Source organism: Panulirus ornatus, chromosome 20 (assembly GCF_036320965.1).
Source record: "Panulirus ornatus isolate Po-2019 chromosome 20, ASM3632096v1, whole genome shotgun sequence".
In the NCBI taxonomy this organism is placed as follows: Eukaryota; Metazoa; Arthropoda; class Malacostraca; order Decapoda; family Palinuridae; genus Panulirus; species Panulirus ornatus.
Window position 1 is genome coordinate 21,903,674 of NC_092243.1, and position 72,089 is coordinate 21,975,762.

General features: G+C 39.7%; 1 pseudogene; it reads left to right on the forward strand.

Annotated features, from left to right (window-relative positions):
- Positions 1–27,460: 27,460 nt before the first annotated feature.
- LOC139755726 (glutamate receptor 2-like) lies at positions 27,461–47,230 on the forward strand (annotated as a pseudogene).
- The last annotated feature ends 24,859 nt before the right edge of the window (positions 47,231–72,089 follow it).

Consider the following 72,089-nt stretch of genomic DNA (forward strand, 5'->3'; position numbering starts at 1 on the left):
GATGAAACTGGAGGGATGTGTGATCATTATCTTGTGGAGGCGAAGGTGAATATTTGTAGAGGTTTTCAGAAAATAAGAGAAAATGTTGGGGTGAAAAGAGCTGTGAGAGTAAGTGAGCTTGGGAAGGAGACTTGTGTGAGGAAGTACCAGGAGAGACTGAGTACAGAATGGAAAAATGTGAGAACAGAGGGCGTATGGCATCAGAAGCGTGGGAGATGGGCAGATTAGAAAGGGTAGTGAGTGGTGAATTGAAGAAGTAAGATTATTAGTGAAAGAGAAGTGAGAGGCATTTGGACGATTTTTGCAGGAAGAAAATGCAAATAGTGTGAGATGTATAAAAGAAAGAGGCAGGAGGTCAAGAGAAAGGTGCAAGAGGTGAAAAAGAGGGCAAATGAGAGTTGGGGTGAGAGAGTATAATTAGATTATAGGGAGAATTAAAAGATGTTTTGGAAGGAGGTAAATGAAGTGCGTAAGACAAGGGAATCAATGGAAACTTCAGTGAAGGGGGTTAATGGGAAGGTGATAACAAGTAGTGGTGATTTGAGAGATGGAGTGAGTATTTTCAAGGTTTGCTGTATGTGTTTGATGATAGAAAGGCAGATATTGGGTGTTTTGGTAGAGGTGGCGAGCAAAGTGATAGGGTTAGGGAAAATTATTTGTTAAAAAGGGAAGAGGTAGTAAAAGCTTTGGGGAAGATGAAAGCAGGCAATGCAGCTGGTTTCGAAGGTATTGCAATAGAATTTATTAAAAAAGGGGGTGACTGTATTGTTGACTGGTTGGTAAGGTAACTTAATATATGTATGACTTATGGTGAGGTGCCTGAGGATTGGTGGAATGCTTCCATAGTGCCATTGTACAAAGGCAAAGGGGTTAAAAGTGAGTGCTCAAATAGCACAGGTATAAGTCTGAAGAGTATTCCTGGGAAATTATATGGGAGGGTATTGATTGAGAGGGGTGAAGGCATATACAGAAAATCAGATTGAGGAAGAGCAGTGTGGTTTCAGAAGTGATAGAGGATGTGTGGATCAGGTGTTTGCTTTGAAGAATGTATGTGAGAAATACTTAGAAAGGCAAATAGATTTGTATGTAGCATTTATGGATCTGGAGAAGGCATATGATAGAGTTGATAGAGATGCTCTGTGGAAGGTATTAAGAATATATGGTGTGGGAGGCATGTTGTTAGAAGCAGTGAAAAGTTCTTATTTAGGATGTAAGGAATGTGTTCGTGTAGGAAGAGCGGAAAGTAATTGGTTCTCAGTGAATATAGGTTTGCGGCAGGGGTGTGCGATGTCTCCAGGATTGTTTAATTTGTTTATGAATGGGGTTGTTAGGGAGGTGAATGCAAGAGTTTTGGAAAAGGGGGAAAGTATGCAGTCTATTGTTCATTAGAGAGCTTGGGAAGTGAGTCAGTTGTTGTTTTCTGATGATACAGCGCTGGTGACTGATTCATGTGAGAAACTGCAGAAGCTGGTGACTGAGTTTGGTAAAGTGTGTGAAAGAAGAAAGCTGAGAGTAAACGTGAAGAAGAGCAAGGTTATTAGGTACAGTAGGGTTGAGGGACAAGTCAACTGGGAGGTAAGATTGAATGGAGAAAAACTGGAGAAAGTGAATTGTTTTAGATATCTGGGAGTGGATTTAGCAGCAGATGTAACCATGGAAGCGGAAATGAATCATAGCTTCGGCGAGGTGGCGAAAGTTCTAGGAGCGTTGAAGAATGTGTGGAACTCGAGAACATTATCTAGGAAAGCAAAAACGGATATGTTTGAAGAAGTAGTGATTCCAAAAATGTTATATGGTTGCGAGGCGTGGGCTATAGATAGAGTTGTGCGGAGGAGGGTGGATGTGCTGGAAATGAGATGTTAGAGAACAATATGTGGTGGGAGGTGGTTTCATCGAGTAAGTAAAAATAGGGTAAGAGAGATGTGTGGTAATAAAAACAGTGTGCTTCAGTGAGCAGAAGAGGGTGTTTTGAAAGGGTTTGGTAAAATGGAGAGAATGAGAGAAGAAAGATTGACCAAGAGGATATATTCGTCACAGGTGGAGGGAAATAGGAGAGGTGGGAGACCAGATAGGTGGAAAGATGGAGTGAAAAAGATTTTGAGTGATCGAGGCCTGAACATACAGGGGGGTGAAAAGCGTGCAAGGAATAGGGTGAATTGGAACGATGTGGTATAGCGGGGCCGAAGTGTTGTCAACGGATTGAAAAGGGAGTGTGAAGCGTCTGGGGTAAACCATGGAAAGTTCTGTGGGGCCTGGATGTGGAACAGGAGCTGTGGTTTCCGTGCATTATTACATGAGAGCTAGAGACTGAGTGTGAACGAATGGGGCCTTTGTTGTCTTTTCCTAGCACTACCTGGTACACATGAGGGGGAGGGGGTTTTATTTCATGCATGGCGGGTTGGCGATGAGAATGAATAATGGCAGGCAGCATGACTTATACATATGTGTATATATGTATATGTCTCTGTGTATATATACATGTATACGTTGAGGTGAATAGGTATGCATATTTAGGCGTGTGGACGTGTATGTATATACATGTGTATGTGGGTGGGTTGGGCCATTCTTTCGTCTGTTTTCTTGCGCTACCTCGATAACGCAGGGGGACAACGACAAAGCTAAATATATATATATATATATATATATATATATATATATATATATATATATATATATATATATATATATATATATATATATATATACCTCTGCTCTTGATCAAGCACCCCAGACTATAGATCCGTTCTTCACCGTCAGAAGTTCACGCCTGCAGCAGTCGTGGAGGCGCTCCCGGAGGCCTGGGAGACGCGCCCCCACACCGGCCTGTGCCGCGCTGTTGTTTCAAGGTGCACGGAACCGCTTCGGGTGAACATACTTGGACGTGGTGGTACAAGTAGTTGCACGGACTGTGATCCTCGCTTTGGTTACAAGAATGTTTTCCCGCCCACCAGTGATGCTACTACTTTTGTGAATTAAGAAGCATTGCAACACAAACCTCGCCAGGTGGTAGAGTGACCGGCAGTGTATCGAGACAGACTTCCCCAGAACTTTTTTAAAGGGGAAGTAAATGTTTATAGTTGTGTTACTGGAGTGATAGTTTTCATGCATGGTGCTCTGACGATAAAATAGTGAAATTGGAAAAGAATGTAGCTTAGACATTGAAGCTTATTCTTTCATTGAAATGTGAACAAAGGGAGCATTTTTCAAAGTGATAGAGATGGAAAGCAAAAAGGTGTTTTTTCATGAATGTACTGGAAAAGTTGACGACCATATAAACTTTTCGTCTGTCAAGGCTTTATTATGGCGGATGACCAACTACCTACCCTCATGTATCCAAGATATGGTTGTACTTTGTGTAATGAAGACAATTGAGAAACATCATAAACCAATATTCCAGTTTCATGATGAGAGAAGTGGACCAGGCAGTATGATACGATGGTTAAATTGATGAAAACTACTATTGACGTTTCTGTAAATAAATTATACATTTCCCTTTTCCATAACCATTATGTGACATTTATTTTTCATTTCATTTCAAGCTAGAAGATTCAGTTTTCTAAATTATTTCTTACATTTTTTTATATGTATATATATATATATATATATATATATATATATATATATATATATATATATATATATATATATATATATATATATATATATATATATTGTATTTTTTTAACTTTCTAAAATGGGAAACAGAAGAAGGAGTCACGCGGGGAGTGCTCATCCTCCTCGAAGGCTCAGATTGGGGTGCCTAAATGTGTGTGGATGTAACCAAGATGTAAAAAAAGGAGAGATAGGTAGTATGTTTGAGGAAAGGAACCTGGATGTTTTGGCTCTGAGTGAAACGAAGCTCAAAGGTAAAGGGGAAGAGTGGTTTGGGAATGTCTTGGGAGTAAAGTCAGGGGTTAGTGAGAAGACAAGAGCAAGGGAAGGAGTAGCAATACTCCTGAAACAGGAGTTGTGGGATTATGTGATAGAATGTAAGAAAGTAAGTTCTCGATTAATATGGGTAAAACTGAAAGTTGATGGAGAGAGATGGGTGATTATTGGTGCATATGCACCTGGGCATGAGAAGAAAGATCATGAGAGGCAAGTGTTTTGGGAGCAGCTGAATGAGTGTGTTAGTGGTTTTGATGCACGAGACCGGGTTATAGTGATGGGTGATTTGAATGCAAAGGTGAGTAATGAGGCAGTTGAGGGAATAATTGGTATACATGGGGTGTTCAGTGTTGTAAATGGAAATGGTAAAGAGCTTGTAGATTTATGTGCTGAAAAAGGACTGATCATTGGGAATACCTGGTTTAAAAAGCGAGATATACATAAGTATACTTATGTAAGTAGGAGAGATGGCCAGGGAGCGTTATTGGATTACGTGTTAATTGACAGGCGCGCGAAAGAGAGACTTTTGGATGTTAATGTGCTGAGAGGTGCAACTGGAGGGATGTCTGATCATTATCTTGTGGAGGCTAAGGTGAAGATTTGTATGGGTTTTCAGAAAAGAAGAGAGAATGTTGGGGTGAAGAGGGTGGTGAAAGTAAGTGAGCTTGGGAAGGAGACTTGTGTGAGGAAGTACCAGGAGAGACTGAGTACAGAATGGAAAAACGTGAGAACAATGGAAGTAAGGGGAGTGGGGGAGGAATGGGATGTATTTAGGGAATCAGTGATGGATTGCGCAAAAGATGCCTGTGGCATGAGAAGAGTGGGAGGTGGGTTGATTAGAAAGGGTAGTGAGTGGTGGGATGAAGAAGTAAAAGTATTAGTGAAAGAGAAGAGAGAGGCATTTGGACGATTTTTGCAGGGAAAAAATGAAATTGAGTGGGAGATGTATAAAAGAAAGAGACAGGAGATCAAGAGAAAGGTGCAAGAGGTGAAGAAAAGGGCAAATGAGAGTTGGGGTAAGAGAGTATCATTAAATTTTAGGGAGAATAAAAAGATGTTCTGGAAGGAGGTAAATAAAGTGCGTAAGACAAGGGAGCAAATGGGAACTTCAGTGAAGGACGCAAATGGGGAGGTGATAACAAGTAGTGGTGATGTGAGAAGGAGATGGAGTGAGTATTTTGAAGGTTTGTTGAATGTGTTTGATGATAGAGTGGCAGATATAGGGTGTTTTAGTCAAGGTGGTGTGCAAAGTGAGAGGGTTAGGGAAAATGATTTGGTAAACAGAGAAGAGGTAGTAAAAGCTTTGCGGAAGATGAAAGCCGTCAAGGGAGCAGGTTTGGATGGTATTGCAGTGGAATTTATTAAAAAAGGGGATGACTGTATTGTTGACTGGTTGGTAAGGTTATTTAATGTATGTATTCCTCATGGTGAGGTGCCTGAGGATTGGCGGAATGCGTGCATAGTGCCATTGTACAAAGGCAAAGGGGATAAGAGGGAGTGCTCAAATTACAGAGGTATAAGTTTGTTGAGTATTCCTGGTAAATTATATGGGAGGATATTGATTGAGAGGGTGAAGGCATGTACAGAGCATCAGATTGGGGAAGAGCAGTGTGGTTTCAGAAGTGGTAGAGGATGTGTGGATCAGGTGTTTGCTTTGAAGAATGTATGTGAGAAATACTTAGAAAAGCAAATGGATTTGTATATAGCATTTATAGATCTGGAGAAGGCATATGATAGAGTTGATAGAGATGCTCTGTGGAAGGTATTAAGAATATATGGTGTGGGAGGCAAGTTGTTAGAAGCAGTGAAAAGTTTTTATCGATGATGTAAGGCATGTGTACGTGTAGGAAGAGAGGAAAGTGATTGGTTCTCAGTGAATGTAGGTTTGCGGCAGGGGTGTGTGATGTCTCCATGGTTGTTTAATTTGTTTATGGATGGGGTGGTTAGGGAAGTGAATGCAAGAGTTTTGGAAAGAGGGGCAAGTATGAAGTCTGTTGGGGATGAGATAGCTTAGGAAGTGAGTCAGTTGTTGTTCGCTGATGATACAGCGCTGGTGGCTGATTCATGTGAGAAACGGCAGAAGCTGGTGACTGAGTTTGGTAAAGTGTGTGAAAAAAGAAAGTTAAGAGTAAATGTGAATAAGAGCAAGGTTATTAGGTACAGTAGGTTTGAGGGTCAAGTCAACTGGGAGGTGAGTTTGAATGTAGAAAAACTGGAGGAAGTGAATTGTTTTAGATATCTGGGAGTGGATCTGGCAGCGGATGGAACCATGGAAGCGGAAATGTATCAGAGGGTAGGGGAAGGGGCGAAAATTCTGGGAGCCTTGAAGAATGTGTGGAAGTCGAGAACATTATCTCGGAAAGCAAAAATGGGTATGTTTGAAGGGATTGTAGTTCCAACAATGTTGTATGGTTGCGAGGCGTGGGCTATGGATAGAGTTGTGCGCAGAAGGATGGATGTGCTGGAAATGAGATATTTGAGGACAATGTGTGGTGTGAGGTGGTTTGATCGAGTAAGTAACGTAAGGGTAAGAGAGATGTGTGGAAATAAAAAGAGCGTGGTTGAGAGAGCAGAAGAGGGTGTTTTGAAATGGCTCGGGCACATGGAGAGAATGAGTGAGGAAAGATTGACCAAGAGGATATATGTGTCGGAAGTGGAGGGAACGAGGAGAAGAGGGAGACCAAATTGGAGGTGGAAAGATGGAGTGAAAAAGATTTTGTTTGATCGGGGCCTGAACATGCAGAAGGGTGAAAGGAGGGCAAGGAATAGAGTGAATTGGAGCGATGTGGTATACCGGGGTTGACGTGCTGTTAGTGGATTGAATCAAGGCATGTGAAGCGTCTGGGGTAAACCATGGAAAGCTGTGTAGGTATGTATATTTGCGTGTGTGGACGTATGTATATACATGTGTATGGGGGTGGGTTGGGCCATTTCTTTCGTCTGTTTCCTTGCGCTACATCGCAAACGCGGGAGACAGCGACAAAGCAAAAAAAAAAAAAAAAATATATATATATATATATATATATATATATATATATATATATATATATATATATATATATATATATATATATATAAATATATATATATATATATATATATATATATATATATATATATATATATATATATATATATATATATATATATATATATATATATATGTATATATATATATATATATATATATATATATATATATATATATATATATATATATATATATATATATATATATATATATATATATATATATATATATATATATATATATATATATATATATATATATATATATATATATACATATGTGTGGGTGTGTGTGTGTGTATATGTATGTATATGTGTATATATATATATATATATATATATATATATATATATATATATATATATATATATATATATATATATATATATATATATATATATATATATATATATATATATATATATATATATATATATATATATATATATATATATATATATATATATATATATATATATATATATATATCCCTGGGGATAGGGGATTAAGAATACTTCCCACGTATTCCCTGCGTGTCGTAGAAGGCGACTAAAAGGGGAGGGAGTGGGGGGCTGGAAATCCTCCCCTCTCGGTTTTTTTTTTTTTTTTTTTTTCAATTTTCCAAAAGAAGGAACAGAGAATTGTGCCAGGTGAGGGTATTCCCTCAAAGGCCCAGTCCTCTGTTCTTAACGCTACCTCGCTAATGTGGGAAATGGCGAATAGTTTGAAAGAAAAAGAAATAAAAGATATATATATATATATATATATATATATATATATATATATATATATATATATATATATATATATATATATATATATATATATATATATATATATATATATATATATATATATATATATATATATATATATATATATATATATATATATATATATATATATATATATATATATATATATATATATATATATATATATATATATATACTGTATTGTTGACTGGTTGGTAAGGTTATTTAATGTATGTATGACTCATGGTGAGGTGCCTGAGGATTGGCGGAATGCGTGCATAGTGCCATTGTACAGAGGCAAAGGGGATAAGAGTGAGTGCTCAAATTACAGAGGTATAAGTTTGTTGAGTATTCCTGGTAAATTATATGGGAGGGTATTGATTGAGAGGGTGAAGGCATGTACAGAGCATCAGATTGGGGAAGAGCAGTGCGGTTTCAGAAGTGGTAGAGGATGTGTGGATCAGGTGTTTGCTTTGAAGAATGTATGTGAGAAATACTTAGAAAAGCAAATGGATTTGTATGTAGCATTTATGGATCTGGAGAAGGCATATGATAGAGTTGATAGAGATGCTCTGTGGAAGGTATTAAGAATATATGGTGTGGGAGGCAAGTTGTTAGAAGCAGTGAAAAGTTTTTATCGAGGATGTAAGGCATGTGTACGTGTAGGAAGAGAGGAAAGTGATTGGTTCTCAGTGAATGTAGGTTTGCGGCAGGGGTGTGTGATGTCTCCATGGTTGTTTAATTTGTTTATGGATGGGGTTGTTAGGGAGGTAAATGCAAGAGTCTGGAAAGAGGGGCAAGTATGAAGTCTGTTGGGGATGAGAGAGCTTGGGAAGTGAGTCAGTTGTTGTTCGCTGATGATACAGCGCTGGTGGCTGATTCATGTGAGAAACTGCAGAAGCTGGTGACTGAGTTTGGTAAAGTGTGTGGAAGAAGAAAGTTAAGAGTAAATGTGAATAAGAGCAAGGTTATTAGGTACAGTAGGGTTGAGGGTCAAGTCAATTGGGAGGTGAGTTTGAATGGAGAAAAACTGGAGGAAGTGAAGTGTTTTAGATATCTGGGAGTGGATCTGTCAGCGGATGGAACCATGGAAGCGGAAGTGGATCATAGGGTGGGGGAGGGGGCGAAAATTTTGGGAGCCTTGAAAAATGTGTGGAAGTCGAGAACATTATCTCGGAAAGCAGAAATGGGTATGTTTGAAGGAATAGTGGTTCCAACAATGTTGTATGGTTGCGAGGCGTGGGCTATGGATAGAGTTGTGCGCAGGAGGATGGATGTGCTGGAAATGAGATGTTTGAGGACAATGTGTGGTGTGAGGTGGTTTGATCGAGTAAGTAACGTGAGGGTGAGAGAGATGTGTGGAAATAAAAAGAGCGTGGTTGAGAGAGCAGAAGAGGGTGTTTTGAGGTGGTTTGGGCACATGGAGGGAATGAGTGAGGAAAGATTGACCGGGGGGATATATGTGTCGGAGGTGGAGGGAACGAGGAGAAGAGGGAGACCAAATTGGAGGTGGAAGGATGGAGTGAAAAGGATTTTGTGTGATCGGGGCCTGAACATGCAGGAGGGTGAAAGGAGGGCAGGGAATGGAGTGAATTGGAGCGATGTGGTATACAGGGTTTGACGTGCTGTCAGTGGATTGAATCAAGGCATGTGAAGCGTCTGGGGTAAACCATGGAAAGCTGTGTAGGTATGTATATTTGCGTGTGTGGACGTGTGTATGTACATGTGTATGGGGGGGGGGGGTTGGGCCATTTCTTTCGTCTGTTTCCTTGCGCTACCTCGCAAACGCGGGAGACAGCGACAAAGCATAAAAAAAAAAAAAAAAAAAAAAAAAAAAAAAAAAAAATATATATATATATATATATATATATATATATATATATATATATATATATATATATATATATATATATATATATATATATATATATATATATATATATATATATATATATATATATATATATATATATATATATATATATATATATATATATATATATATATATATATATATATATATATATATATATATATATATATATATTATCCCTGGGGATAGGGGTGAAAGAATACTTCCCACGCATTCCTCACGTGACGTAGAATACGACTAGAGGAGACGGGAGCGGGGGGCCAGAAATCTTCCCCTACTTGTATTTTAACTTTCTGAAAATGGGAAATAGAAGGAGTCACGCGGGGAGTGCTCATCCTCCTCGTACACTCAGATTGGGGTGTCTGAATGTGTGTGGATGAAACCAAGATGTGAAAAAAGGAGAGATAGGTAGTATGTTTGAGGAAAGGAACCTGGATGTTTTGGCTCTGAGTGAAAATAAGCTCAAGGGTAAAGGGAAGAGTGGTTTGGGAATGTCTTGGGAGTAAAGTCAGTGGTTAGTGAGAGGACAAGAGCAAGGGAAGGAGTAGCAGTAATCATGAAACAGGAGTTGTGGGAGTATGTGATAGAATGTAAGAAAGTAAATTCTCGATTGATATGGGTAAAACTGAAAGTTGATGAAGAGAGATGGGTGATTATTGGTGCATATGCACCTGGGCATGAGAAGAAAGATCATGAGAGGCAAGTGTTTTGGGAGCAGCTGAATGAGTGTGTCAGTGGTTTTGATGCACAAGACCGGGTTATAGTGATGGGTGATTTGAATGCAAAGGTGAGTAATGTGGCAGTTGAGAGAATAATTGGTATACATTGGGTGTTCAGTGTTGTAAATGGAAATGGTGAAGAGCTTGTAGATTTATGTGCTGAAAAAGGCCTGGTGATTGGGAATACCTGGTTTAAAAAGCGGGATATACATAAGTATATGTATGTAAGTAGGAGAGATGGCCAGAGAGCGTTATTGGATTACGTGTTAATTGACAGGCGCGCGAAAGAGAGAGTTTTGCATGTTAATGTGCTGAGAGGTGCAACTGGAGGGATGTCTGATCATTATCTTGTGGAGGCTAAGGTGAAGATTTGCATGTGTTTCCAGAAAAGAAGAGTGAATGATGGGGTGAAGAGGGTGGTGAGAGTAAGTGAGCTTGGGAAGGAGACTTGTGTTAGGAAGTACCAGGACAGATTGAGTACAGAATGGAAAAAGGTGAGAACAATGGAAGTAAGGGGAGTGGGGGAGGAATGGGATGTATTTAGGGAATCACTGATGGATTGCGCAAAAGATTCTTGTGGCATGAGAAGCGTGAAAGATGGGGTGATTAGAAAGGGTAGTGAGTGGTGGGATGAAGAAGTAAGATTATTAGTGAAAGAGAAGAGAGAGGCATTTCAACGATTTTTGCAGGGAAAAAATGCAGTTGAGTGGGAGATGTATAAAAGAAAGAGACAGGAGGCCAAGAGAAAGGTGCAAGAGGTGAAAAAGAGTACAAATGAGAGTTGGGGTGAGAGAGTATCATTAAATTTCAGGGAGAACAAGAAGATGTTTTGGAAGGAGGTAAATAAAGTGCGTAAGACACGGGAGCAAATGGGAACTTCAGTGAAGGGGGCAAATGGGGAGGTGATAACAAGTAGTGGTGATGTGAGAAGGAGATGGAATGAGTATTTTGAAGGTTCGTTGAATGTGTTTGATGATAAAGTGGCAGATATAGGGTGTTTTGGTCGAGGTGGTGTGCAAAGTGAGAGGATTAGGGAAAATGATTTGGTGAATAGAGAAGAGGTAGTAAAAGCTTTACGGAAGATGAAAGCCGGCAAAGCAGCAGGTTTGGATGATATTGCAGTGGAATTTATTAAAAAAGGGGGTGACTGTATTCTTGACTGGTTGGGAAGGTTATTTAATGTATGTATGATATGGATACATATTCACCGGGGCATGAGAAGAAAGATCATGAGAGGCAAGTGTTCTGGGAGCAGCTGAGTGAGTGTGTTAGTAGTTTTGATGCACGAGACCGGGTTATAGTGATGGGTGATTTGAATGCAAAGGTGAGTAATGTGGTAGTTGAGGGAATAATTGGTATACATGGAATGTTCAGTGCTGTAAATGGAAATGGTGAAGAGCTTGTAGATTAATGTGCTGAAAAAGGACTGATGATTGGGAATACCTGTTTTAAAAAGCGAGATATACATAAGTATACGTATGTAAGTAGGAGAGATGGCCAAAGAGCGTTATTGGATTACGTGTTAATTAATAGACGCTCGAAAGAGAGACTTTTGGATGTTAATGTGCTGAGAGGTGCAACTGGAGGGATGTCTGATCATTATCTTTTGGAGGCGAAGGTGAAGATTTGTGGTGGTTTTCAGAAAAGAAGAGAGAATGTTGGGGTGAAGAGAGTGGTGAGAGTAAGTGAGCTTGGGAATGAGACTTGTATGAGGAAGTACTAGGAGAGACTGAGTACAGAATGGAAAAAGGTGAGAGCAAAGAAGGTAAAGAGAGTGGGGGAGGAATGGGATGTATTTAGGGAAGCAGTGATGGCTCGCGAAAAACATGCTTGTGGCATGAGAAGCATGGGAGGTGGGTTGATTAGAAAGGTAGTGAGTGGTGGGATGAAGAAGTAAGATTATTAGTGAAAGAGAAGAGAGAGGCATTTCAACGATTTTTGCAGGGAAAAAATGCAAATGAGTGGGGGAGGTATAAAAGAAAGAGGCAGGAGGTCAAGAGAAAGGTGCAAGAGGTGAAAAAGAGGGCAAATGAGAGTTGGGGGTGCGAGAGTATCATTAAATTTCAGGGAGAATAAAAAGATGTTTTGGAAGGAGGTAAATAAAGTGCGTAAGACAAGGGAGCAAATGAAAACTTCAGTGAAGTGGGGAAAATGGGGAGGTGATAACAAGTAGTGGTGATGTGAGAAGGAGATGGAATGAGTATATTGAAGGTTTGTTGAATGTGTTTGGTGATAGAGTGGCAGATATAGGGTGTTTTGGTCGAGGTGGTGTGCAAAGTGAGAGGGTTAGGGAAAATCATTTGGTAAATAGAGAAGAGGTAGTAAAAGCTTTACGGAAGATGAAAGCCGGCAAAGCAGCAGGTTTGGGTTGTATTGCAGTCTAATTTATTAAATAAGGGGGTGACTGTATATTTGACTGGTTGGTAAGGTTATTCAATGTAGGTATGATTCATGGTGAGGTGCGTGAGGATTGGCGAAATGCTTGCATAGTACTATTGTACAAAGGCAAAGGGGATAAGAGTGAGTGCTCAAATTACATAGGTATAAGTTTGTTGAGTATTCCTGGTAAATTATATGGGAGGGTATTGATTGAGAGGGTGAAGGTGTGTAGAGAGCATCAGATTGGGGAAGAGCAGTGTGGTTTCAGAAGTGGTAGAGGATGTTTTTATCAGGTGTTGGCTTTCAAGAATGTATGTGAGAAATAATTAGAAAAACAAATGGATTTGTATGTAGCCTTTATGGATCTGGAGAATGCATATGATAGAGTTGATAGAGATGCTCTGTGAAAGGTTTTAAGAATATATGGTGTGGGAGGCAAGTTGTTAGAAACAGTGAAAAGTTTTTATCGAGGATGTAAGGCATATGTACGTGTAGGAAGAGAGGAAAGTGATTGGTTCTAAGTGAATGTAGGTTTGCGGTACGGGTGTGTTATGCCTCCAAGGTTGTTTAATTTCTTTATGGATTGGGTTGTTCACTGCTTCTAACAACTTGCCTCCCACACCATATATTCTTAATACCTTCCACAGAGAATCTCTATCAACTCTATCATATACCTTCTCCAGATCAATAAATGCTACAGACAAATCTATTTGCTTTTCTAAGTATTTCTCGCATACATTCATCAAAGCAAATACCTGATCCAAACACACACACACACATATATATATATATATATATATATATATATATATATATATATATATATATATATATATATATATATTTTTTTTTGTCGCTGTCTCCCGCGTTTGCGAGGTAGCGCTAGGAAACAGAAGAAAGAAATGTCCCAACCCTCCCTCATACACATATATATACATAAGTCCACACACGCAAATATACATACCTACACAGCTTTCCATGGTTTAACCCAGACGCTTCACATGCCATGATTCAATCCACTGACCGCACGTCAACCCCGGTATACCACATCGATCCAATTCACTCTATTCCTTGCCCGCGTTTCACCCTCCTGCATGTTCAGGCCCCGATCACACAAAATGTTTTTCACTCCATCTTCTCCACCTCCAATTTGGTCATCCACTTCTCCTCGTTCACTACACCTCCGACATATATATCCTCTTGGTCAATCTCTCCTCACTCATTCTCTCCATGTGCCCAAACCATTTCAAAACATCCTCTTCTGCTCTCTCAACCACGCTCTTTTCATTTCCACATATCTCTCTTACAATTACGCTACTTCCTCGATCAAACCACCTCACACCACACATTGTCTTCGAACATCTCATTTCCAGCACATCCATCCTCCTGCGCACAACTCTATCAATAGCCCACGCCTCGCAACCATACAACATTGTTGGAACCACTATTACTTCAAACATACCCATTTTTGCTTTCCGAGATAATGTTCTCGACTTCCACACATTCTTCAGGGCTCCCAGAATTTTCGCCCCCTCTACCACCCTATGATCCACTTCCGCTTCCATGGTTCCATCCGCTGCCAGATCAACTCCCAGATATCTAAAACACTTCACTTCCTCCAGTTTTTCTCCATTCAATCTTACCTCCCAATTGATTTGACCCTCAACCCTACTGTACCTAATAACCTTGCTCTTATTCACATTTACTCTTAACTTTCTTCTTTCACACACTTTACCAAACTCAGTCACCAGCTTCTGCAATTTCTCACATGAATCAGCCACCAGCGCTGTATCATTAGCGAACAACTGACTCACTTCCCAAGCTCTCTCATCCCCAATAGACTTCATACTTGCCCTTCTTTCCAAAACTCTTGCATTCACCTCCCCAACAACACCATCCATAAACAGATCAAATAACCATGGAGACGTCACACACCACTGCCGCAAAGCTACATTCACTAAGAACCAATCACTTTCCTCTCTTCCTGCACGTACACATGCCTAACATCCTCGATAAGAACTTTTCACTGCTTCTAACAACTTGCCTCACACAACATATATTCTTAATACCTTCCACAGAGAATCTCTATCAACTCTATCATATACCTTCTCCAGATCAATAAATGCTATAGACAAATCCATTTCCTTTTCTAAGTATTTCTCGCATACATTCTTCAAAGCAAATACCTGATCCACATATATATGTATATATATATATATATATATATATATATATATATATATATATATATATATATATATATATATATATATATATATATATATATATATATATATATATATATATATATATATATATATATATATATATATATATATATATATATATATATATATATATATATATATATATATATATATATATATATATATATATATATATATATATATATATATATATATATATATATATATATATATATATATATATATATATATATATATATATATATGTATATATATATATATATATATATATATATATATATATATATATATATATATATATATATATATATATATATATATATATATATATATATATATATATATACATATATATATATCTTTTTCTTCTTTCTTTCAAACTATTCGCCATTTCCCGCATTAGCGAGGTAGCGTTAAGAACAGAGGACTGGGCCTTGAGGGAATACCCTCACCTGGCCCAATTCTCTGTTCCTTCTTTTGGAAAACTAAAAAAAAAAAAAACGAGAGGGGAGGATTTCCAGCCCCCCCGCTCCCTCCCCTTTTAGTCGCCTTCTACGACACGCAGGGAATACGTGGGAAGTATTCTTTCTCCCCTATCCCCAGGGATAATATATATATATATATATATATATATATATATATATATATATATATATATATATATATATATATATATATATATATATATATATATATATATATATATATATATATTTTTTTTTTTTTTTATACTTTGTCGCTGTCTCCCGCGTTTGCGAGGTAGCGCAAGGAAACAGACGAAAGAAATGGCCCAACCCCCCCATACACATATATATACATACGTACACACACGCAAAAATACATACCTACACAGCATTCCATGGCTTACCCCAGACGCTTCACATGCCTTGATTCAATCCACTGACAGCACGTCAACCCCGGTATACCACATCGCTCCAATTCACTCTATTCCTTCCCCTCCTTTCACCCTCCTGCATGTTCAGGCCCCGATCACAAAAAATCTTTTTCACTCCATCTTTCCACCTCCAATTTGGTCTCCCTCTTCTCCTTGTTCCCTCCAACTCCGACACATATATCCTCTTGGTCAATCTTTCCTCACTCATCCTCTCCATGTGCCGAAACCACTTCAAAACACCCTCTTCTGCTCTCTCAACCACGCTCTTTTTATTTCCACACATCTCTCTTACCCTTACGTTCCTCACTCGATCAAACCACCTCACACCACACATTGTCCTCAAACATCTCATTTCCAGCACATCCATCCTCCTGCGCAGAAACTCTATCCATAGCCCACGCCTCGCAACCATACAACATTGTTGGAACCACTATTCCTTCAAACATACCCATTTTTGCTTTCCGAGATAATGTTCTCGACTTCCACACATTCTTCAAGGCCGCCAGAATTTTCGCCCCGTCCCCCACCCTAGGATCCACTTCCGCTTCCATGGTTCCATCCGCTGCCAGATCCACTCCCAGATATCTAAAACACTTCACTTCCTCCAGTTTTTCTCCATTCAAACTCACCTCCCAATTGAATTGACCCTCAACCCTACTGTACCTAATAACCTTGCTCTTATTCACATTTACTCTTAACTTTCTTCTTCCACACACTTTACCAAACTCAGTCACCAGCTTCTGCAGTTTCTCACATGAATCAGCCACCAGCGCTGTATCATCAGCGAACAACAACTGACTCACTTCCCAAGCTCTCTCATCCCCAACAGACTTCATACTTGCCCCTCTTTCCAAAACTCTTGCATTTACCTCCCTAACAACCCCATCCATAAACAAATTAAACAACCATGGAGACATCACACACCCCTGCCGCAAACCTACATTCACTGAGAACCAATCACTTTCCTCTCTTCCTACACGTACACATGCCTTACATCCTCGATAAAAACTTTTCACTGCTTCTAACAACTTTCCTCCCACACCATATATTCTTAATACCTTGCACAGAGCATCTCTATTAACTCTATCATATGCCTTCTCCAGATCCATAAATGCTACATACAAATCCATTTGCTTTTCTAAGTATTTCTCATATACATTCTTCAAAGCAAACACCTGATCCACACATCCTCTACCACTTCTGAAACCACACTGCTCTTCCCCAATCTGATGCTCTGTACATGCCTTCACCCTCTCAATCAATACCCTCCCATATAATTTACCATATATATATATATATATATATATATATATATATATATATATATATATATATATATATATATATATATATATATATATATATATATATATATATATATATATATATATATATATATATATATATATATATATATATATATATATATATATATATATATATATATAATATATATATATATATATATATATATATATATATATATATATATATATATATATATATATATATATATATATATATATATATATATATATATGGTAGAGGATGTGTGCATCAGGTGTTTGCTTTGAAGAATTAATGTGAGAAATACTTAGAAAAGCAAATGGATTTGTATGTAGCATTTATTGATCTGGAGAAGGCATATAATAGAGTTGATAGAGATGCTCTGTGGAAGGTATTAAGAATATATGGTGTGGGAGGCAATTTGTTAGAAACAGTGAAAAGTTTTTATCGAGTATGTAAAGCATGTGTACTTGTAGGAAGAGAGGAAAGTGATTGGTTCTCAGTGAATATAGGTTTGCGGCAGGGGTGTGTGATGTCTCTATGGTTGTTTAATTTGTTTATGAGTGGGGTTGTTGGTGAGGTGAATGCAAGAGTTTTGGAAAGAGGGGAAAGTGTGAAGTCTGTTGGGGATGAGAGAGCTTGCGAAGTGAGTCAGTTGTTGTTCGCTTATGATACAGCGTTGGTGGCTGATTCATGTGAGAAACTGCAGAAGCTGGTGACTGAGTTTGGTAAAGTGTGTGAAAGAAGAAAGTTAAGAGTAAATGTGAATAAGAGCAAGGCTATTAGGTACAGTAGGGTTGAGGGTCAAGTGAATTGTGAGGTAAGTTTGAATGGAGAAAACTGGAGGAATTAAAGTGTTTTAGATTTCTGGGAGTGGATCTGGAAGCGGATGGAACCATGGAAGCGGAAGTGGATCATAGGGTGAGGGAGGGGGCGGAAATTTTGGGAGCCTTGAAGAATGTGTGGATGTCGAGAACATTATCTCGGAAAGCAAAAATGTGTATGTTTGAAGGATTAGTGGTTCCAACAATGTTGTATGGTTGCGAGGCGTGGGCTATGGATAGAATCACCAGCTTCTGCAGTTTCTCACATGAATCAGCCACTAGCGCTGTATCATCAGCGAACAACAACTGACTCACTTCCCAAGCTCTCTCATCCCCAATAGACTTCATACTTGCCCCTCTTTCCAAAACTCTTGCATTCACCTCCCTAACAACCCCATCCATAAACAAATTAAACTACCATGGAGACATCATAAACCCCTGCCGCAAACCTACATTCACTGAGAACCAATCACTTTCCTCTCTTCCTACACGTACACATGCCTTACATCCTCGATAAAAACTTTCCACTGCTTCTAACAGCTTGCCTCACACACCATATATTCTTAATACCTTGCACAGAGCATCTCTATCAACTCTATCATGTGCCTTCTCCAGATCCATAAATGCTACATACAAATCCATTTGCTTTTCTAAGTATTTCTCAAATGCATTCTTCAAAGCAACCACCTGATCCACACATCCTCTACCACTTCTGAAACCACAGTGCTCTTCCCCAATCTGATGCTCTGTACATGCCTTCACCCTCTCAATCAATACCCTCCCATATAATTTACCAGGAATACTCAAACTTATACCTCTGTAATTTGAGCACACACTCTTATCCCCTTTGCCTTTGTACAATGGCACAATGCATTCATTCCGCCAATCCTCAGGCACCTCACCATGAGTTATACATACATTAAATAACCTTACCAACCAGTCAATAATACAGTCACCCCTTTTTTTAATAAATCCCACTGCAATACCATCCAAACCTGCTGCCTTGCCGGCTTTCATCTTCTGCAAAGCTTTTACTAACTTTTCTCTGTTTACCAAATCATTTTTTCTAACCCTCTCACTTTGCACACCACCTCGAGCAAAACACACTATATCTGCCACTCTATCATCAAACACATTCAATAAGCCTTCAAAATACTCACTCTATCTCCTTCTCACATCACCACTACTTTTTATCACCTCCCTATATATATATAGGGTGAGAACAATGGAAGTAAGGGGAGTGGGGGAGGAAGAGGATGTATTTAGGGAATCAGTGATGGATTGCGCAAAAGATGCTTGTGGCATGAGAAGAGTGGGAGGTGGGTTGATTAGAAAGGGTAGTGAGTGGTGGGATGAAGAAGTAAGAGTATTAGTGAAAGAGAAGAGAGAGGAATTTGGACAATTTTTGCAGGGAAAAAATGAAATTGAGTGGGAGACGTATAAAAGAAAGAGACAGGAGGTCAAGAGAAAGGTGCATGAGGTGAAAAAAAGGGCAAATGAGAGTTGGGGTGAGAGAGTATCATTAAATTTTAGGGAGAATAAAGATATGTTCTGGAAGGAGGTAAATAAAGTGCGTAAGACAAGGGAGCAAATGGGAACTTCATTGAAGGGCGCAAATGGGGAGGTGATAACAAGTAGTTGTGATGTGAGAAGGAGATGGAGTGAGTATTTTGAAGGTTTGTTGAATGTGTTTGATGATAGAGTGGCAGATGTAGGGTGTTTTGGTCGAGGTGTTGTGCAAAGTGCGAGGGTTAGGTAAAATGAGTTTGCAAACAGAGAAGAGGTAGTAAAAGCTTTGCGGAAGATGAAAGCCGGCAAGGCAGCAGGTTTGGATGGTATTGCAGTGGAATTTAAAAAAAAAGGGGGTGACTATATTGTTGAATGGTTGGTAAGGTTATTTAATGTATGTATGACTCATGGTGAGGTGCCTGAGGATTGGCGGAATGCGTGCATAGTGCCATTGTACAAAGGCAAAGGAGATAAGAGTGAGTGCTCAAATTACAGAGGTATAAGTTTGTTAAGTATTCCTGGTAAATTATATGGGAGGGTATTGATTGAGAGGGTGAAGGCATGTACAGAGCATCAGATTGGGGAAGAGCAGTGTGGTTTCAGAAGTGGTAGAGGATGTTTGGATCAGGTGTTTGCTTTGAAGAATGTATGTGAGAAATACTTAGAAAAGCAAATGGATTTGTATGTAGCATTTATGGATCTGGAGAAGGCATATGATAGAGTTGATAGAGATGCTCTGTGGAAGGTATTAAGAATATATGGTGTGGGAGGCAAGTTGTTAGAAGCAGTGAAAAGTTTTTATCGAGGATGTAAGGCATGTGTACGTGTAGGAAGAGAGGAAAGTGATTTGTTCTCAGTGAATGTAGGTTTGCGGCAGTGGTGTGTGATGTCTCCATGGTTGTTTAATTTGTTTATGGATGGGGTTGTTAGGGAGGTGAATGCAAGAGTTTTGGAAAGAGGGCCAAGTATGAAGTCTTTTGGGGATGAGAGAGCTTGGAAAGTGAGTCATTTGTTGTTCGCTGATGATACAGCGCTGGTGGCTGATTCATGTGAGAAACTGCAGAAGCTGGTGACTGAGTTTGGTAAAGTGTGTGAAAGAAGAAAGTTAAGAGTAAATGTGAATAAGAGCAAGGTTATTAGGTACAGTAGGGTTGAGGGTCAATTCAATTGGGAGGTGAGTTTGAATGGAGAAAAACTGGAGGAAGTGAAGTGTTTTAGATATCTGGGAGTGGATCTGGCAGCGGATGGAACCATGGAAGCGGAAGTGGATCATAGGGTGGGGAGGGGGCGAAAATTCTGGGAGCCTTGAAGAATGTGTGGAAGTCGAGAACATTATCTCGGAAAGCAAAAATGGGTATGTTTGAAGGGATAGTGGTTCCAACAATGTTGTATGGTTGCGAGGCGTGGACTATGGATAGAGTTGTGCGCAGGAGGATGGATGTGCTGGAAATGAGATGTTTGAGGACAATGTGTGGTGTGAGGTGGTTTGATCGAGTAAGTAACGTAAGGGTAAGAGAGATGTGTGGAAATAAAAAGAGCGTGGTTGAGAGAGCAGAAGAGGGTGTTTTGAAATGGTTTGGTCACATGGAGAGAATGAGTGAGGAAAGATTGACCAAGAGGATATATGTGTCGGAGGTGGAGGGAACGAGGAGAAGAGGGAGACCAAATTGGATGTGGAAAGATGGAGTGAAAAAGATTTTGTGTGATCGGGGCCTGAACATGCAGGAGGGTGAAAGGAGGGCGAAGAATAGAGTGAATTGGAGCGATGTGGTATACCGGGGTTGACGTGCTGTCAGTGGATTGAATCAAGGCATGTGTATGGGGGTGGGTTGGGCCATTTCTTTCGTCTGTTTCCTTGCGCTACCTCGCATATATATATATATATATATATATATATATATATATATATATATATATATATGTATATATATATATATATATATATATATATATATATATATATATATATATATATATATATATATATATATATATATATATATATACATATATATATATATATATATATATATATATATATATATATATATATATATATATATATACATATATATGTAAGGTAGAATGGAATAGAATGGAATAATATGGGTAAAATTGAAAGTCGATGATGAGAGATGGGTGATTATTGGTGCATAAGCATTGAGAAGAAAGATCATGAGAGGCAAGTGTTTTGGGAGCAATTGAATGAGTGTGTTAGTTGTTTTGATGCACAAGACCGGATTATAGTGATGGGTGATTTGAATGCAAAGGTGAGTAATGAGGCAGTTGATTGAATAATTGGTATACATGGGGTGCTCAGTGTTGTAAATGGAAATGGTGAAGAGCTTGTAGATTTATGTGCTGAAAAAGGGCTGGTGATTGGGAATACCTGGTTCAAAAAACGATATATACATAAGTATACGTATTCATGTAGGAGAGATGGCCAGAGAGCGTTATTGGATTACGTGTTAATCGACAGGCGTACGAAAGAGAGACTTCTGGATGTTAATGTGCTGAGACGTGCAACTGGAGGAATGTCTGATCATTATTTTGTGGAGGCGAAGGTGAAGATTTTTAGGGGTTTTCAGAAAAGAAGAGAGAGTGTTGGGGTGAAAAGGGTGGTGAGAGAAAGTAGCTTGGGAAGAAGACTTATGTGAGTATGCACCAGGAGAGACTGGGTACAGAATGGAAAAAGGTGAGAACAAAGGAGGTAAGGGCAGTAGGAGAGGAATGGGATGTATTTAGGGAAGCAGTGATGCCTTGCGCAAAAGATGCTTGTGGCATAAGAAGCGTAGGAGGTGGCTTGAATAGAAAGGGTAGTGAGTGGTGGGATAAAGAAGTAAGATTATTAGAGAAAGAGAAGGGAGAGGCATATGGACGATTTTTGCATGGAAAAAATGCAAATGAGTGGGAGATGTATGAAAGAAAGAGGCAGGAGGTCAAGAGAAAGGTGCAAGAGGTGATAAATAGGGCAAATGAGAGTTGGGGTGAGAGAGTATCATTAAATTTCAGGGAGAATAAATACATGTTCTGGAAAGAGGCAAAAAAAGTGCGTAAGACAAGGTAGGAAATGGGAACTTCAGTGAAGGGGGCTAAATGGGGAGGTGATAACAAGTAGTGGTGATGTGAAAAGAATATGGAGTGAATATTTTGAATGTTTGTTGAATGTGTTTGATGATAGAGTGGCAGATATAGGGTGTTTTGGTCGAGGTGCTGTGAAAAGTGAGAGAGTTAGGGAAAATGATTTGGTAAACCGAGAAGAGGTAGTGAAAGCTTTGCGGAAGATGAAAGCCGGCAAGGCAGCAGGTTTGGATGGTATTGCAGTGTAATTTACTAAAAAAGGGGGTGACTGTATTGTTGACTGGTTGGTAAGGTTATTTAATGTATATATGACTCATGGTGAGGTGCCTGAGGATTGGCGGAATGCTTGCATAGTGCCATTGTACAAAGGCAAAGGGGATAAGAGTGAGTGCTCAATTTACAGAGGTATAAGTTTGCTGAGTATTCCTGGTAAATTTTATGAGAGGGTATTGATTGAGAGGGTGATGGCATGTACAGAGCATCAGATTGGGGAAGAGCAGTGTGGTTTCAGAAGTGGTAGAGGATGTGTGGATCAGGTGTTTGCTTTGAAGAATGTGTGTGAGAAATACTTAGAAAAACAAATGGATATTATGTAGCATTTATGGATCTGCAGAAGGCATATGATAGAGTTGATAGAGATGCTCTGTGGAAGGTACTAAGAATATATGGTGTGGGAGGCAAGTTGTTAGAAGCAGTGAAAAGTTTTTATCGAGGATGTAAGGCATGTGTACTTGAAGGAAGAGAGGAAAGTGACTGGTTCTCAGTGAATGTAGGTTTGCAGTAGGGGTGTGTGATGCCTCCATTGTTGTGTAATTTGTTTATGGATGGGGTTGTTAGAGAGGTGAATTCAAGTGTTTTGGAAATAGGGGCAAGTATGCAGTCTGTTGTGGATGAGAGAGCTTGGGAAGTGAGTCAGCTGTTGTTCGCTGATGATACAGCGCTGGTGGTTGATTCATGTGAGAAACTGCAGAAGCTGGTGACTGAGTTTGGTAAAGTGTGTGAAAGAAGAAAGTCAAGAGTAAATGTGAATAAAAGTAAGGCTATTAGGTGCAGTAGGGTTGAGGCTCAAGTCAATTGGGAGATAAGTTTGAACGGAGAAAAACTGAAGGAGGTGAAGTCTTTTAGATATCTGGGAGTGGATCTGGCAGCGGATGGAACCATGGAAGCGGAAGTGAATCATAGGATGGGGGAGGGGCAAAAGTTCAGGCAGCCTTCAAGAATGTGTGGAAGTCGAGAGCATTGTTTCTGAAAGCAAAAATGGGTATGTTTGAAGAAATAGTGGTTCCAACAATGTTATATGCTTGCGAGGAGTCGCCTATAGATATAGTTATGCGGAGGAAGGTGGATGTGCTGAAAATGAGATGTTTGAGGATAAGATGTGGTGTGAAGTGGTATGATCGAGTAAGTAATAATAGAGTAAGAGAGATGTGTGGTAATAAAAAGAGAGTGGTTTAGAGAGCAGAAGATATTGTATTGAAATGGTTTGGTCACATGGAGGGAATGAGTGAGGAAAGATTGACAAAGAGGATACATGTGTCAGAGGTGGAAGGAACGAGGAGATGTGGGAGACCAAACTGGAGCTGAAAAGATGGAGTGAAAAAGATTTTGAGTGATCGGAGCCTGAACGTGCAGGAGGGTGAAAGGTGTGCAAGGAATAGATTGAAATGGAACGATGTGGTATACCGGGTTCAACGTGCTGTCAATGGATTGAACCAGGGCATTTGAAGCGTCTGGTATAAACCATAGAAAATTCTGTAGGGCCTGGAAGTGGAAAGGGAGCTGTGGTTTCGGTGCATTATTACATGACAGCTAGAGACTGAGTGTGAACGAATGTGGCCTTTGTTGTCTTTTCCTAGCACTACCTCGAACACATGAGGAGGCAGGGGGTTTTTATTTCATGTGTGGCGGGTTGGCGATGGGAATGAACAAAGGCACACAGTATGAATTATGTACATGTTTATGTATGTATATGTCTGTGTGTGTATACATATGTATACGTTGAGATGTTTAGGTATGTATATTTGCGTGCGTATATATCTTTCTTTCTTTCAAACTATTCGCCATTTCCCGCATTAGCGAGGTAGCGATAAGAACAGAGGACTGGGCATAATGTTTAAAAAGTATGAAATGCAGTTTGGGTCAAAATTTGTCGTCTGCTAAGCAAATACTTAAGCGTAGGGCAGCTTTCAGAAACATGCTTAGCAAAATCCTTAAAGTTAAGTAAAATCCTTTGGGGTTAAGCATACTTAAGCATTCTAAGAGGTTTTCTGCATACGGCCCCAGATGACCTAGCCCCTGGCTTCCTGAAGAAGATGACGGCAAATGATATCCCTTATAACCACAACAGTCAACAGATCACTAAGAGAAGGTAAAGTACAAAAGACTGTAAACTGGCAAACGTCAACCCAGTATTCAAACATGCCTTAGATTTTCATCTTATTAGCCACACATTTTTTACAGGTAAAACAATAAGAAACAAGATTTGATTAAAAAAAAACTGCAAAATTCTAGATTTCTACTTAATATTGGTCTACCAGCATAATCTTCGTAACAGAATTTCTTATCTACCAAATTTACAAGAATTTATCTGTGATATCGTTAACAGCTGGGTCTCAGAAGTTACCTGTAATGTAAATTCCTACTCATTTTCAAAAGGCATTCCATGCAGTACTAGAGAAGAGATTATCTAAGTCAAAATCACATGAAACAGGAAAGGGATTATGTGCATTGATTCGTGACTGGCTCAGCGACAGAAGGCAATCTGTGATTTTAAGTTGCAAAATCTCTAACCGACTGACTTGATTAGTACTATGCCACAGGGGTCTGTACTTGGATCCATTTCTTTTTTCATAATGTAAACTTTCACATTTTAGTTGTGACTATGAAAAGGCAAGTTGCAGTATGAATTATATAGAGTGAAAAAATTAGGTAACTGAAGAAAAATACTTTGGTAAGCTAATGCTAAGTAAGCATTGCACAGAAGCAGTTGAAAAGGTTGAACAAAATTTTTGGATTCATGAATGGGCCTTCGAAGTTAAGACTAGAGAAATATTCCCACTTAATAACACATTAGCGCGTCCCCGTCTTCAGTGTTGTGTTCAGTTTTAGTTACCCATCTTGAAGACAGACAGCCAGAATGGAAAAAGCATAGGGACTAGCAACCAAGACTATTTCTGGATTGAGAAGCCAATCCTATGAGAGTCGACTAAAAGACGTAAATTCATTTTGCTTAGAAAAGGGAAGGTATAGAATTATCAAACCTTGAACTAACGAGCCCAAGTACTTTTTCTTCAACAGGATTGTTAACATGCGAACAAGCTACCAAACAGAGTAGTTGAAGCAGTGCAATAGGTACATTAAGTGTAGACTTGAAAGGTATTTTGCTTTAACTCCACGATCAGCTGACACTCTTTGAGCCTCCTTAGCTATACGAGAACTTTACAGGCTTTTCTCTCTGAAGAATTTTTGATATTCTACTCTTACTGCACTAATCCACGAGTTCCTGTTTTCTTCCTCTATCACAAACAGCCTTGTTAGACCTCGGTGGTCTGTTGCTGTTTGAATCATTTTTTTTTCTATTCCTTTGTATTCTTATACAATGATAGTCTTAAATTAAATCTCTCATACCTAAGATCTCCAAATCTGCTGACCAAAAATCTAGGACTTGCACTCATAAATGAGTGAAAAAAATCTAAAAGCGATTAAAGAAATAGTAGAGAGGGTAAACATATGTCAGATGAAATTCAAAGTAGAGAAGTGTAAAGTTATCATCTTTGGTTATAGGAATTTATCTAACGTTAATAGAGAAGGATCGTGAAGTTGTTTTCAGTAACAATTCTAAACATACTAAACAGTGCATAGCAGCGCTAAGTAAAGATAATTCAAAGTATATTAAACAGCATATAGCAGCGCTAAGTAAAAATGCTGTTTCTAATTGGTGGTAGTAATGACTATAAAACACCAGAGACAATTCTGGCTGTATTTAAAGCTCTAGCAAGAAAACATTTTGAATGTGAGATTCAGTTTTGTTCCTCAAACACATGAAAAGATGAGAAGAAATGGAACAAGAACAAAGACAGACAAGCCTAACTCACCTCTGAATAATCTCCCGCACTAATACAGGCTAAGAAGATTAAATCACCTTTTTCTGAAGAAATGTAGACTTCGTATTGACCATTTGGAAGTTTTCAAAATTTTGAATAGATTCGATAACTTTGATCGCAAGAATCTTCTGGAAGTAAAAGAATATGTAGTTACTTGGATAAATGGATTAGAATCTAAAGCTAATAAAAGTAGTACTGACGTGGAAAGTGCTTATTTGCGAACTGATGCATATTGGAATAAATTGCCATTACACGTTGTTAATGCATACACTATAACTTCAAAAATCAGTTAAACAAAGTTTTCATCAGTTCAGGTATCTACTGAATGAGTACAAGGAAAGATGGAAATATGTATTCATTGATTCTTTTTTCTCATATGAATCCCTAGGAACATACTGTATCGTAGAAGAGGGTGGGGTAGTGGAGCAAAATTTCACGATAAGATTTTCCCTTCCTTCCAATCCGATCAATTTCCACAAAATCTTATATCACAAAGTTATAGCTTTTGCTCATTCTCTTTCCTATTGGCTCGCGTTGCTCGTGAGAATAATGGATGGGTAGGAAACCTTCTTTCTGTTCTGTCCACTTAGAAATAGAAATAGATAGAAGCTATAATGAGATAGCTTAGGCTTTACTCCTATCTAATTATACATGATGAACTGTGTCACAAACCAAGAACATTATAGTAATGTACTCTTAACACGTGTATCATTATAGTATTTGTATTTATTTAGGCATCTTTTTCCCCCTCTTATGAACGTATTATGGTTGCAGACTGTTAGGAATATTGGCCGTTAGTGTTAAGATAACTAGGGAGATACGGGAGAGTTCTGCCTTTGGGCAGTCTCGTCCTAAGTGCTCATACGCGCTCTCTTGCAATAGATACCATGGATCGAGGTTGACGTCTAGGAAGACGAGACTGTCAAGGTGCTGGGACCTATGGCTAACCTTCTCGACATCTTAGCTGACAAGGTGAACTTCGAGTACGTAACAAAGCATGAAAAAAACCACAAGACGTGTACAGTACTACATGATAGAGTATTCCATAACATGAGACCCTAATGTCATACGTAACATTGTTTTTCTTCTTTTTTAAGTCAATTATGACGTACCTCTTGGAGCTTATAAGATTAGGTTCAGTGGTCTCCACTGTAGCACTGTAACGATTGGTTTCCCGCTTTTGTTTAAAAAAAAAAACTTGTACAAACAAGCTTAAAAACAAATCGTGATGACATGGAGGTTATGGTTTTAAAGATGGGCCGACACTTACGAAGTGACAGTTCTGTATACAAATGCAAAGAGACGAAGGGAGCAAGGAAGATGAGAAAAATGAGGACGATTGCAGTAAGAATAAAAGAATTGGTGAACAAAGACAAAAAAAGAGGAAAGGGTTAACCGACAACACAACCAGACAAAACAAACATAAGGAGAACTATTCTGTACTGATCTTGTCTTTACAGGTACGAGGTGGTTCAGTCGCCAGACAATCTGTGGGGCGCCCCTCAACCCAACGGCACCTGGACTGGCATGCTGGGGATGCTTCAGAGAAAGGTGAGTGTGGCGAGGATCCCGACTGACAGCTCTCATCATATATATCCAGACTGTTGGGCTGTTTGTGGTCGGTTATGAATGACCAGTGAGCATAATTAGATATGTAAGGTAACCCATGAGTTAAATTCTGACAGATAAATCCTCACATCAGGTTCAAATATGTGGTTCAGGGGGGGCAAATTCCTGAACAGACCATACATTCTCTACATGACCACAGTCAAACTAGAAACAGACATTAAAAAGTTCTATCTTGAATTACCATATACACCATGACAGGCTTAGACTGTAATGGTTCTGCTCCCTTAGATCAATTTTAGAACAACTGGCTTTACATCTTTAGATTTAATCCAATGTTAACTCAGTGGACCGCATGTATGAAGATATATACACGACAGTGCTTATTTTCTAAGTAGAATCTGTGAGATGAAATCACAAGCGTTGATTCGAAAAGGAATAGCAGTCTCTTCCTTGGAATATTTCCAGATATCATCGATGCATGAAATTCATAAAATTAGTGCATCGAACACAATCATAAGAATTGGTAACGATTTTAACATTACTGATGCACTGGTTCCGTCATTCCACATTCCTGCTACACAGGAGGTGGAAATAGTTCTCGGTCCTTCCTCGATGTCGCACCAGAGGGAGACAATATGCGACTTCTCTGATCCCATCGTCACCGATGACTTGGCCATCCTCATGATCAGACCGACCCTACAGAACGACATCAGTGGAATTCTAAAACACTTCGCTATGGAGGTAAGTTGGCTGGATCTGGAGGTCTACAGTATAGGACTGGCAATGATATAAGTACTTAATGTAATCAACATATTCGATAGGGAAGGGATGGTACACTCATCAAAAATGACACTACCTAGTCATTCAGAGGATTATACTTGAATAATGATAAAAACTGGATATGTATTTTCATCATTACGGCGGGCTCACCACAAACGTCAAATGGATGATATTCAAACACAATAAGAATTTTGACCAATTGCTCACAGTTACCTCAAAATCATTGATCAATACTTGTGTTTTGTAGGTTTGGCTACTGACGCTGGTGAGTCTTGTGAGTGTGATTTTGGCCATGACCTTCCTTGGATGGATGGAGAACGAGATTTACAGCCTCACCATACAGGACATTCACTCCAAGGCTACCATGTAGGCAATTCAAACCCTCTCACAAGAGAGTAAGTATGAAGTAGATATTGGCAGACCAGGGTTGTTAGTCAAGAGTGCAGTACGAGGTAATACATTCAACTCTCTACCTATGAACAAGTGTACATTATGATACCCATACAGCTGGAAATATAGTTATGCGAAGACAGTTTCAGTAATCTTTAACAAATGAATTTTGAAAATAAAGCCTCCTTTTGACTTTCTAGCTGCAGAATTCATTAAGGATGTGAGTAACATCAGATGTAAGGCAAAACAATTTTCCCAGTAGCTGTGAATGGCTGCTGAGGGGTAATAACAGATGGGGAAGGACACATTATCATAATCCCGTGATTCTTCGTGTCCACAGGAATCTTCTCCTCTTACATGGAAGTTCCCATACCTATATTAATCCTTTCTCCATCCCTGCCACAGGCTGTGAGTGGCTGCCCAGAAAGGACGGAGGCCGCTTCCTAGTGGTCACGTGGCTCCTGGCGTCCTTTGTGTTCATGTCCTCCTACAGTGGTATCCTCACAGCCATGCTCACGGTACCTCGGGTCACCATCCCCATAGACTCCATGGAAGACCTGGTGGCCCAGTCGGACCTTCCCTGGTGGTTTGAGGTTGCTTCTATGATGTATCAGTACCTCAAGGTAAGGCGTAAACGCTTTATGAATTTTCTTATCAACATAAAACAAACTGTAGCTCACAGTATATATTTTCCTAGTTCTTACCTTACAAAATAATGAAATTTGTACAAGACTAAGTTACCTTTATATGAAAGTCTTTATACATGAGTAATTCATTCTTGAATAACAGATCTTCTGCAAAGAGTGTTGTTTATGAAGATAAATTATGCTAAAAGGCGTGTTTGAAGTGGTAAGCATATTGTTTGTTCTGCTTTAGCTAAATGAATCTAATATCTTTACAAAACTTGATATAATCTTGTGCAAATTTAGTAACCTATACAAAAAGAAAAGTCTTTGGCGAATCAGCATAATGTATAATCGTTAAAAATGGAAGAAATCTGGGGTATCCCATATTTTTTTGAATGGAAGACACGATCTAGTATCATCTGAAAACAAAGCTCCATTAACTAGGAATAAATTCCAATGAAATTCGAAAATCATTTTCACTCAATCCTTCCATCTTCAATTTGGTCTCCCGCTTCTTGTTCCCTCCACTTCTGACACATACGTCCTCTACGTCAACCTTTCCTCACTCATTCTCTCCATATGTCCAAACCATTTCAAGACACCCCCTTCTGCTCTCTCAACCACTCTTTTTGTTCCCATACATCTCCCTTACCCTTTCACTACTTACTCGGTCAAACCACCTCACGCTACATATTGTCCCCAGACGTTTCCTTTTCTACACATCCACCTTTCTCCGTACAGCCCTATCTATAGCCCATACCTCGCAACCATATGATATTGTTGGAACTACTGTTCCTTCAAACATACACATTTTTACTCTCCAAGATAATGTTCTCTCTTTCCACATGTCCTACTTTGCTTCCAAAATCCTTTCCCTCCCTATGACTCACTTCCACTTCCATGGTTGTATTCGCTGCCAAGTCTACTTCCATATATCTAAAACACTTCACTTTCTCCAGTTTTTCTCTATTCAAACTTACACCCCAACTAACTTGTCCCTTAATCTTGTTTTTACTCGCAATCTTTGGCAAGTTTCTCGTTTCACACATTCTTCCAAACTCAGTCACCAACTTCTGCAGTTTCTCACTCGAATCAACCATCGGTGCTGTATCATCTGCGAGCAACAATTGACTACTTCCCAGGCCCTCTCATCCCCCACAGACTACATACTCATCCCTCTATCCAAATCTTGTATTTACCTCTCTCACCAAATCATACATAAAAAAATTAAACAACATGGTGACATCAAACACTCTTACCACAGACCGACTCTCACTGGGAACCAATCACTCTCCTCTCCTCCAGCTCGTACACACTCATTTTACACTTAATAAAATCTTATTAGTGCTTCCAGCAGCTTATGTTTCACACCATATATTCTTAAGACCTTCCACAAAGCATCTCTATCAATCTTATCATATGCATCCTCCTGATCCACAAATGACACATGCAAATCCACCAATCTTTCTAAGTATTTCTCACACACATTTTTCAAAGAAAACATCTGATCCAGACATCCTCTAACATTTCTGAAACCACAATGCCTCTCTCCAGTCTGATGTTCTGTACATGACTCCTATACAGCTTAAAAATTCACTAAATAATCTTATGATTCAGTAGTTTGAACGAACACTTTTATCCCCTTTCTTTTTACACAGTGACAATATATATGCATAAGCTAATCCTCAGGATTTTTACCTTGATCCATATATACACTGAATATCCTCACCAACTAGTCAGTAATACAGTCACCCGCTTTCTTGATAAATTCAACTACAATACCATCCATTCTCGGTGCCTTGCCGGATTTCACCTCCCGCAAGGCTTTCACCATCTCTTCTCTCTTCGCAAAACCACTCTCCATGACTCTCTCACTTCTCATACTACCCCGACCAAAACACCCTACATCTGCCATTCTGTCATCAAATACATCGAACAATCATTCTAAATGTTCATTCTATCTCCACTTCATCTCCTGCTATCACTTCCCCTTTTGCCCCTTTACCAATGTTCCCATTGATGATACTCCCTCACCCCAGCTCTCATTTGCCCTCTTTTTCAACCCCTGCACCTTCCCCTTGACCTGGTGTCGCTTCTCTTATACATTTTCCAGTCATTTACACTCCTTCCTTGTAAGTACCGTTCAAAACCTCTATTTTCTCTTTCACTACCAACTTTACTTCTTCATCCTACCATTCACTAACATTTCTAATCTGCCCATCTCCCACCTTTCGCGTGCCACATGCATCTCTTGCACATGCCATCACTGCATCCCTGGGACCGTTACTATTCTTACTCTGTATGATTGACTAGCAAGAAAGTGTTGACTCCTACCTCAATACATCTGTAGATAATGCAAAGGTAAAGAGAAAAATGACAAATGAGCAAGATTCCTTGAAATTTCAAATGGACCTAAACAGACTCCAAAGTTCGTCTTAGACGTAGCTAAGAAAAGTCAACCCGAGCAAACGTAATGAGAATGGGACAAAGTGAATGAAAACCTCAGAACGATTATCAGCTGGCGAGATATAAGCTTTAGGATTGCGTGTGTGATAGGTGTTTGACAGTGAAATCATCCCTGTCACCAGAGTCCTACATCAGATGATTTGTAAGAGAGACAGACTGTTTCCGGGAAATGATTCAGTAGCTTTCAAATGTATGGATTAGGATATGATTAGTAAGCTGTTCATATTCTGCATAATGCTAGGACTACAAATTTCCGCACCATGGATGAGAGATGAGCGAGTAGTGACATGATCACAAAAATTAAGTTTTTACCCGGATTGATGATATATATAGTAAACAGTTCCCCGAACGGTATAGAAATAGAAATACCAGAGGATATATCATAATATTAAGCAAGGAACTTGTCACAAAAGATGTAAAAAATACTTTTATAGTATAAGAGAGATGGAGAAATGGACTGAAAAAAAAGAAAAGTGTTCTAGTGAATATGGAGAGCAAACAGAAATTCAAAGGGCTGAATGACAGTAAAGAGTGTTTAAGTAATATTGCCCTACGAGTGTAAAACCCCCTCCCAGTGCAGGACAATTAGGTAATTCCACAGTAACACATACATATACATATACATACATACATACATACAAACACTCTGGTGTAGAGTCTAACGTTACTGACCAAGTGTCATTACCGACTCGCTCTGGGTCGAGGTATTCGTCCCACTGCTAATCCCGGATATTCATCCTCCAATCGCCGTTAGTTGATAAATGAGTACCTGCCTAAGAATAGTGTGTGTGTTTGCTTGTGTGTGTGTGTGTGTGTGTGTGTGTGTGTGTGTGCGTGTGTGTGTGTGTGTGTGTGTGTGTGTGTGTGTGTGTGTGTGTGTGTGATGTGTGTACACGTAAGAGGAAAAATGTACGTAAACATAAGTACAAGAGACAGGGCAACATTAGTGTAAAACTTTCTCCCAATAGTACCCAAATCGTCTTCACATTTAGTAATCACACATACATGGTTATGGCCAGAGACTATAAACTTTGCCACCACGAAGGTGACAATAGTGAGGGGTGACACTTCACAACCATCAAGTTCTTTGACATGTTAGTTGATGTCAACAATGAACAGTTCCCCAAGCATGCAAATAAAGATTAACCATGAGGCTATACAACAAAATCAAGCAAAGAAAATACGTTAGAAAATATGCAAAGAATCATCTTTTAAACTATCAGAGGACCTGATGAATGAAATATAGAAAGTGATTTTATTATCTATGCTGACAGGATACAAAGATTTGAAAAGTTTCTTGAGAGTAAGATGAAGACTCACGAGTGTGTAGAACCACCTCCACCAGTAGACACATAATTGTTAATTATGCACAAGTTAACAAACCAGAGGCCAACTTACATCAGTTCCTTACACTTCATGTTATAACAGACCTTCATATGTGGCTATCAAGTTAGAATAATCACTGAGTATTAATTACTCTCTAAGTTGTCTGTCTCATTTACCTCATTTTTCTCCCATGAGGCCACTGACGAAGTGAGGCAAAAGGTGTTTAAGAACTCCGCCGGCACAGCAAGGGACTGCTGGGAGGAGAGAGAACGTATCGCCATCAGGGAGTTTGCTGTCATCTGTGACAGAATGAACATGAAAATGGCTATGTCTTGGGATTTCAGGTACATCGTAGCCACATCATTTCTCGCTAGAATATATACGATGCTGGGTGAACCTTCCACTAAAGAGATATTTGCCAAATTCCCAACGTTAGAGTTCAGTGTAAATCTTGAAATACAGCTAATAGAACCAATTTCTTCTTCGAATCATTAGTATAGGACTTGAAATACATTTTGCTAAGGAAACCATTGAAAGGCAAATTTCTATTTTGTTGACCTTGTTGCCTCAGATCTTCACATAATACATTGTCAGGAACTACTGTACCCAAAACCTTTATTTAATAGCATCAACAGCAAATGTCACTGTGAGGGAGCACTGGGCAAAGCAAAGTTCGACATCTCGTCTCTTGTAAAAGAATATCAATTATTAATTAACAGTCCTTCGACCAGAATATATATATATATATATATATATATATATATATATATATATATATATATATATATATATATATATATATATATATATATATATATATATATATATATATATATATATATATATATATATTTATTTATTTATTTATTTTGCTCTGTCGCTGTCTCCCGCTTTTCCGAGGTAGCGCAAGGAAACAGACGAAAGAAATGGCCAAACCCACCCCCATACACATGTATATACATACACGTCCACACACGCAATTATACATACCCATACGTCTCAATGTACACATATATATACACACACAGACACATACATATATACACATGCACACAATTCACACTGCCTTTATTCATTCCCATTGCCACCTCGCCACACATGGAATAACATCCCCCTCCCCCTCATATGTGCGAGGTAGCGATAGGAAAAGACAACAAAGGCCCCAATCGTTCACACTCAGTCTCTAGCTGTCATGTAATAATGCTCGACCCCACAGCTCCCTTTCCACATCCAGGCCCCACACAACTTTCCATGGTTTACCCCAGACGCTTCACATGCCCTGATTCAATCCATTGACAGCACGTCTACCCCGGTATACGCATCGATCGAATTCACTCTATTCCTTGCCCGCCTTTCACCCTCCTGCATGTTCAGGCCCCGATCGCTCAAAATCTTTTTCACTCCATCTTTCCACCTCCAGTTTGGTCTGCCACTTCTCCTCGTTCCCTCCACCTCCGACACATATATTTTCTTGGTCAATCTTTCCTCACTCATTCTCTCCATGTGATCAAACCATTTCAAAACACCCTCTTCTGCTCTCTCAACCACGCTCTTTTTATTTCCACACATCTCTCTTACCCTTACATTACTTACTCGATCAAACCACCTCACACCACATAATGTCCTGAAACATCTCATTTCCAGGACATCCACCCTCCTGCGCACAACTCTATCCATAGCCCACGCCTCGTAACCATACAACATTGTTGGAACCACTATTCCTTCAAACATACCCATTTTCGCTTTCGGAGATAATGTTCTCGACTTCCACACATTCTTCAAGGCTCCCAGGATTTTCGCCTATTCCCCCACCCTATGATTCACTGCCGCTTCCATGGTTCCATCCGCGGCCAGATTCACTCCCAGATATCTAAAACACTTTACCTCCAGTTTTTCTACATTCAAACTTACCTCACAATTGACTTGACCCTCAACCGTACTGTACCTAATAAACTTGCTCTTATTCACATTTACTATTGACTTTCTACTTTCATATACTTTACCAAACTCAGTAACCAGCTTCTGCAGTTTCTCACATGAATCAGCCACCCGAGCTGTATCATCAGCGAACAACAACTGACTCACTTCCCAAGCTCTTTCATCCACAGCAGACTGCGTACATGCCCCTCTTTCCAATACTTTTGCATTCACCTCCCTAACAACCCCATACATAAACAAGATAAACAACCATGTAGAATTCACACACCCCTGCCGCAAACCTACATTCACTGAGAACCAATCACTTTCCTCTCTTCATACTCGTACACATGCCTTACATCCTCGACAAAAACTTTTCACTGCTTCTACCAACTTGCCTCACACGACATATATTCTTAGTACCTTCCACAGAGCATCTCTAACAACTCTATCATATGCCTTCTCCAGATCCATAAATGCTACATACAAATTCATTTGTTTTTCTAAGTATTTCTCACATACATTCATCAAAGCAAACACCTGATCAACACATCCTCTACAACTTCTGAAACCACACTGCTCTTCCCCAATCTAATGCTCTGTACATACCTTCACCCTCTCAATCAATACCTTCCCATATAATTTACCAGGAATACTCAACAAACTTATACCTCTGTAATTTGAGCACTCACTCTTAACACCTTTGCCTTTGTACAATGGCGCTATGCAAGCATCCCGCCAATACTCAGGCACCTCACCATGAATGATACATACATTAAATAACCTTACCAACCAGTCAACAATAAAATACATATATATATATATACAAATATATATATATATATATATATATATATATATATATATATATATATATATATATATATATATATATATATATATATATATATATATATATATATATATATATATATGTATATATATATATATATATATATATATATATATATATATATATATATATATATATATATATATATATATATATGTATATATATATATATATATATATATATATATACATTTTTTTTTTCTATTATACTTTGTCGCTGTCTCCCGCGTTTGCGAGGTAGCGCAAGGAAACAGACGAAAGAAATGGCCCCGCCCCCCCCCCCCCCATACACATGTATATACATACGTCCACACACGCAAATATACATACCTACACAGCTTTCCATGGCTTACCCCAGACGCTTCACATGCCTTGATTTAATCCACTGACAGCAGGTCAATCCCGGTATACCACATCGCTCCAATTCACTCTATTCCTTGCCCTGCTTTCACCCTCCTGCATGTTCAGGCCCCGATCACACAAAATCTTTTTCACTCCATCTTTCCACCTCCAATTTGGTCTCCCTCTTCTCCTTGTTCCCTCCACCTCCGACACATATATCCTCTTGGTCAATCTTTCCTCACTCATCCTCTCCATGTACCCAAACCACTTCAAAACACCCTCTTCTGCTCTCTCAACCACGCTCTTTTTATTTCCACACATCTCTCTTACCCTTACGTTACTCACTCGATCAAACCACCTCACACCACACATTGTCCTCAAACATCTCATTTCTAGCACATCCATCCTCCTGCGCACAACTCTATATATAGCCCACGCCTCGCAACCATACAACATTGTTGGAACCACTATTCCTTCAAACATACCCATTTTTGCTTTCCGAGATAATGTTCTCGACTTCCACACATTCTTCAAGGCCCCCAGAATTTTCGCCCCCTCCCCCACCCTATGATCCACTTCCTCTTCCATGGTTCCATCCGCTGCCAGATCCACTCCCAGATATCTAAAACACTTCACTTCCTCCAGTTTTTCTCCATTCAAACTCACCTCCCAATTGACTTGACCCTCAACCCTACTGTACCTAATAACCTTGCTCTTATTCAAATTTACTCTTAACTTTCTTCTTCCACACACTTTACCAAACTCAGTCACCAGCTTCTGCAGTTTCTCACATGAATCAGCCACCAGCGCTGTATCATCAGCGAACAACAACTGACTCACTTCCCAAGCTCTCTCATCCCCAACAGACTTCATACTTGCCCCTCTTTCCAAAACTCTTGCATTTACCTCCCTAACAACCCCATCCATAAACAAATTAAACAACCATGGAGACATCACACACCCCTGCCGCAAACCTACATTCACTGAGAACCAATCACTTTCCTCTCTTCCTACACGTACACATGCCTTACATCATCGATAAAAACTTTTCACTGCTTCTAACAACTTTCCTCCCACACCATATATTCTTAATACCTTCCACAGAGCATCTCTATCAACTTTATCATATGCCTTCTCCAGATCCATAAATGCTACATACAAATCCATTTGTTTTTCTAAGTATTTCTCACATACATTCTTCAAAGCAAACACCTGATCCACACATCCTCTACCACTTCTGAAACCACACTGCTCTTACCCAATCTGATGCTCTGTACATGCCTTCACCCTCTCAATCAATACCCTCCCATATAATTTACCAGGAATACTCAACAAACTTATACCTCTGTAATTTGAGCACTCACTCTTATCCCATTTGCCTTTGTACAATGGCACTATGCACGAATTCCGCAAATCCTCAGGCACCTCACAATGAGTCATACATACATTAAATAACCTTACCAACCAGTCAACAATACAGTCACCCCCTTTTTTAATAAATTCCACTGCAATACCATCCAAACCTGCTGCCTTGCCGGCTTTCATCTTCCGCAAAGCTTTCACTACCTCTTCTCTGTTTACCAAATCATTTTCCCTAACCCTCTCACTTTGCACACCACCTCGACCAAAACACCCTATATCTGCCACTCTATCATCAAACATATTCAACAAACCTTCAAAATACTCACTCCATCTCCTTCTCACATCACCACTATTTGTTATCACCTCCCCATTTGCGCCCTTCACTGAATTTCCCATTTGCTCCCTTGTCTTACGCACTTATATATATATATATATATATATATATATATATATATATATATATATATATATTTATTAAATTTATTAAAAAAGGGGGTGACTGTATTGTTGACTGGTTGGTAAGGTTATTTAATGTATGTATGACTCATGGTGAGGTGCCTGAGGATTGGCGGAATGCGTGCATAGTGCCATTGTACAAAGGCAAAGGGGATAAGAGTGAGTGCTCAAATTACAGAGGTATAAGTTTGTTGAGTATTCCTGGTAAATTATATGGGAGGGTATTGATTGAGAGGGTGAAGGCATGTACAGAGCATCAGATTGGGGAAGAGCAGTGCGGTTTCAGAAGTGGTAGAGGATGTGTGGATCAGGTGTTTGCTTTGAAGAATGTATGTGAGAAATACTTAGAAAAGCAAATGGATTTGTATGTAGCATTTATGGATCTGGAGAAGGCATATGATAGAGTTGATAGAGATGCTCTGTGGAAGGTATTAAGAATATATGGTGTGGGAGGCAAGTTGTTAGAAGCAGTGAAAAGTTTTTATCGAGGATGTAAGGCATGTGTACGTGTAGGAAGAGAGGAAAGTGATTGGTTCTCAGTGAAAGTAGGTTTGCGGCAGGGGTGTGTGATGTCTCCATGGTTGTTTAATTTGTTTATGGATGGGGTTGTTAGGGAGGTAAATGCAAGAGTCCTGGAAAGAGGGGCAAGTATGAAGTCTGTTGGGGATGAGAGAGCTTGGGAAGTGAGTCAGTTGTTGTTCGCTGATGATACAGCGCTGGTGGCTGATTCATGTGAGAAACTGCAGAAGCTGGTGACTGAGTTTGGTAAAGTGTGTGGAAGAAGAAAGTTAAGAGTAAATGTGAATGAGAGCAAGGTTATTAGGTACAGTAGGGTTGAGGGTCAAGTCAATTGGGAGGTGAGTTTGAATGGAGAAAAACTGGAGGAAGTGAAGTGTTTTAGATATCTGGGAGTGGATCTGTCAGCGGATGGAACCATGGAAGCGGAAGTGGATCATAGGGTGGGGGAGGGGGCGAAAATTTTGGGAGCCTTGAAAAATGTGTGGAAGTCGAGAACAGTATCTCGGAAAGCAAAAATGGGTATGTTTGAAGGAATAGTGGTTCCAACAATGTTGTATGGTTGCGAGGCGTGGGCTATGGATAGAGTTGTGCGCAGGAGGATGGATGTGCTGGAAATGAGATGTTTGAGGACAATGTGTGGTGTGAGGTGGTTTGATCGAGTAAGTAACGTAAGGGTAAGAGAGATGTGTGGAAATAAAAAGAGCGTGGTTGAGAGAGCAGAAGAGGGTGTTTTGAAATGGTTTGGTCACATGGAGAGAATGAGTGAGGAAAGATTGACCAAGAGGATATATGTGTCGGAGGTGGAGGGAACGAGGAGAAGAGGGAGACCAAATTGGAGGTGGAAAGATGGAGTGAAAAAGATTTTGTGTGATCGGGGCCTGAACATGCAGGAGGGTGTAAGGAGGGCAAGGAATAGAGTGAATTGGAGCGATGTGGTATACAGGGGTTGACGTGCTGTCAGTGGAGTGAATCAAGGCATGTGAAGCGTCTGGGGTAAACCATGGAAAGCTGTGTAGGTATGTATATTTGCGTGTGTGGACGTGTGTATGTACATGTGTATGGGGGGGGGGTTGGGCCATTTCTTTCGTCTGTTTCCTTGCGCTACCTCGCAAACGCGGGAGACAGCGACAAAGTATAAAAAAAAAAAAAAAAAAAAAAAAAAAAAAATATATATATATATATATATATATATATATATATATATATATATATATATATATATATATATATATATATATATATATATATATATATAAAGGAAGGGATGTGGAATATAAAAATCTTGTTAATATATTATATATTTTTTTTTAATTTTTCACAATAAAAAGAATAGTAGAAAGATTGACCAGGGATATTTGTGTCGAGGTGGAGGGAACGAGGAGAAGTGGAGACCAAATTGGGTGGAAAGATGGAGTGAAAAAGATTAGATGATCGGCCTGACATGCGGAGGGTGAAAGGCGGCAGGAAAGAGTGAATTGGATCAATGTGGTAACCGTGTCGACATGCTGTCAATGATTGAATCAGGGCTGTGAAGCGTCTGGCTAAACCAGTAAAGTTCTGTGGCTGGATGTGGAAAGGGAGCTGTGTTCGGCGTTATCGCAAGACAGCTAAAGACTGGTGTAACGAATGTGGCTTTTGTTGTCTTTTCCTAGCGCTACCTCGCACTATGAGGGGAGGGATGTTATTTCATGTGTGGCGAGTTGGCGATGGGAATGAATAAGGCAGACAGTGTGAGTTGTGTCATGTGAATATTATATATATATATATGTATATATATATATATATATATATTATCCCTGGGGATAGGGGAGAAAGAATACTTCCCACGTATTCCCTGCGTGTCGTAGAAGGCGACTAAAAGGGAAGGGAGCGGGGATCTGGAAATCCTCCCCTCTCGTTTTTTTTTTTTTTTTTTTTTTTTTTCCAAAAGAAGGAACAGAGAAGGGGGCCAGGTGACGATATTCCCTCAAAGGCCCAGTCCTCTGTTCTAAGCGCTACCTCGCTAATGCGGGAAATGGCGAATAGTATGAAAAAAAAGAAATATATATATATATACATATATGTATATATATATATATATATATATATATATATATATATATATATATATATATATATATATATATATATATATATATATATATATATATATATATATATATATATATATATATATATATACATATATGTATATATATATATATATATATATATATATATATATATATATATATATATATATATATATATATATATATATATATATATATATATATATACATATATATAGCATAGCAAAAATGGCTATGTTTGACGGAATAGTGGTTCCAACAAAGTTGTATGATTGCGAGGCGTGGGCTATGGATAGAGTTGTGCGCAGGAGATTGGATGTGTTGGAAATGAGATGTTTGAGGACAATATGTGGTGAGAGGTGATTTGATCGAGAAAGTGATATAAGGGTAAGAGAGATGTGTGGAAATAAAAAGAGCGTGGTTGAGAGAGCAGAAGAGGGTGTTTTGAAATCGTTTGGGCACATGGAGAGAATGAGTGAGGAAAGATTGACCAAGAGGATATTTGTGTCGGAGGTGGAGGGAACGAGGAGAAGTGCGAGACCAAATTGGAGGTGGAAAGATGGAGTGAAAAAGATTTAGAGTGATCGGGGCCTGAACATGCAGGAGGGTGAAAGGCGGGCAAGGAATAGAGTGAATTGGATCAATGTGGTATACCGGTGTCGACATGCTGTCAATGGATTGAATCAGGGCATGTGAAGCGTCTGGGCTAAACCATGTAAAGTTCTGTGGGGCCTGGATGTGGAAAGGGAGCTGTGGTTTCGGGCGTTATCGCAAGACAGCTAAAGACTGTGTGTGAACGAATGTGGCTTTTGTTGTCTTTTCCTAGCGCTACCTCGCACATATGAGGGGGGAGGGGGATGTTATTTCATGTGTGGCGAGTTGGCGATGGGAATGAATAAAGGCAGACAGTGTGAGTTGTGTGCATGTGTATATATGTATGTGTTTGTGTGTGCATATATATGTGTACATTGAGATGTATGGATACGTATATTTGCGTGTGTGGACGTGTATGTATATACTTGTGTATGGTGGTGGGTTGGGCCATTTCTTTCGTTTGTTTCCTTGCGCTACCTCGCAAACGCGGGAGACAGCGACACAGCAAAAAAAAAAGAAAAAAAAAAAAAAAATATATATATATATATATATATATATATATATATATATATATATATATATATATATATATAAATCCCTTGGGATAGGGGAGAAAGAATACTTCCCAAGTATTCCCTGCGTGTCGTAGAAGGCGACTAAAAGGGAAGGGAGCGGGAGGCTGGAAATCCTCCCCTCTCTTTTTTTCTTTTTTTTTTTTTCCAAAGGAAGAGACAGAGAAGGGGGCCAGGTGAGGATGTTCCCTCAGGGGCCCAGTCCTCATCCTCTGTTCTTAACGCTACCTCGCTGATGCGGGAGGTGGCGATTAGTATGAAAAGAAAAAAAAAAAAAAAAAAATATATATATATATATATATATATATATATATATATATATATATATATATATATATATATATATATATATATATATATATATATATATATATATATATATATATATATATATATATATATATATATATATAAATATATATATATATATAATATTTTTTTTTTTTCATACGATTCGCCATTTCCCACACCTGCGAGGTAGCGTTAAGAACAGAGGAGAGGGCCCCAGAGGGAAAATCCTCACCTGGCCCCCTTCTCTGCTCCTTCCTTTGGAAAATTAAAAGAAAAAAAAAAAAACGAGAGGGAAGGATTTCCAGCCACCCGCTCCCTCCACTTTTAGTCGCCTTCTACGACACGCAGGGAATACGTGGGAAGTATTCTTTCTCCCCTATCCCCAGGGATTTATATATATATATATATATATATATATATATATATATATATATATATATATATATATATATATATATATATATATATATGGATTTGTATGTAGCATTTATGGATCTGGAGAAGGCATATGATAGAGTTGATAGAGATGCTCTGTGGAAGGTATTAAGAATATATGGTGTGGGAGGAAAGTTGTTAGAACCAGTGAAAAGTTTTTATCGAGGATGTAAGGCATGTGTACGTGTAGGAAGAGAGGAAAGTGATTGGTTCTCAGTGAATGTAGGTTTGCGGCAGGGGTGTGTGATGTTTCCATGGTTGTTTAATTTGTTTATGGATGGGGTTGTTAGGGAGGTAAATGCAAGAGTTTTGGAAAGAGGGGCAAGTATGAAGTCTGTTGGGGATGAGAGAGCTTGGGAAGTGAGTCAGTTGTTGTTCGCTGATGATACAGCGCTGGTGGCTGATTCATGTGAGAAACTGCAGAAGCTGGTGACTGAGTTTGGTAAAGTGTGTTGAAGAAGAAAGTTAAGAGTAAATGTGAATAAGAGCAAGGTTATTAGGTACAGTAGGGTTGAGGATCAAGTCAATTGGGAGGTGAGTTTGAATGGAGAAAAACTGGAGGAAGTGAAGTGTTTTAGATATCTGGGAGTGGATCTGGCAGCGGATGGAACCATGGAAGCGGAAGTGGATCATAGGGTGGGGGAGGGGGCGAAAATTCTGGGGGCCTTGAAGAATGTGTGGAAGTCGAGAACATTATCTCGGAAAGCAAAAATGGGTATGTATGAAGGAATAGTGGTTCCAACAATGTTGTATGGTTGCGAGGCGTGGGCTATGGATAGAGTTGTGCGCAGGAGGATGGATGTGCTGGAAATGAGATGTTTGAGGACAATGTGTGGTGTGAGGTGGTTTGATCGAGTGAGTAACGTAAGGGTAAGAGAGATGTGTGGAAATAAAAAGAGCGTGGTTGAGAGAGCAGAAGAGGGTGTTTTGAAGTGGTTTGGGCACATGGAGAGAATGAGTGAGGAAAGATTGACCAAGAGGATATATGTCTCGGAGGTGGAGGGAACACGGAGAAGAGGGAGACCAAATTGGAGGTGGAAAGATGGAGTGAAAAAGATTTTGTGTGATCGGGGCCTGAACATGCAGGAGGGTGAAAGGAGGGGAAGGAATAGAGTGAATTGGAGCGATGTGGTATACCGGGGTTGACGTGCTGTCAGTGGATTGAATCAAGGCATGTGAAGCGTCTGGGGTAAGCCATGGAAAGCTGTTTAGGTATGTATATTTGCGTGTGTGGACTTATGTATATACATGTGTATGGGGGGGGGGGGTTGGGCCATTTCTTTCGTCTGTTTCCTTGCGCTACCTCGCAAACGCGGGAGACAGCGACAAAGTATAATAAAAAAAAATAATATATATATATATATATATATATATATATATATATATATATATATATATATATATATATATATATATTTTTCCTTTTTTTTGCAAGGTAGCGCAAGGAAACAGACGAATTAAATGGCCCAGCCCCCCCCCCATACACATGTATATACATACGTCCACACACGCAAATATACATACCTACACAGCTTTCCATGGTTTACCCCAGACGCTTCACATGCCTTGATTCAATCCACTGACAGCACGTCAACCTCGGTATACCACATCGCTCCAATTCACTCTATTCCTTGCTCTCCTTTCACCCTCCTGCATGTTCAGGCCCCGATCACACAAAATCTTTTTCACTCCATCTTTCCACCTCCAATTTGGTCTCCCTCTTCTCCTTGTTCCCTCCACTTCCGACACATATATCCTCTTGGTCAATCTTTCCTCACTCATTCTCTCCATGTGCCCAAACCACTTCAAAACACCCTCTTCTGCTCTCTCAACCACGCTCTTTTTATTTCCACACATCTCTTTTACCCTTACGTTACTTACTCGATCAAACCACCTCACGCCACACATTGTCCTCAAACATCTCATTTCTAGCTCATCCATCCTCCTGCGCAGAACTCTATCCATAGCCCACGCCTCGCAACCATACAACATTGTTGGAAATACTATTCCTTCAAACATTCCCATTTTTGCTTTCCGATATAATGTTCTCGACTTCCACACATTCTTCAAGGCCCCCAGAATTTTCGCCCCCTCCCCCACCCTATGATCCACTTCCGCTTCCATGGTTCCTTCCGCTGCCAGATCCACTCCCAGATATCTAAAACACTTCACTTCCTCCAGTTTTTCTCCATTGAAACTCACCTCCCAATTGACTTGACCCTCAACCCTACTGTACCTAATAACCTTGCTCTTATTCACATTTACTCTTAACTTTCTTTTTTCCACACACTTTGCCAAACTCAGTCACCAGCTTCTGCAGTTTCTCACATGAATCAGCCACCAGCGCTGTATCATCAGCGAACAACAACTGACTCACTTCCCAAGCTCTCTCATCCCCAACTGACTTCATACTTGCCCCTCTTTCCAAAACTCTTGCATTTACCTCCCTAACAACCCCATCCATAAACAAATTAAACAACCATGGAGACATCACACACCTCTGCCGCAAACCTACATTCACTGAGAACCAATCACTTTCCTCTCTTCCTACACGTACACATGCCTTACATCCTCGATAAAAACTTTTCACTGCTTCTAACAACTTTCCTCCCACACCATATATTCTTAATACCTTCCACAGAGCATCTCTATCAACTCTATCATATGCCTTCTCCAGATCCATAAATGCTACATACAAATCCATTTGCTTTTCTAAGTATTTCTCACATACATTCTTCAAAGCAAACACCTGATATACACATCCTCTACCACTTCTGAAACCACACTGCTCTTCCCCAATCTGATGCTCTGTACATGCCTTCACCCTCTCAATCAATACCCTCCCATATAATTTACCAGGAATACTCAACAAACTTATACCTCTGTAATTTGAGCACTCACTCTTATCCCCTTTGCCTTTGTACAATGGCACTATGCACGCATTCCGCCAATCCTCAGGCACCTCACCATGAGTCATACATACATTACATAACCTTACCAACCAGTCAACAATACAGTTACCCCCTTTTTTAATAAATTCCACTGCAATACCATCCAAACCTGCTGCCTTGCCGGCTTTCATATTCCGCAAAGCTTTCACTACCTCTTCTCTTTTTACCAAATCATTTTCCCTAACCCTCTCACTTTGCACACCACCTCGACCAAAACACCCTATATCTGCCACTCTATCATCAAACACATTCAACAAACCTTCAAAATACTCACTCCATCTCCTTCTCACATCACCACTACTTGTTATCACCTCCCCATTTGCGCCCTTCACTGAAGTTCCCATTTGATCCCTTGTCTCACGCACTTTATTTACCTCCTTCCAGAACATCTTTTTATTCTCCCTAAAATTTAATGATACTCTCTCACCCCTACTCTCATTTGCCCTTTTTTTCACCTCTTGTATTAAGAAACAATATTTTACACCACAACTGGCAGTTGTTATCTGTATATTAGCCGGGAAAATGTCTACAGCAATGCCATGTTAGCCTTGGCCTTCACTACCAAGTCGACCTACCTCGCCAGATCGAATCATGTATGAGATTCTAATTTACATGACCAATTTTTGAGCTTCATTCGAGATATGATGCAAGATACCTCTGTGACATTACTCTTTGATCTAACAATATTCAGCTCTGACTAAAAAGAAATTGTAAAAGAAATGGTTGCAACACACGTAAAGACTGAAGGTTAGGTAGATTTCTATTGAAGGAGGTCTAGAAGAGCCAAACTTCTTTAATATCATGACTGATTCATGATGTTTTATGTACCTGATTCACTCTATACAACAGAGAAAACGTTCAATGATTAAGAATATATTGACACTGAATATGTTTATCTCTGTTGTGAGTACTTCCTGGGACATCTAAGGAACACTTCTAATGCAACAGAACACTGTGGTCTGCTTGCAGCATCAACATCGCTAAAGAATCCGGTATCTTTAGCAAGTGGATCGACGATGAGATCACCAACACCAGCCAGTGTCTCTAACCTCTACACAGAGGGAGGGCATATCACCTCTGTACATTGAGGACTCGTCTGGTCCATTCTTGTTGCTTGCAGGAGATATGTATGGTTAAGTCAGATTCCTTGATGTCATTGGGGCTCCAGTCAGCCATATTTCACGACTTAAGCTTGTTCTTCTTGGAAAGGAAGCCTTAAATCAAGACTCTTTTACTTTCACTAGTGCTGACTGGGTCATGTTGGATTATTATGCTATAATTACACTTATTAATCAGTAGTCTTTCCAGATTCATTGATCAGATATGTGACACAAACAAACTGATAACGTAAAAGGAATCACCTCTGAAGGATTTTTATGCCAAGCTTAAAGGTATAGAATTAAGGATTATACATTTGATGTTTGGAGCGGCAGGAGGGATGAAAGTGGTAGGAAGGAAGAAGGTATTATAGTAGTACCATGGTTGATGGAGGTGGTAGCTTAAGTAAGAGTAATAGTTAATAAGATGATGATATTCTTTATTCCATAGAATTGTTCCAGCAGCAACCTACATGTGTGTGTGTCTAGTCTCCCCTTCCAGGAATGGTAGCGGGCTTGCTGATGTTCCTGACTGACCTTGTGTTCTGGTGGGTTTCTGGTGATGACTCGACCCTCTCACTGGACGCTTAGCTTCGTCTATCTTGTGGTTTGTATCTCTCTCTCTCTCTCTCTCTCTCTCTCTCTCTCTCTCTCTCTCTCTCTCTCTCTCTCTCTCTCTCTCTCTCTCTCTCTCTCTCTCTCTCTCTCTCTCTCTCTCTCTCTCTCTCTCTCTAAATCTCTAAATCTCTAAATCTCTAAATCTCTCCCTCTATATATATATCTCAGTTCACTTAAGCGTGCGTCTGTCCTACCTGCATCTCTAGCTATTTCAAATACCACATATGATACAAATAACACGAAAGGAATGCAAACTGCAACAGACCACTGGCTCCTAACGAAGCAGTTTGTGATAACGGAAAACATTAGAAGCTCATGAATTAGTGTCTTAGGAATAGGAAGACATGGATATCTCAGAGAGGGAGAGAAATGTAGTTGTAAGAGGCACGGTGAGAGTGACTCTGGTGAGAGCTGTGGTACTGATGATGATGACAGTGTTAAGTTAGTATTGGTATAGCAATGTGTCTGCTCTCCCTCCCAGGGATGTGGAGCGGGCCTTTTCTGACGGAAACTTTAGCACTAATGATGATAATGACAATAAATTTCTTAATCAAATTCTATTCTAGCGTCATCTAATGCATTCTTCTTATTCTTCTTATATGCAGCAAACTCTCACAGGCCTCATCAGTCTTGAATAATATAAGAAATTGATGTCAAGGCTTCACAAATCATCACATGGAACTTGTCTACCTATGACGTCACGGGATACGACTCGACTGGAGCTATCACAACAATGAAGGGAACAAGGAACAACTCCAAGCTGTCACAACCATTGGTGTTAGAAATGCACTACGACCTCATCTGGTAAGAAGAAAAATATAACTAATACAAGTACAAAAGCATACAGTATGAACCAATTCGCACTCCATCATGATTTTTTTTTGCAAAGTGGCGCCCTAAAGAATTCTGAATGATTACTAAGTAAGCGTTATTACTAAAATATGTATCGAATTTTGCTAAAAAAAAATTTCTGTTATTGTACAGGCCACGACCAAGCAACATCGAAGTATTAAAGCAGAATGTTATGATGTCTGTGTCAATGTCTTCAAGACATTAGATGAAGTGAGGAGAGTTGATGAGGAATATGAGGATTTAGGGAAGCAGTATTCGCATGTGCAAAAGATGCGTGTGACATGCGAAAGGTGGGAGGTGGGCAGATTAGATAAAGTAGTGAGTGTTTGGGTGAAGAAGTAAAGTTGCTAGTGAAAGAAAAAAATAGCGGCGTTTGGGGAGTACTTACAGGGAAAGAGTGCTTATGATTAGATGTATAAGAGAAAGCATCAGGAGGTCAAGAGGAAGCTGCGCGGGTTCAAAAAGAGGGCAAATGAGCGTTGGGGGTGAGAGAGTATCATAAACTTTTACTTAGGTAGGATAAAGAGATGCTTTGGAAGGAGATAGATAATGTAAAAAAAAAAAGACTAAATAGCAACATCAGTGAAAGGGGTAAAAGGGGAAGTTCTGATGGTAGTGATGAAGTGACGAGACGATAGAGTGAGTATTGTGAAGAACTGTTGAATGTATTTGATGACAGGATGGTAGATATAGGGCGTTTGGGTCGGGGTGGTGTGCGAAGTGAGAGTCATGGAGAGGGGTTTGGTGATGAAAGCTTTATGTAACAAGTCGGCTGGAGTGGATGGTAGTGCAGTTGATTTCTTTTTTTTTTTAAGAAAAAGGGATAACTATTTTACTGATCTATTACTTGGTATTTTCAGTGTATGTATGGATCATGGTGAGGTGTCTGAGGATTGAAGGAATGCATGCGCAGTGCCACTGCATAAGGCAAAGGGGATAAAGGTGAGTGTTCAAACTACAGAAGCATAAGTCTTTTGAGTGTACGTAGTAAGCTGTATGGCGAGGGGTTGATGAAAGGTTGGAGGCATAGCGCATCAACCTAGGCAGGGGCTGTGTGCTCTCTGAAGTGGTAGAGGAAATGTGGATCAGGTGATTTGCTTTAATGAACGTGTGTGGGAAATACATGGAGAAAGAGATGAATCTATATGATAAGAAAGCATATGATAGAGTTGATAGAGATGCCTTGTGGAAAGTCTTACCAATATCCAGTATAGAAAAAAAAGCTGCTAGATGCAGTGAGAATTTTTTTATGAAGGATGTAAAACACGTGTATGATTAGGAAGAGAGAGTACTTTTTACGTGAATGTCGGTCTGCGGCATGGGTGTGTAATGTCACCATGGTTGTTTCATTTGTTTATGGATGGGGTGGAGTGTCCTGGAAACAGGGTCGAGTAGAGGAAATAAGGACTTAAGTGAGCCAGTTGTTGGTTGCTGATGAAACAGCATTGGTTGTAGATATAGGGGAGAAACTTCAGAAGTTTGTAATTGAATTCGGAAGAGTGTGTGAAAGGAGGAAGTTGAAAGTGAATGTGACTAAAACCAAGGTCATTAGGTTTGTCAGAGTTGAGTGGCAGGTTCGTTGTGAGGTGAGTTTGAATGGAAAAGATGGAGAAAGTGAAGTGTTTTAGATACCTAGGAGGGTACATGGCAGCGAATGGAACCATAGAAGCTTCAGTGAGTCATAGGGTTGGGAAGGGGGCGAAGGCTCTGAGATCGCTTAAGAAAATGTAGAAAGAGAGAACGTTATCTGGGAGGATAGAAATAGGCATGTTTAAAGGATGGTAGCTCCAACAATATCATATGGATGCGAGGCATAGGTTATAGATAAGGCTGTGTGCAGGGGGATGGATGTGTTGGGAAAGAAGTGTTTGAGGACAATACGTGGTGTGAAGTGCTTTGATCAAGCAAGTAATGAAAGGGTAAGAGAGAAGTGTGATAGTAAAAAAAAAAAAAAATTATATAAGAGAGATGAGGAGGGTGTACTGAAATTGCCCTGACATATGGAGAGGATGAATAAGGAGAGGTTGACAAAGAGGAAATATGTGTCAGAAGTGGAGGGAACAAGAATAAATCCTTCTTGCCTCCACTTCACTTTGTGTATAGCGTGTATAACCTTACATGTGAAATATCTTTTCAGCGCTGTAAAACAAACTGAATTAAAATCTTTTGTTTATAGCACTGTACTCTTGAAAAACATAGAAAAACCTGTAAGATACAGTACCTTCCATTACTCAACATTAGGATGTATTCACCTTCGTTGTTACAACTAGATATTCTAATTTCATATACTATCAAGACGGCTCTTGCGCTCTGCCAGTGTGGTACCAGGAATAACTTGTTGTACTGATTGAGGACTTAGATATTTTCAGCTGCTTTAAAGTTTCATTTGGGCTCTTTATCGGCAAGTGTGTCAACAAACTCTGTTGTTGTAGGCGGTGCAAGACCAGGGAATGCATTAATCTTTTGAACAGTAAACGAGAAGGATAAAAAAAGTGGACTTAACTGAAAAATCAAAAAATAGGAAAAAGATGGTATTGGCTGGAAGCTTTATTATCTAGCAAATCCTTGTATTATTTGGAACATATTGACAAATGGAGCTGATTCACTTGCAGCAGAAGCCTTGACGACCGAACGTAATACAGCGTGACCCAGAAGTCGCGCCCCAGACGGATCATGATATCACATTGGAGAAATCTTAATCAGTATTTGAATTGTCGGATATCAACTTCGTATCACTTCTGTAACCAACGAAGGTATGCTGCCTGAACGGTCTTGAAGACATTGACGCTGACATCAGAACATTCTGCTTTAATACTTCGATGTTGCTTGGTCGTGGCCTGTACAATAACAGAAATTTTTTTTTAGCAAAATTCGATACATATTTTAGTAATAACGCTTACTTAGTAATCATTCAGAATTCTTTAGGGCGCCACTTTGCAAAAAAAAATCATGATGGAGTGCGAATTGGTTCATACTGTATGCTTTTGTACTTGTATTAGTTATATTTTTCTTCTTACCAGATGAGGTCGTAGTGCATTTCTAACACCAATGGTTGTGACAGCTTGGAGTTGTTCCTTGTTCCCTTCATTGTTGTGATAGCTCAAGTCGAGTCGTATCCCGTGACGTCATAGGTAGACAAGTTCCATGTGATGATTTGTGAAGCCTTGACATCAATTTCTTATATTATTCAAGACTGATGAGGCCTGTGAGAGTTTGCTGCATATAAGAAGAATAAGAAGAATGCATTAGATGACGCTAGAATAGAATTTGATTAAGAAATTTATTGTCATTATCATCATTAGTGCTAAAGTTTCCGTCAGAAAAGGCCCGCTCCACATCCCTGGGAGGGAGAGCAGACACATTGCTATACCAATACTAACTTAACACTGTCATCATCATCAGTACCACAGCTCTCACCAGAGTCACTCTCACCGTGCCTCTTACAACTACATTTCTCTCCCTCTCTGAGATATCCATGTCTTCCTATTCCTAAGACACTAATTCATGAGCTTCTAATGTTTTCCGTTATCACAAACTGCTTCGTTAGGAGCCAGTGGTCTGTTGCAGTTTGCATTCCTTTCGTGTTATTTGTATCATATGTGGTATTTGAAATAGCTAGAGATGCAGGTAGGACAGACGCACGCTTAAGTGAACTGAGATATATATATAGAGGGAGAGATTTAGAGATTTAGAGATTTAGAGAGAGAGAGAGAGAGAGAGAGAGAGAGAGAGAGAGAGAGAGAGAGAGAGAGAGAGAGAGAGAGAGAGAGAGAGAGAGAGAGAGAGAGAGAGAGAGAGAGAGAGAGAGAGAGAGAGAGAGATACAAACCACAAGATAGACGAAGCTAAGCGTCCAGTGAGAGGGTCGAGTCATCACCAGAAACCCACCAGAACACAAGGTCAGTCAGGAACATCAGCAAGCCCGCTACCATTCCTGGAAGGGGAGACTAGACACACACACATGTAGGTTGCTGCTGGAACAATTCTATGGAATAAAGAATATCATCATCTTATTAACTATTACTCTTACTTAAGCTACCACCTCCATCAACCATGGTACTACTATAATACCTTCTTCCTTCCTACCACTTTCATCCCTCCTGCCGCTCCAAACATCAAATGTATAATCATTAATTCTATATATATGTATATATATATATATATATATATATATATATATATATATATATATATATATATATATATATATATATATATATATATATATATATATATATATATATATATATATATATATATATATATATATATATATATATATATATATATATATATATATATATATATATACATATATATATATATATATATATATATATATATATATATATACAATACAGTCACCCCCTTTTTTAATAAATTCCACTGCAATACCATCCAAACCTGCTGCCTTGCCGGCTTTCATCTTCCGCAAAGCTTTTACTACCTCTTCTCTGCTTACCAAATCATTTTCCCTAACCCTCGCACTGTGCACACCACCTCGACCGAAACACCCTATATCTGCCACTCACTCCATCTCCTTCTCACATTACCACTACTTGTTATCACCTCGCTGATGATACAGCGCTGGTGGCTGATTCATGTGAGAAACTGCAGAAGCTGGTGACTGAGTTTGGTAAAGTGTGTGGAAGAAGAAAGTTAAGAGTAAATGTGAATAAGAGCAAGGTTATTAGGTACAGTAGGGTTGAGGATCAAGTCAATTGGGAGGTGAGTTTGAATGGAGAAAAACTGGAGGAAGTGAAGTGTTTTAGATATCTGGGAGTTCCCTTTTGCTCCCTTGTCTTACGCACTTTATTTACCTCCTTCCAGAACATCTTTTTATTCTCCCTAAAATTTAATGATACTCTCTCACCCCAACTCTCATTTGCCCTTTTTTTCACCTCTTGCACCTTTCTCTTGACCTCCTGTCTCTTTCTTTTATACGTCTCCCACTCAATTTCATTTTTTCCCTGCAAAAATCGTCCAAATTGTATTGTTGACTGGTTGGTAAGGTTATTTAATGTATGTATGACTCATGGTGAGGTGCCTGAGGATTGGTGGAATGCGTGCATAGTGAAATTGTACAAAGGCAAAGGGGATAAGAGTGAGTGCTCAAATTACAGAGGTATAAGTTTGTTGAGTATTCCTGGTAAATTATATGGGAGGGTATTGATTGAGAGGGTGAAGGCATGTACAGAGCATCAGATTGGGGAAGAGCAGTGTGGTTTCAGGAGTGGTAGAGGATGTGTAGATCAGGTGTTTGCTTTGAAAAATGTATGTGAGAAATACTTAGAAAAGCAAATGGATTTGTATGTAGCATTTATGGATCTGGAGAAGGCATATGATAGAGTTGATAGAGATGCTCTGTGGAATGTATTACGAATATATGGTGTGGGAGGCAAGTTGTTAGAAGCAGTGAAAAGTTTTTATCGAGGATGTAAGGCATGTGTACGTGTAGGAAGAGAGGAAAGTGATTGGTTCTCAGTGAATGTAGGTTTGCGGCAGGGGTGTGTGATGTCTCCATGGTTGTTTAATTTGCTTATGGATGGGGTTGTTAGGGAGGTGAATGCAAGAGTTTTGGAAAGAGGGGCAAGTATGAAGTCTGTTGGGGATTAGAGAGCTTGGGAAGTGAGTCAGTTGTCGTTCGCTGATGATACAGCGCTGGTGGCTGATTCATGTGAGAAACTGCAGAAGCTGGTGACTGAGTTTGGTAAAGTGTGTGAAAGAAGAAAGTTAAGAGTAAATTTGAATAAGAGCAAGGTTATTAGGTACAGTAGGGTTGAGGGTCAAGTCAATTGGGAGGTGAGCTTAAATGGAGAAAAACTGGAGGAAGTGAAGTGTTTTAGATATCTGGGAGTGGATCTGGCAGCGGATGGAAACATGGAAGCGGAAGTGGATCATAGGGTGGGGGAGGGGGCGAAAATTCTGGGAGCCTTGAAGAATGTGTGGAAGTCGAGAACATTATCTCGGAAAGCAAAAATGGGTATGTTTCAAGGAATAGTGGTTCCAACAATGTTGTATGGTTGCGAGGCGTGGACTATGGAGAGAGTTGTGCGCAGGAGGATGGATGTGCTGGAAATGAGATGTTTGAGGACAATATGTGGTGTGAGGTGGTTTGATCGAGTAAGTAACGTAAGGGTAAGAGAGATGTGTGGAAATAAAAAGAGCGTGGTTGAGAGAGCAGAAGAGGGTGTTTTGAAATGGTTTGGTCACATGGAGAGAATGAGTGAGGAAAGATTGACCAAGAGGATATATGTGTCGGAGGTGGAGGGAACGAGGAGAAGAGGGAGACCAAATTGGAGGTGGAAAGATGGAGTGAAAAAGATTTTGTGTGATCGGGGCCTGAACATGCAGGAGGGTGAAAGGAGGGCAAGGAATAGAGTGAATTGGAGCGATGTGGTATACCGGGGTTGACGTGCTGTCAGTGGATTGAATCAAGGCATGTGAAGCGTCTGGGGTAAACCATGGAAAGCTGTGTAGGTATGTATATTGCGTGTGTGGACGTATGTATATACATGTGTATGGGGGTGGGTTGGGCCATTTCTTTCGTCTGTTTCCTTGCGCTACCTCGCAAACGCGGGAGACAGCGACAGAGAAAAAAAAAAAAAAAAAAAATATATATATATATATATATATATATATATATATATATATATATATATATATGTATATATATATATATATATATATATATATATATATATATATATATATATATATGTATATATATACATATATATATATATATATATATATATATATATATATATATATATATATATATATATATATATATATATATATATATATATATTTATATATATATATATATATATATATATATATATATATATATATATATATATATAAAAACAATCACTCTTGAAGTAGAACCTTCAGACACAATTGAAAATGTGAAGGAAAATAGTGAAATTGGAGAAAAATGTAGCTTAGACATGGAAGCTTATTGATACAGTGGTTAAATTGATGAGAACTGCTATTGACGTTTGTGTAAATAAATTATACATTTCCTTTTTTCCATAGCCAGAGGTTGAACCATTATGTGACATTCATTTTTTTCATTCATTTTAAGCTAGAAGTTTCAGTTTTCTAAATTGTTTCTTATATTTCTCATATGTATATATATGTATGTGTGTGTGTGTGTATATGTGCGTGTGTATATGTGTGTATGTGTATATGTATATATATATGTATATTATCCCGGGGGATAGGGGTGAAAGAATACTTCCCACGTATTCCTCGCGTGTCGTAGAAAGCGACTAGAGGGGACGGGAGCGGGGGGCCAGAAATCCTCCCCTCCTTGTATTAACTTTCTAAAATGGGAAACAGAAGAAGGAGTCACGCGGGGAGTGCTCATCCTCCTCGAAGGCTCAGAGTGGGGTGCCTAAATGTGTGTGGATGTAACCAAGAAGTGAAAAAAGGAGAGATAGGTAGTATGTTTGAGGAACGGAACCTGGATGTTTTGGCTCTGAGTGAAACGAAGCTCAAGGGTAAAGGGGAAGAGTGGTTTGGGAATGTCTGGGGAGTAAATTAAGGGTTAGTGAGAGGACAAGAGCAAGGGAAGGAGTAGCAATACTCCTGAAACAGGAGTTGTGGGAGTATGTGATAGAGTGTAAGAAAGTAAATTCTCGATTAATATGGGTAAAACTGAAAGTTGATGGAGAGAGGTGGGTGATTATTGGTGCATATGCACCTGGGCATGAGAAGAAAGATCAAGAGAGGCAAGTGTTTTGGGAGCAGCTGAATGAGTGTGTTAGTGGTTTTGATGCACGAGACCGGGTTATAGTGATGGGTGATTTGAATGCAAAGGTGAGTAATGTGGCAGTTGAGGGAATAATTGGTATACATGGGGTGTTCAGTGTTGTAAATGGAAATGGTGAAGAGCTTGTAGATTTATGTGCTGAAAAAGGACTGATGATTGGGAATACCTGGTTTAAAAAGCGAGATATACATAAGTATACTTATGTAAGTAGGAGAGATGGCCAGAGAGCGTTATTGGATTACGTGTTAATTGACAGGCGTGCGAAAGAGAGACTTTTGGATGTTAATGTGCTGAGAGGTGCAACTGGAGGGATGTCTGATCATTATCTTGTGGAGGCTAAGGTGAAGATTTGTATGGGTTTTCAGAAAAGAAGAGTGAATGTTGGGGTGAAGAGGGTGGTGAGAGTAAGTGAGCTTGGGAAGGAGACCTGTGTGAGGAAGTACCAGGAGAGACTGAGTACAGAATGGAAAAAGGTGAGAACAATGGAAGTAAGGGGAGTGGGGGAGGAATGGGATGTATTTAGGGAATCAATGATGGATTGCGCAAAAGATGCTTGTGGCATGAGAAGAGTGGGAGGTGGGTTGATTAGAAAGGGTAGTGAGTGGTGGGATGAAGAAGTAAGAGTATTAGTGAAAGAGAAGAGAGAGGCATTTGGACGATTTTTGCAGGGAAAAAATGCAATTGAGTGGGAGATGTATAAAAGAAAGAGACAGGAGGTCAAGAGAAAGGTGCAAGAGGTGAAAAAAAGGGCAAATGAGAGTTGGGGTGAGAGAGTATCATTAAATTTTAGGGAGAATAAAAGATGTTCTGGAAGGAGGTAAATAAAGTGCGTAAGACAAGGGAGCAAATGGGAACTTCAGTGAAGGGCGCAAATGGGGAGGTGATAACAAGTAGTGGTGATGTGAGAAGGAGATGGAGTGAGTATTTTGAAGGTTTGTTGAATGTGTTTGATGATAGAGTGGCAGATATAGGGTGTTTTGGTCGAGGTGGTGTGCAAAGTGAGAGGGTTAGGGAAAATGATTTGGTAAACAGAGAAGAGGTAGTGAAAGCTTTGCGGAAGATGAAAGCCGGCAAGGCAGCAGGTTTGGATGGTATTGCAGTGGAATTTATTAAAAAAGGGGGTGACTGTATTGTTGACTGGTTGGTAAGGTTATTTAATGTATGTATGACTCATGGTGAGGTGCCTGAGGATTGGCGGAATGCGTGCATAGTGCCATTGTACAAAGGCAAAGGGGATAAGAGTGAGTGCTCAAATTACAGAGGTATAAGTTTGTTGAGTATTCCTGGTAAATTATATGGGAGGGTATTGATTGAGAGGGTGAAGGCATGTACAGAGCATCAGATTGGGGAAGAGCAGTGTGGTTTCAGAAGTGGTAGAGGATGTGTGGATCAGGTGTTTGCTTTGAAGAATGTATGTGAGAAATACTTAGAAAAGCAAATGGATTTGTATGTAGCATTTATGGATCTGGAGAAGGCATATGATAGAGTTGATAGAGATGCTCTGTGGAAGGTATTAAGAATATATGGTGTGGGAGGAAAGTTGTTAGAAGCAGTGAAAAGTTTTTATCGAGGATGTAAGGCATGTGTACGTGTAGGAAGAGAGGAAAGTGATTGGTTCTCAGTGAATGTAGGTTTGCGGCAGGGGTGTGTGATGTCTCCATGGTTGTTTAATTTGTTTATGGATGGGGTTGTTAGGGAGGTAAATGCAAGAGTTTTGGAAAGAGGGGCAAGTATGAAGTCTGTTGGGGATGAGAGAGCTTGGGAAGTGAGTCAGTTGTTGTTCGCTGATGATACAGCGCTGGTGGCTGATTCATGTGAGAAACTGCAGAAGCTGGTGACTGAGTTTGGTAAAGTGTGTGGAAGAAGAAAGTTAAGAGTAAATGTGAATAAGAGCAAGGTTATTAGGTACAGTAGGGTTGAGGGTCAATTCAAATGGGAGGTGAGTTTGAATGGAGAAAAACTGGAGGAAGTGAAGTGTTTTAGATATCTGGGAGTGGATCTGGCAGCGGATGGAACCATGGAAGCGGAAGTGGATCATAGGGTGGGGGAGGGGGCGAAAATTCTGGGGGCCTTGAAGAATGTGTGGAAGTCGAGAACATTATCTCGGAAAGCAAAAATGGGTATGTTTGAAGGAATAGTGGTTCCAACAATGTTGTATGGTTGCGAGGCGTGGGCTATGGATGGAGTTGTGCGCAGGAGGATGGATGTGCTGGAAATGAGATGTTTGAGGACAATGTGTGGTGTGAGGTGGTTTGATCGAGTGAGTAACGTAAGGGTAAGAGAGATGTGTGGAAATAAAAAGAGCGTGGTTGAGAGAGCAGAAGAGGGTGTTTTGAAGTGGTTTGGGCACATGGAGAGAATGAGTGAGGAAAGATTGACCAAGAGGATATATGTGTCGGAGGTGGAGGGAACGAGGAGAAGAGGGAGACCAAATTGGAGGTGGAAAGATGGAGTGAAAAAGATTTTGTGTGATCGGGGCCTGAACATGCAGGAGGGTGAAAGGAGGGCAAGGAATAGAGTGAATTGTAGCGATGTGGTATACCGGGGTTGACGTGCTGTCAGTGGATTGAATCAAGGCAGGTGAAGCGTCTGGGGTAAACCATGGAAAGCTGTGTAGGTATGTATATTTGCGTGTGTGGACGTGTGTATGTACATGTGTATGGGGGTGGGTTGGGCCATTTCTTTCGTCTGTTTCCTTGCGCTACCTCGCAAACGCGGGAGACAGCGACAAAGTATAATAAAAAATAAAAAAAAATAATATATATATATATATATATATATATATATATATATATATATATATATATATATATATATATATATATATATATATTGGGGAAGAGAAGTGTGGTTTCAGAAGTGGTAGAGGATATGTGGATCAGGTGTTTGCTTTGAAGAATGTATGTGAGAAATACTTAGAAAAGCAAATGGATTTGTATGTAGCATTTATGGATGTGGAGAAGGCATATGATAGAGTTGATAGAGATGCTCTGTGGAAGGTATTAAGAATATATGGTGTGGGAGGCAAGTTGTTAGAAGCAGTGAAAAGTTTTTATCGAGGATGTAAGGCATGTGTACGTGTAGGAAGAGAGGAAAGTGATTGGTTCTCAGTGAATGTAGGTTTGCGGCAGGGGTGTGTGATGTCTCCATGGTTGTTTAATTTGTTTATGGATGGGGTTGTTAGGGAGGTGAATGCAAGAGTTTTGGAAAGAGGGGCAAGTATGAAAAACTGGAGGAAGTGAAGTGTTTTAGATATCTGGGAGTGGATCTGGCAGCGGACGGAACCATGGAAGCGGAAGTGGATCATAGGGTGGGGGAGGGGGCGAAAATTCTGGGAGCCTTGAAGAATGTGTGGAAGTCGAGAACATTATCTCGGAAAGCAAAAATGGGTATGTTTGAAGGAATAGTGGTTCCAACAATGTTGTATGGTTGCGAGGCGTGGGCTATGGATAGAGTTGTGCGCAGGAGGATGGATGTGCTGGAAATGAGATGTTTGAGGACAACGTGTGGTGTGAGGTGGTTTGATCGAGTAAGTAACGTAAGGTTAAGAGAGATGTGTGGAAATAAAAAGAGCTTGGTTGAGAGAGCAGAAGGTGTTTTGAAATGGTTTGGGCACATGGAGTGAATGAGTGAGGAAAGATTGACCAAGAGGATATATGTGTCGGAGGTGAAGGGAACGAGGAGAAGAGGGAGACCAAATTGGAGGTGGAAAGATGGAGTGAATAAGATTTTGTGTGATCGGGGCCTGAACATGCAGGAGGGTGAAAGGAGGGCAAGGAATAGAGTGAATTGGAGGGATGTGGTATACCGGGGTTGACGTGCTGTCAGTGGATTGAATCGGGGCATGTGAAGCGTCTGGGGTAAACCATGGAAAGCTGTGTAGGTATGTATATTTGCGTGTGTGGACGTATGTATATACATGTGTATGGGGGTGGGTTGGGCCATTTCTTTCGTCTGTTTTCTTGCGCTACCTCGCAAACGCGGGAGACAGCGACAAAGCAAAAAAAAAAAAAATATATATATATATATTTATATATATATATATATATATATATATATATATATATATATATATATATATATATATATATATATATATATATATTGGAAATGATCACAATTTTGCGCTTCATCAATTATATTCCTAAGAGTCCACGGGGAAAATGAAACACGATAAGTTCCCAAGTGTACTTTCGTGTAAAAATCACATCATCATGGGAGACACAAGAGAGGAATATAACAGTCAGTTGATATACAACTAAGATACGTAGCTAGGACGCCATTTGTTAAACATGCGATTGTCCAAGACAGACAACGAACGTATGACAAACTTATCTTACAAATTTTATCAACAATAAAGTTATCTAATTTGTATAGACCATCACTAATATTAAGATTATAATTCTTTGTGTAATCAATAATAAAAAATTCAATGATATTTCTCGTGATAATAGAGTTAGAGTTAATAACTGAGATGGCATTACTCTAGTCAATACAGTGATAATAGTTTGTAACGTGATTAAACAAGGTATATGATTCTTGTCCCGTTCTCATACTATATTTATGTCTAAGAGAAAGTCTAAGAGAAAGATCCTTACCGGTCTTCCCAACATAAAACTTACCACAATGTCTACATGGCACTTTATAGATGTACCCAGGAGAATTTTCTGGTGAAATCTTGATTAAGATATTCTTTCTAGTATCATTGTTGCTGAAGGCAACGTTCACATTAAAGGATTTAAGCAACCGGAGAAGTAAAGTTATTATCAAAAGGGAGGTCTAAAAGATTCTTGGTTTGGTCTCAACTCTATAAAATGATTTCTTCGCTAACTTCAGGGATATATCAATGAAAGATCTAGGGTACTTTAACTTATATCCAATTGAATATATCTCCTCAAACTCATCATCAATATGTTCTGGACTGCAAATACGTAATGCCCTAAGGAACAGAGATTATTTCAAATCTCTTTGTATGTTCCTAAAGATGTTAAGTAAGAGACAGCTGGAAAGGGACCTGTAGAATATCGTCGCCCGCGTTCCCTTCTTGAACATGAGGCCAAGTATGCCCGGGGCCTGTGCTGTAAGGCGACACCCCTGCCTCGTGAAGTACACAGTAAACACACAAGTTACGTGTTAACACTTCAGATAGAGATAACGTTCAACGAGCACAGTAAGACACCTCCCTCACCACATATCGTCCCTACACCTGCCCTACCAAAGTACAATGTCCCGCTTACGGCGGGGGTTCAGCAGTTCCTACGTCGTCGGTGTTGCCATGGAGAGAGATGAGTTCGATATGTAGTTGCATATAGTTTCAGGATAAAAGGCATAAATATAATCACACCCCGAAAAATCAAGACCTAACCCAACCTGAGAAAGAAAATTATTGTATGGGGTAAGGAAATGAGGTGGCTATAATCCCTCTCGACCTCCTCTTTGAAGCCAAACGGACTGGAAAGGGAATGTTATCCAGAGGAATTCTGGCCGAAACAGACCCTGGCTCACTCTAATGTTATCGGTGCAAGACATTACATTGTTTCCCCACAAGAAAAGCACAATCAGTAAAAGATGGGCCACATGCATAGTGAGTGAGTGTATATGGTCTTAGAATTATCTTTAACAGGTTTACCAAATGGCGTCCTAGCTACGTCTATTCGTTGTATATCAACTGACTTATATTTCTCTCTTGTGTCTCCTCTGATGATGTGATTATTACACGAAAGTGCACTTGGAAAGTTATCGTGTTTCATTTTCATCGTAGACTCTTAGGAATATACTTGATCACTCGCAAAATTGTGATCCTTTCCAATATATATATATATATATATATATATATATATATATATATATATATATATATATATATATATATATATATATATATATATATATATATATATATATATATACATATATATATATATATATATATCCTCTGGGGATAGCGGATTAAGAATACTTCCCACGTATTCCCTGCGTGTCGTAGAAGGCGACTAAAAGGGGAGGGAGGGGGAGCTGGAAATCCTCCCCTCTCGTTTTTTTTTTTTTCCAAAAGAAGGAACAGAGTGGGGCCAGGATATTCCAAAAAAGGCCCAGTCCTCTGTTCTTAACGGTACCTCGCTAACGCGGGAAATGGCGAATAGTTTAAAAGAAAAGAAAAATATGTATATATATATATATATATGTATGTATATATATATCCCTGGGGATAGGGGAGAAAGAATACTTCCCACGCATTCCTCACGTGTCGTAGAAGGCGACTAGAGGGGACGGGAGCGGGGGACAGAAATCCTCCCCTCCTTGTATTTTAACTTTCTAAAATGGGAAACAGAAGAAGGAGTCACGCGGGGAATGCTCATCCTCCTCGTAGGCTCAGATTGGGGTGTCTAAATGTGTGTGGATGTAACCAAGATGTGAAAAAAGGAGAGATAGTTAGTATGTTTGAGGAAAGGAACCTGGATGTTTTGGCTCTGAGTGAAACGAAGCTTAAGGGTAAAGGGGAAGAGTGGTTTGGGAATGTCTTGGGAGTAAAGTCAGGGGTTAGTGAGAGGACAAGAGCAAGGGAATGAGTAGCACAACTCCTGAAACAGGAGTTGTGGGAGTATGTCATAGAATGTAAGAAAGTAAATTATAGATTAATATGGGTAAAACTGAAAGTTGATGGAAAGAGATGGTGTGATTATTGGTGCTTATGCGCTTGGGCATGAGAAGAAAGATCATGAGAGGCAAGTGTTTTGGGAGCAGCTGAATGAGTGTGTTAGTGGTTTTGATGCACAAGACCGGGTTATAGTGATGGGTGATTTGAATGCAAAGGTGAGTAATGTGGCAGCTGAGGGAATATTTGGTATACATGGGGTGTTCAGTGTTATAAATGGAAATGGTGAAGAGCTTGTAGATTTATGTGCTGAAATTGTGTGAATTGTGCGCATGTGTATATATGTATGTGTCTGTGTGTGTATATATATGCGTACATTGAGATGTATGGGTATGTATATTTGCGTGTGTGGACGTGTATGTATATACATGTGTATGGAGGTGGTTTGGGCCATTTCTTTCGTCTGTTTCCTTGCGCTACCTCGCAAACGCGAGAGACAGCGACAAAGCAAAAAAATAAAAAAAAAGAATATATATATATATATATATATATATATATATATATATATATATATATATATATATATATATATATATCAAGGATGTAAGGCATGTGTACGTGTAGGAAGAGAGGAAAGTGATTGGTTCTCAGTGAATGTAGGTTTGCGGCAGGGGTGTGTGATGTCTCCATAGTTGTTTGATTTGTTTATGGATGGGGTTGTTAGGGAGGTGAATGCAAGAGTTTTGGAAAGAGGGGCAAGTATGAAGTCTGTTGGGGATGAGAGAGCTTGGAAAGTGAGTCAGTTGTTGTTCGCTGATGATACAGCGCTGGTGGCTGATTCATGTGAGAAACTGCAGAAGCTGGTGACTGAGTTTGGTAAAGTGTGTGAAAGAAGAAAGTTAAGAGTAAATGTGAATAAGAGCAAGGTTATTAGGTACAGTAGGGTTGAGGGTCAAGTCAATTGGGAGGTGAGTTTGAATGGAGAAAAACTGGAGGAAGTGAAGTGTTTTAGATATCTGGGAGTGGATCTGGCAGAGGATGGAACCATGGAAGCGGAAGTGGATCATCGGGTGGGGGAGGGGGCGAAAATTCTGGGAGCCTTGAAGAATGTGTGGAAGTCGAGAACATTATCTCGGAAAGCAAAAATGGGTATGTTTGAAGGAATAGTGGTTCCAACAATGTTGTATGGTTGCGAGACGTGGGCTATGGATAGAGTTGTGCGCAGGAGGATGGATGTGCTGGAAATGAGATGTTTGAGGACAATATGTGGTGTGAGGTGGTTTGATCGAGTAAGTAACGTAAGGGTAAGAGAGATGTGTGGAAATAAAAAGAGCGTGGTTGAGAGAGCAGAAGAGGATGTTTTGAAATGGTTCGGGCACAGGGAGAGATTGAGTGAGGAAAGATTGACCCAGAGAATATATGTGTCGGAGGTGGAGGGAACGAGAAGAGGGAGACCAAATTGGAGGTGGAAAGATGGAGTAAAAAAGATTTTGTGTGATCGGGGCCTGAACATGCAGGAGGGTGAAAGGAGGGCAAGGAATAGAGTGAATTGGAGCGATATGGTATACCGGGGTTGACGTGCTGTCAGTGGATTGAATCAAGGCATGTGAGGCGTCTGGGGTAAACCATGGAAAGCTGTGTAGGTATGTATATTTGCGTGTGTGGACGTATGTATATACATGCGTATGGGGGTGGGTTGGGCCATTTCTTTCGTCTGTTTCCTTGCCCTACCTCGCAAACGCGGGAGACAGCGACAAAGCAAAAAAAAAAAAAAAAAGAAAATATATATATATATATATATATATATATATATATATATATATATATATATATATATATATATATATATATACGACAAGTATATCAACAATGATGAAAATGATAAGTTACGTCATATAATTTGGTAATGAACAGATTGCATGGCGTAATGGCCGGAAAGTAGCTTTAAACTTTATTTGATCATGAAGAGCGTACTAACGTTTGATTCACTAAGAATAACAGAGATAAAGATGCTCAATGACTCAAATATCTTTGGCACTTTATGACTGTAAAGAAATTTTCTTTTTGGTATTTCATTTTCGCACAGTTGTAAACTATGAACAGCTGTTGTTGTGATTTTCGTTTGCTTATGAGCTCGCTACTGCACTGATCAAGAATCTCATCTTTCATGAATTTTACATTTTTAAAGAGAGAGAGAGAGAGAGAGAGAGAGAGAGAGAGAGAGAGAGAGAGAGAGAGAGAGAGAGAGAGAGAGAGAGAGAGAGAGAGGCCCGGCTAGGTAAGCATGACCTAGGCCATTGCTGGTTCTCGACGCCGCTGTGACATATATTGATTCTTCACTGTTTACCTACACACGTATAGATTATAAACACTGTGACAACAGTCCCATATGTGCTTACGCAACTATTAATGCTGATATCGTTGACGTATATAAATATGTTGGTTAAATATTTTTGTGTAGTTTAGAAATGTTATCGGTCTGTGCTTTATTATGTTACGTTTTCTCCTTTCATCTCTCCATATCCCGTTTTCTTTCTTCTTCCTTCTTGATGTTGTTATACATTCTAACCCTCGAGTATAGTGCTTGATATGTTTTAAGGATATCGTGACTCCTACGAGTACTTGTTAAAAAGAAATATGAATATATTTTCTGAGGAAAACGGCTTAATGATACCGTAAAAGTTTGGGTCTCTTTGGTTTAAAGATGGCTTTCGCTGGTGTTACTTTGAGTCGATTCTTCTTGATTTGAGGTTACGATTGTTGACGAAAAAAAGAAGAAAATGCTCTAGGGTAGAAATACGATATTGCAAACCGCCATCAGGGGCGTTGAGAGCCAGCAAGGACTCCGAGGCAAACGACCTTGTTGGGGTCCTTCTTTCTCTCCTGTTTTGAATAACTAAAAAAGTTCCTTTACAAAAGTGATCCTGCAGCGAGCTTATCAACAAAGCAAAAACGTCACACCATCAGCCATCTTTTTTTTTTAGCTCGTGGTACAAGTGTAAAGGAGTATATAATTAACATATATCTTTAACATCTATAAATCAACAACAATATATATATTGTTTTTCTTGACAGTGTATTGAGTATCTGCTCCACTTGTGCGACGGTAGGTGGTACTGTATGAGATCATCCTAAGCACGACGAATATAATCGGGAACTGAATGTTGAGTTTCACTTGTGAAAACTGTTTAACCGTCGAAGCAGTGATACCAGGTGTTTGTTTACATGGCGCTGTGGCTTGACTCACCCACTCACTATCCCTCCCGCCGAGACGGATGAATGTGTGGGTGCAAGTGTATGGTCGATGGAGTGTGCACTCAGACACCTCTTGCCCAACCATACATCTGTATTTTGCGCTGAATTGTTTGCCACTGATCGAGCCATAGACTACATGATTAATTCAAATCATAGTAAAGCCGTAACTTTTTTTGATTCTCTTTCCGCTCTTAAAGCAATAGGCTCTGAATATACAGAGTCCTGTGAATTACAGGGCAATATTATCAATAAACTAAATTTATGTAAAAAAGATATCATCTTGATCTGGGTGCCTGGCTGGTCATTGCAATATACACGGCAATGAGCAGGCAGACAGCTTGGCTAAGTCGACCTCAGAACTCGAGGAGGCCGTTCCGATCCCTCGGGAGCTGGGGTCCTGCCTTTCCTTGGGGAAGAGATCAATCCATCTTCTGTTGCAGAGTCAGTGGACCAACCTGACCATCAACAAAAAATTCAAGCAAGAAGTGGCGGACTGGCAGACCTCGTATCGCAAGAACAGAATGAACTGTGCATACACCACACACCTGCAGCCATACACAACCAGAGGTTTTCCACCCGTATGCCAACAGTGTAACCAAACCTCTACAATAGAACACCTACTGTTAACATGCAAGAGTTACGAACAACACAGAAGGAAATTTTTAAACTATAACGCCAACCAAACATTTCCCTCAACATGATTAATGTACTCGGGGATAACCCAAGTACTATTGACAAATTGTTGGTCTCCCTCAGAGAAACAGAATTAATCAAGATGATGTAAGGTGGTTTGCTGATTCTCCTCTGTGGCGGAGTCGGCTTAGTGTGCGGCTCCTCCTATTTGGGCTGGTCGCATGGTGGGTGGACGTGTCCATTCATAAGGCGGTATGCCTCCGAGGGAGGTGGTCATCCTCCGGGTCGGCTGCGCCATGGTGTTGAGTCGGTGTGCATGTCATGGTGGAAGCCTGTCCCTAACCTGTCCTATCTTCTCGCATTCTTGGGTAAAATGCAACCGTGGATACTGTATCGACTGGGTGGTATTTGCCGCTACGTCAGCCCAATACCCACAAATCTTTTATTTCCACCACTACTTATATTTATCATTATTTATATTCATTATCATTACATCAAAATTACACTTTTTTAAATAGGTATTTAGGAATGATGACATCAGTCATACACTAAATAGGGTTGCAGGCCTAATGACCTTCCTCATCAGTCTATGGCCGTAAAACCCAACAAACAAGAACATCCCTCGCGTCTGCCCAGCGTTAGCAAGCAGCACAGATGAGCGGACAGAGGAAGCCGAGTGGCATGTTCTGTAATGTACTTTGCGTATTGTGTAGTGATGAAGAAGTGAAGACGTGGATTAATTGGAATTTCAAACATACAGGATCTCTGGCAAGGAGCGACCCCCTTCACCTCGCATGGAGGAGTTAGCACAACTGCTGATATTGGCAAGGCAATGTTCGGCAAACTGTTGCAGAGTTCTATCCTCCGAAATATGGTAAGTGTTTATTGGAACCTTTGTTATAGCTAGGTTAATGCTACGGTCTAGTTAACGTTATTCATTGATTAGGTTACAATATATTACTCTTACATTCACTTAATTTCTGACTTTGAATATCTTTATGCACTTTATATGTTTACACCCCAATATTCATTCTGATCGAAAATCCCGGCCAATCAGTGGAGAACTCATGATTCTCTTTGTCATCTTTGTACCTACAAATGATTGATACATATTTTCAGTCTATCATATTTGAAAAATTTCAGCCAATTATAAGGATATTTGGGTAAACAAATTACTAAGCGTGGTGCGTTAAACCACGTATTTGCAAAGCAAACTATTGTATCACCTTCGGTCTTTTAGCAAATTGCATACCGTCATAGTAAATTTTCGTCTGAATACATGCTAGCTATGTAACGTCTCAACGTAATATTATGTGATTAAACTTAATTCACAAAATATTTAACTATAAAAACAATTTAAGCCATGTACCTCAAAGGATTTGAATAATTACATAAAAATTAGGAATTTAAGTATAGGTACGTCGTACATATTTGATGAAAACTAACAGTCTTTTTCTGCACTTGTGACTTATTTTGCCATTTCATTATATGTACAGAAATATGTAAATAGATCAAAATCTAAGGTTAACAAAAAACAAAAATGAATCGTGTTATCACGACTGGATCAAGAAATTTGAAGTAAGTATACTGTGTGTGTGTGTATATGGTCAGATGTTAGAGAATTTGTTCCATTGAACACTGTGAAATAAGGGTAAGGGGGGAGCGGGAAGTTAATCATATGAAATGCAAAGGAGGTAAAACACAGGTGGGCTATTTATCTGGCTGAGACCTTTTCCGGTTATTTTTCTGTCTGTACCTCTTTGTAAACATTTGTTGTCTGTGCTAGTTATTTTTTTATGCATCATGTTACGTATTGTATTACTAGGATGATCAGCCTAAGCTCTCGTGTACAAGGGTAGCCCGGGGGTTGACGGTGTGTGGAAATGCTCCTCACCCCTGGTTGTCCTGTCGTTAAGCACTAGTGGTTGCCATTCAGTAATGGTCTTATACCAGCCGGCCCAAGGTAAAAAGTTGTACAGTGTTGCGTGACGTTCAAGCAGACGACGCCTCTACCCAGGTTTCAACCTTCGCTTCATTTGGTTCATCCTCGCTGGGTTCTTTCCTTGCCCGTGTGCGGGAGTGTTCCTTGTTTGGTTTATATGTCAGCAACCTTATTGCCGTATAGACCTACATACCTAGGAATCCAGCTTAGGATAACACGTGGAGATTTCTGAAGATTACGAATTGGTATAGTATCGAATCGGTGTTAATGACTCAGTTATGAGCTGTATCATGGTCAAGAGTCATCTTAACAGCAATTAATTCCCCCTGAAGTGAGGAAACAGTTTTTTTAAAGACTTTTGAGGTAGAGGGGAGTAAAAAGATGCAGCAGCACGTAGGGGTTCACAGAGGTATCGGTATAGTAAACAAGAGTTTGGAAGTGTTACGGTGAGTGATAGAGTATGTGATTGTAAGAGCAAAGAATTTTGAAGATATTTGTTGGTGGTGGCAAGTGATCGTAGGTCAGCAACAGGAGATGCCTAGGAGAGGATCAGGGGATACGTAGGTTGTTAACTTCCAGGGACCTGAGACTGATAAATATTGCTGTCATCCACTCTCTATCTCTCTCGCATTCAGTTGCCAACCCTTCTTGCTTCACGCTAACAATATGTGAACCATTATGATTACCAAGATGCTGACATCATGCCAAATGGTGCAATATTAAGAATTTGTCCTGTGATCGTCATGTATTGATAACCTGGCTACACCAGCACCTTTCGCGTCTCCCTCGCTCCGTGCAGCTGGTCCCTGTTTTCATCCTCCAAAGCCTTGTTCCTCACGTTGCCTCCTTTTGTCCAGATCCCCCAAGTCTGCTTCCCACCAGAACCATACCTCTACTGGGAATGCAACGCTTTTTTACTGTGATACGCAGGAAATTTATAAAGAAATCTGAAAAAAATAGCATTCATAGAATTTCTATTTTGAGTTACTAAAGAAATAGTTTAGAATTTTGATACTCATTATACTAATTCTCAGCTGGATTAATGAAAAGGTTTACATTTCTTTCCCTGGTTTAATGTTATGAAACTACTATTTTGTTGCTCAACTTCCATAAGCAAAAATAAGCACATTACTCTAATTTGTTTTTTTTTAAGGCATACAACATAGTATGTTGTTTACAGATTTTGTTAACGGCGAAAAAATGTACTAATATGAATGCCAGTCACCTTGTGTATCGATGACGTCATTTTTCTCTGTCATAGAGTCGATAAAGGTTAAAGGAAATGTTATGAGTTCCCAAACTTCTTTAGCTTTTCTCGCCTGGCTTGGCGGGTTCGGTCCATACCCATGTCCCAATCTCGAATTTTCCATAAGTTCTCGATTAGTTTCACCTCGCATCCTCTTGTCGACCAGTTCATGGGTTTCACTTCTGGATGTCGTTCCCACCTCTGCCTTACAGTGTTGCTGGTATAGACTAATAGGCTCAGGATGAGGGATTGACATGACTCTAACTGACGGTAAAAACATTTTCCATCACTTGATTGTAATCTACAGTGGAGACTGTACCTACCAGAAGTCTCTGCTCCCCGGCCCACATGCAGTTCCAACATGTTCACATTAACACCACCGACTCTTGGCTGCTTCCTGAATAAATGTTTTTGACAATGACACGGGTGTTGAGTGGTTTCCAGCAGTGGCGCAACGCTGCTTCCACTGATGAGAATAACTTTTCCTTCGCAAACATTGTATTTCTTCAGAAACTGAGGTCATCTGCTAGGTGTTCTAAGATGAAGTGTAAGAGAAATTTCCTCTGAATTTCGATAGATTTTTCGTTCTTGGCTGGAGTTTGACAGTGTGTGGTATATGATTTCAACTATTGCCAAGTTGTTTAAGACTGGTAGTGGAGTTTCAGGTCTCCTATGTGCTGGACAGCTGACACCAACAGCCTATTGTCAACAGCTCAACCGGGCCGCCTCCTCGTGTATGGTGACCTGGGACTGTACACTTTTTGGTTCCGACACTAGTGATCTCCCCTCCTGCTAATGGATCCACCCCTAGACTGTTCGCTTACAAACTTCGACAGTGATTTAACCTCTCTAGTGACCATAACACCATCACACCTACCTCGCTGGGTGATGACTTCCACCGAATTTGCTTTACTTGTGGCCATACCTAAGAAAGACTGATATATAAAGAGCAAGTTATGTTATTTTCGCTGAGTCCTCTTCTTGATCGCCCCAGTCATGATCCAGAGCAAACACATGACCTCAGGCTGCGCGGTAACTGAGGAAGATAGACAAATATAGAACACGTAGTGTTGCTGCTGCCATATACTTCATGACCAAGTGGGCTGCATCGTCCACAGAAAATGTGGAACAGGAGTGAGGAGATTTATTTTTCCCCAGCGGATCACATGATTATACCTATCTGGTACAATGCGGTGCTACCATATGGTTGTTTTGCTCACAACTCTTCATCCATACCGAACTACGCCATCGGTTGGCATGGATTGTGCTGCTGCTTCGGATTCGCTCGTTTGAGATTGACGGGGTTAGCGGACAACGTTAAGGTGACGAGCAAACGTTTGTGGATGACTGTACATGAACGCATGTGAGCTCGACTGAATACCAACTCGCCTGGTCCACTGTGTAGTCGAGATCTTTTGTTGTTGGCGAGTCTAAAAACATGACTTATATATAGGCTTGTTTTTAGCAGTAGTACTACATCTATTTCGTCCCTTATGACTGCCTCTTGCATCCTGGACGCTGATCATTCCAGTTTCACACCTTAAGAAGTGTATTGGATTGTGTGTCTGATCCTATAGTTCTTGTCAGCTACGTGAACATGTTCATTCCGTTGTCTTTCGCCATAATTACTGAAAGTTCCCCTGAGCATCGTGTGTCTTCCACTGTAACTCTTCCATCTCCATAATTTTCTTTATTCATTCAGTCATCCATTGATCCACTGCACGATCTTCATGAATGACCCGGGTAATAATTATGATCATTTGACTCTGTCATCTTCGTGAGCTTATCCACCCATCGTCATCCATCATTGTTAGTGACGATCCCGTTGACACACGTGTGTGATACCTGTTCCGAATCCATGCGAACCTGAGGTTGAAAGCTGCTGAATCTTTTATACTGGTTGATAAGGGGTGTTTAGTTTTCGCTGTTGCAGTCAGCTGGTTTGTTCATGACCCAACGCCACTGTAGCTTGAATA